Source organism: Monodelphis domestica, chromosome 1, assembly GCF_027887165.1.
Source record: "Monodelphis domestica isolate mMonDom1 chromosome 1, mMonDom1.pri, whole genome shotgun sequence".
NCBI lineage: Eukaryota > Metazoa > Chordata > Mammalia > Didelphimorphia > Didelphidae > Monodelphis > Monodelphis domestica.
The window spans coordinates 126,645,408-126,717,496 of record NC_077227.1 but is presented as its reverse complement, the minus strand read 5'-3'; the positions used below and the strand labels follow the sequence as shown (position 1 = coordinate 126,717,496).

At 41.4% G+C, this 72,089-nt stretch overlaps 2 protein-coding genes across 3 annotated transcripts in view; one reads left to right on the top strand and one right to left on the bottom strand.

Annotated features, from left to right (window-relative positions):
• MESP2 (mesoderm posterior bHLH transcription factor 2) overlaps positions 1–6,690 on the top strand; it is a 12,134-nt gene extending 5,444 nt beyond the window's left edge. The window contains exons 3-4 of the mRNA XM_001369420.3: positions 821–893; positions 6,611–6,690. Of these exons, the coding sequence (XP_001369457.2) occupies positions 821–893; positions 6,611–6,690 (153 nt within the window). The remainder of the gene's footprint in view (positions 1–820; positions 894–6,610) is intronic.
• A 10,384-nt stretch (positions 6,691–17,074) lies between these two features.
• ANPEP (alanyl aminopeptidase, membrane) lies at positions 17,075–55,269 on the bottom strand. Of its 2 annotated transcripts, none has more exons than XM_056806371.1 (21): positions 54,787–55,269; positions 39,298–40,130; positions 36,814–36,956; positions 35,986–36,113; positions 35,126–35,252; positions 34,838–34,992; positions 34,158–34,271; positions 32,569–32,712; positions 31,547–31,612; positions 31,045–31,110; positions 30,438–30,613; positions 29,589–29,668; positions 28,763–28,896; positions 28,314–28,369; positions 27,455–27,602; positions 24,775–24,866; positions 23,227–23,337; positions 22,677–22,844; positions 19,101–19,241; positions 18,571–18,652; positions 17,075–17,739 (listed from the first exon to the last, which is right to left on the bottom strand). In XM_056806371.1, the coding sequence occupies exons 2-21, from the start codon at positions 39,906–39,908 to the stop codon at positions 17,590–17,592; spliced, it is 2,892 nt and encodes a 963-aa protein (XP_056662349.1). In that variant the 5' UTR covers positions 39,909–40,130; positions 54,787–55,269; the 3' UTR covers positions 17,075–17,589. The 2 variants fall into 2 exon arrangements, with proteins under 2 accessions (XP_056662349.1, XP_001369428.2); XM_001369391.4 differs by lacking the exon at positions 54,787–55,269 and adding an exon at positions 54,487–54,614.
• Positions 55,270–72,089: the final 16,820 nt, after the last annotated feature.

The following is a 72,089-nucleotide window of genomic DNA, read 5'->3' as shown; positions in this document are numbered from 1 at the left end:
GCAGTCTTGAGTGTGTTACAGAGGGAGAGAGTGATTTTTACTCTGAAGAAGCTTTGATAGTCATGTGTCTGTCAGGATGGATATTAGCATCCTCCCATATTACCCAAATGCACCCACTCAGAAGATGGGGCTGATACCTTGGCCAAAATGGGTACTTACTGAAGGAAATAGTACTTAAACTCTCTGGGCCTCAGTTTTCCAATATGTTAGAGGGGAGCAATTAGATTCGTTCTACCAACTCCACAGGATTGCCATGAAACTCCAGTGAGCTAATGTAGTCTTGCAGGATGTCTGATCTAGAAAGGAGCTTTGAAATCATTTCCATCAACCAACACTTCTTATATTAGAGGAGAAAGCCAAGGTCTGAAGAAGTCAGTGCGCCCAAGGTCACACTACTATTAGCAAATTAGCACTAAAAATATCCTGACTTAAGTCCACTTGGCAGACTCTTATTACTGCCCCAAACTGTACAGAGGTAAATAGTTGCTGTTGTTGTTCAGTTTTCAGTCATATCTGACTTTGTGACTCCTTTTGGGTTTTTCTTGGTAAACATACTGGAGTAGTTTGCTATTTCCTTCTCCAGCTCATTTTTATACATGAGAAAATGGAGACAAATACAGTTAAACGATTTGCCCAGGGTCACAGAGCTAATAAGTATCTGAGGCCAGATTTGAACTCAGGAAGATGAGTCTTCTTGACTCCAGGACTGGCCCTCTATCCACTGTGACACTCAAGCCACTATCAAGCTGATATTTTTATTAAGAACATTCTTAAAATTTTCAAAATACTTTGTGAACATTATGCCATTTTATTGTCTCAGCAACCCTGTGAGGTGGGTAAATGTGGACATTTTGATCCCGATTTCACAGGTGAGAAAATTGAGATCCAGAATGGTAAATGACTTGTCAGTTAAATGTCAGAAGCAGAATTGGAAAACCAGTTTCCCCCAACTACAAGGTCAAAACATTTTCTGCTAAGCCTCCCATGTGAAGAGTGTCCTTTGGAAAAAGAGAAAACTATACAAGCTTACCCCACCCCTACTACTAATTCATTGTATTCTGGTAGGCATAAAGGGTTGTGGGCAATGGCCTAGAGATGAGAAAGAAGAGAAAAACAATAACCATATAAAGTTATTCTGGGAAGGCTCCCTGGAAGAGATTGAATTTTTATAAAATGAATCCCAGAGGTCACCTAGTCCAACCCTCCCTTCAACAAAAATCCCCTCTACAATTGCCCCACAAATACTCGATCACCTGCTCCTCAAAAATCTTTAGTGAAAGCAAATTCACTCCTCAGGTAGCACATTCTTTGGGTAGCTATAATTATTAGGAATTTTCTTCAGTTATCAGCCCTAAATCTGACTTCTCTGGGCCCAAGCAGAAAAATATACTCTTTTTTCCATCTAAGAGTCCTTTAAATATTTGGAGGTGTGAACTTTAAATTACTCCACCCTACTTAGTCTAACAAAATCAGGAATGTCTACACTCATGCTTAAGGATTAAGTATTTAGGAGGATTGGTCTTTGATAGATTTGTGCTAGCAAATGACAAATCAGAAACAGCTGGCAAACCCCTGGGCTATCCTAAATCAAGCTTAAGCTACCATTGGCACAGATGAGATGCAGGAAAGTGATGAAAAACCATCTATATATTTGGCATCACTTCCTCTCTCAGACTTTCTCCAGAGAGGTGGCTCTGGCTGGCAGCGTGCTAAACATTCCGACATCTTAGCATAGTGGCAGCTATTGTCCAGTTTGGTGGTGAGTTTTCCTTGATACTATACTGGGAGAATCTGAGTAGCTAGTTCTGGTGAGGCATCTTAGCTGAGCTTTCTTGGAGTTTAGGCTGATTCCTTTCTCCTTTACATTATCCTCTTAAAAAACCACTAATTTGAACTCCCCTGGCACAGGCCAGGCGGAAAAAATCCTACACCTTTTCCCTCTCCTTTCTCCTTAATTTCTTTCCTCTATATTAATTAAAATCACCATAAATATCCAGCTGACTTGGGTATTTTATTTGGGATATCCCCTGGTGACCAAAGTTAATTTAGTTTAGGTCATAACCCTAAAATTATCCTTACAGAGGCAACTATCAGTTCAGTGGTCTGCCCTTCCACAATGGTCTCCCCCTCCCTCTCAAGTTTTCTCTTTTTCCAATTAAATATCCTCAGGTCTTTTCTTATGATATAACTCCAAGGTCCCTCAAAAGAGATCAGTTTAGCAATTCACATGGGAAAAACCAAATGGATGAAAAATGCATACCCATCAGCTTCTGACCTACAACTGAGTGAATAGCGTGCTAAACTGCTGCATTAGTCCATTCATTAGCTTGGGCAAATTCAAATCTGCACAATGTAATATGCAGACATGATATCATCCTAGTGTTGTATACTCAAACCACATACATACACACACACACACACACATAGACACACATACACACACACACACACCACCCCAGTAATCCAATAACAGAGTCAAGGGAAGTGCCACAATGTTACACAATATGTTTCTCCTCACAAGGGGTGTGTTGTTATCCATTTACTCTCTACATTGGCTCTTCTCAACCTGTAACTACCCAGGAATGGAACACCATCATAGTGCCAGGAGAAACTGTGTTGAGAAAAAATATACTCCCACCACTCAGCACGCTGGCTGTTAAGTCCCCATCCTATATGCTTTTTTATTTATACAAACAGCCATTCACAATGTAACACCACAAGGTAAGTGATATTTACATAACCAGCTATCAATAATAATGACACTTTTAGATCTCGAACTGAAGTATACAAATAATATCATATAGCTAAGAATTGGAAACAAAATAGATGTTCATCAATTGGAGAATAAATTATGGTGCATGAATATAATGAACTATTACTGTGCTACAAGAAATGATGTATGTGGGGACAGCTAGGCAGCTCAGGGAATAAAGAGAAGGGAGGTCTAAGGTTCAAATGTGATCTTTGATCCTGGGCAAGTCACTTAACCTCAATAGCCTAGCCCTTACTGCACTTATACCTAGTATCAATTCTAAGAGAAAATATAAAGATTTTTTTTTTAAAGAGAAAGAAATGCAGTAAAGGAAAATAATAAATGTGTGTGTGGGGGGGGGAGAATGTGGCAAAGTTGGGACACTAATGCATTGCTAGTGGAGCTATGAATTGATCCAACCATTCTGGAGGATAATTTGATAATTTGGAATCATACCCAAAGGGTCTCAAAAGAATGCCTGCCCTTTGATACTGGGTTTATAGACCAAAAAGATAAAAACAATCTGGGCAAGGATCTGTTTGTGCAAAAATATTTATACCTGTGCTTTTTGTGGTAGCAAAGAATTGGAAACTGAGGGTGTTATGGGGTTCAGATGTGTCCCCCTAGAGTTCAGGAAGGATACCTTTTGCAAGAATGCAAGACTCTAAAACTTAGCTTAAAAACAAAAAGAGAAATTTATTAATTTAGGGAGTAAGGTTGAGAATGGCCAGGAGGATAGCAAGGTGGAACAGCAAGATGGGGAGCAGTTCCTGGGAGGACAGCATGAATGGAAAGGCTGTTCCCCCAGAGGACATCAGTTCTGGGGATTTTATACTTTTTACAACAGTTTTAGTCACCCAGGCATGAAATGGGGTGATCATACTGGGGTCTACCTGGGGACATAAAGATTCCTTAGTTTTAGGGGACAAACAGATGTCTGATAGGATCCAGGTGTGGCCTGAAGGTGCATCTTTCTGTTCATCTTAAATCTAGAGGACGATCAAAGGTAGATAGTCATCTCAGGACCCTAGGGGAGTCATTGGGTGTTTTTAGGCTTAGAGTCACAAGAATGGAAGGGAGCGAAGGAGTTTCCCTGATAATAGTTTGCCTGAATTTCTGGGGTATAGTGCCCATGTCAAGGGGATGTCCCTTGATGGGGGAATGGCTGAACCAATTGTGGTATATGATGGTGATGGAATTCTATTGGGCTGTAAGGAATGATTAAGACCTCTATGAACTGATGCTGAGTGAAATGAACAGAACCAAGAGAACATTGTACACAGAAACTGAAACACTATGGGACAACCAAATGTAACAGACTTTGCTACTAATAGCAATGCAATGATCCAGGATAATTCTGTGGGACCTATGAAAAAGAATGCTATCCACATCTAGAGAAAGAACTAAGGGAGTATAAATGCAGATGAAAACATATGATTTATCACTTGTTTATATGGGTATATTATTTGGGGTTTTGGTTTTTAAAGGATTGCTCCTTTACAAAAATGAATAATATGGAAATAGGTTCAAGTGATATATGTATAACCCAGCAGAATTGCTTTTCAACTCTGGGAGGGAGAAGGGATGAAGGAAGAAAGAAAACATGAAACATGGAATCATGAAAAATTTTTTAAAGCAAAAAATGTAATAGGAAGAAAAGAAAATAAATATAAATAAAAAGAAATGATGTGTGAATAATATAGAGAAAAATGGAAAGATCTAGTTGAACCAATGTAGAATGAAGTCAGCCTAGCCAAGAAAGCATTATACATGTAACTACAATGATTTAAATGGAAAGAACAACACATCACAAAAATCAAATGTAAACATAATGAAATTATTAAGATCAAGTGATATTCAAGTGAAAAGACATGAGAAGACATCCCCCAAGAAGGCTTTCTTGATGGTGAGTTCATAGGTGTTACACATTACTTATATTTTAGACTTTTTTCAATATATCAATCAGTTGTTCTGACTTTTTTCCCTCTCTAAAAAAATACTATTTGCCATTTTTGATGGCTCTTAGGTTGATGAGAAGGTGGGAGACATGGAATACTATAATGATGTAAGAAACAGAAAATAGAAATTAAAATTTTATTTTAAAAAGATGTCAGATATTAACATTAGCCAATGCATAATACCTATATAAAACTGTATTACTCTCTTCACCTAATGAGCTCAGATGGTGAAGAGTATCCACGCTCTTCCCCTACCAGGGAAGTACATGAGAGAGGAAAGCCCATCAGTTCAGGATTATGCAGGCTTAATGTAACTGAGCCATTTGGGAATGTCTACATCACATGAAACTGAATCTCACTTTTGTTTGTTGGTCTTCATCACTTTTCAGCTGGGCAACCTCTTCTCTACTTGAAGCTAGCATGTCTAAGTTCTTTCAATTTACCATCACCCTTAAAAGGATGCTTAGAAAATATTTCCTTCCTCTTAATTAAAATAGTAATTTCAGGGGAAGCAGCATGAAAAAGCCTTCAGTTGAAGGATAAAGCAGGACAGACACACCATCAAGAATTTGGATGGCCACTGATGGGAAAGCTGCTATAAAGGAAGAAGTGAAGATGGGCCAAGGACATCCTACTACCACCTTGAAGTATTGTACCTGCAGTCAATGCCTTCTAATTTTTTAGTCTTTTTCAATTGTGTCTAATTCTATGTTTTGGGGTTTTCTTGGCAAAGATATTGGAGGGGGTTGCTGTTTCTTTCTTCAGCTTATTTTGCAGATGAGAAAACTGAGACTAACAGGGTTAAATGACTTACCCAGGTTTCCATAGCTAGTAAGTGTCTGAGGCCAGATTTCAGTTCATGAAGTTGAGTCTTCCTGCCTCCAAACCCAGCATTCTATTCATTTGTCATCTATCAGCTCTCTTCTAAATTTAGCATCTTCTAAACTCAGCACCTTGGGGCAAAGCTTTGATCACCCTATCTTAGTAACAGCTGGTCAAGCTATTATCCTATTATCTCCTTTAAAAGTCTTTTATTTGTCTGTTTAAAGCTTCCCTACAGCTAGTGGGTTTTTTGTGTTGTTGTTGTTGTTGCTTTATTGATACCCTTTGCTTTTTATATCACAGTGGTTTCCATTTATACTTCCTCCCCAACCATGACCAAAATTACCAGTGAGCATTCTCTTACAACAAAGAAAAATAGTTAGTCAAAACCAAATGATAGTGGCTATATCTGACTCTAAATGTACCATTCCATACCTATAGTCTCTGGCCTCGCTGAAGAGAGAAGAAATATACATTTCCTCATCTCTTTTCTGGGACTAAAATTCTTCTTTACAATTACAAGCCTCTCTTATTTATGCCATTGACATGGGCACTGTACCCCAGAAACCCAGTCGAACTATTGTCAAGGGAACTCCCTTGTTGTTTTTCTGACTCTGAGACTAAAAACACCCAATGACCCCACCTAGGGTCCTGAGATGACTATCTTCCTTTGATCGTCCTCTAGATGGTCAGAAAGATGCACCTTCAGACCACACCTCGATCCTATTGGACATCTGTTTGTCCCCTAAAACTAAGGAATCTTTATGAGGGTCACTCCCTATGTCTCCAGGCAGACCCCAGTCAGATGACCACCCCACCCCACCTAATGCCTGAATGACTACCACTCTAGAGTCCTGTCCACACTCTGACACAGCATCTGTTGTAAAGAATATAAAATCCCCAGAACTGATGTCTGGGGGACAGCTTTTCCACCCATGCTCTCCTCCCAGGGTGATAGCCTTTCCATCCATGCTGTCCTCCCAAGGAGCAGCCTTCCATCTTGTTGTTCCACCTGGACCATCCTCCTGGCCATTCTCAACATTACTCTCTAAATTAATTTCACTTTTTATTAATTTAGGGAGTAATGTTGAGAATGTCCAGGGGCCCAATGTTTTTGGCTCTCCTGAAAGCTACTACTGTACCCCAGATCTTCCATGAGGACACAGTTTCTCAGGTAGGAAGGAACCTTTTCCTTTGACTTCTGAAATCCCCATCTTTTGGGTGATATCTTTGTGGGACCTCTTTCATGCTCTCTCCAATCAGCCCCAGAAGTCAGTTGGGCCGCTGGATTTGGGGTTTATTGGCTTCCCCTTCTGATACTGGAAGATGTTCTGGTATGTGGGAAGTCTCTCCTCAGTGTTAAACTGAGTGCTCTTGGTCGGGCAACCTCTGTGGACACTGTATTTTAATTTAAAATCCAAGATTTTTTATCTTTTGTTTGAGATTGTATTTTTATAGAAATCCAAGATTTTGATTTTTTTTTCGAGAAAGATCTTCAAGGAAGAAACTTGCTAACTCCTAAATCCAGAGAATGAATTGTTGCAGAAAGATGCAAAAAACCCACACTACATCAAGAAGATCTAGAATGAACTTTGGATATGGTTGATTGAACTGAAGTTTGATTGAACATTTATTGTAAATGTACACATTTATGCCAAAAGGGATTGCCCCTAATTTGGCTTTCTGTCAATGCGCCTAGGAAACATTAGTTTTGCTTTCTTTCTTTTCTATTTCCTCCCTCACTACTGTAATTTCTTCTTAGAAAATTGAATATTGTAGGCATGTGTAGTTAGAAGTGCTTTTAGGACTACCAGATGATTATGTTAAATGATCAATGGGGAGACTAGTCTCCCAATGATCATCAGGGGGGATTGTGAATCTTAAAATTTCTCAGACTTGTGAATGTTAAAAATTCTCAGACTCTACCTTAGAACATTTGGTTAAGATCATTCCTCATTTTAAACAATGAAGGTACTTGATCAGGAATGTGAGAACTCTAACATTATTCCACTCATACGTAAGCATACTTTAGGGGAAGATAAAGTTGTAAACTCCTTACTGAACAATGAAAAGTACTTAACCCATACTTAAAGTGAAGCAAAAACCTTTAAGCTAAGTCTATTTTTAGATCTAATACAAAAAGGGTGCTAAGTACCTATGAAGGTCAAATTAATCACTAAAAGGTCAGGCAACTTGCAAACTTGCAAGGGACAAGCTTAGCAAAAGAGGTGTGAAGTTTCAGTATACTCAGGTGTGAATTACTCAAAAGTTCTAGTCTACTCAGGTGTGAATTACTCAAAAGTTTAGTCTACTCAGGTGTGAATTAAGAATGGTCAGTCCTGTGAAAACATCTACTGTGATTGGTAGATGTAAAAACTTAGGGGAGGTGACATAGGAGAAAATTCTCTTTAAAAGGAGGTCAGAAAGGCCTCTGAAGTAATTCAGCTATGGAGCTGAATTGAAGGCTGGTTTCTCTCTCAGTGACTGAAAATGAATTCAGCCTTGGAAGCTGAAGTGGAGCTTCCTGAGCTATCCTGGAGGGTCTCTCTGAACACTAGATTTTTGTTTGGAAGGATCTTGTGGTGAGTTGATAAAAGACTGACTGATCTCTCTCTTAAGGCTTAAGCCTCTGCTGGCCTAGCCCTTTTCTCATTATTTCCTCTTACTCTCTCTCTCTCCCTTTCATTAATTCCTTAATAATACCATCCTCTACTTACAAATGAAAAATTTTTTTTCAGCCTGAGCGAAAATTCAGGGTTTTTTTTTTCATGTTGCATAGCTGAGCAACATCAAGGGGGGGAAACAAGGAAATTGGTTTTTTGATACCCTAAATTCTAACACCAGGTGGCAATTGGACATATTTTATGAACAGAAGCTCCTTACCTTTTAGTTTTATCCCCTCACTAGGTTCCCAGTTCTCCGAACTCTACTCTTTACTTAGATTTTAAGGCAAGGGCCCGATGAGAAATCCAGGCAGAGATGGGGAAAGGGAAACTGGGAAGCTATCAGTTCCCTGATCATACCTCTGCTTCCTCCTCTGCTTCAGGGAGGAATAGGGTTGATTCTGAACAGAGAGACAACTGGTGAGACACCCCTATTTTGGGGATTTTAAAATGTCTTACACTTTTAAAACTAAGTTTTTTTCAACTTGTAGAACAACCTATCAATTATCTTCTGTTTTAAGGTAAACAGGGATAGATAAGAAGACCTGATAAATCTCCTTTCCCTATCTGCTAGCCAGAAGGAAGTAATGCTTAAATCTATTAGAGTTATTTATTGGTATTTTATTTCAAAATTGTGATCATGTATATATGTGGGTTTAGAAAATAACATCCTAATTTTAATTTTGTTGGACAGTGAAATTTCAGTCTGTATAGAAAAGCCACAGATCAGTTTTGTAAAACAGGTTTTTTTTAGCAGTATAGCCTACTGCTATGGAAGACTACATTCCATCCTTACCTACCTTTCCATCATAAGAGGTTTAAAGGAAAAAATGTGATTTAAGTGTTTAAACTTACCAAAAATGGGTTTTTATTTAAAATTATCAAATGGTTTTCTTCTCAGTGGTTTTCATCTCAGTGTATTAAAGTTGGACTAACTTTATTATTACATTTAACTTCTTTGTCTCGAAAATACATAATCAGCCTGCTTGTCAAGAGGTTTGCTTTAAGGTTTACAGTCCTTAAAAGGTTTCAAATCTCTAAATTTAAAATAGATCCTGTAATACTAAATGCTTTATGAAATTTTTTTGCAATATGTTATGTGAGTTGCTGCTAAAACATGTATTTTAAATATTGTTTGGATGTAGACAAAAGCTCATTGTAAACCTGACTGTACCAAAGATTTTGTTCAATACTCAGTGGTTATCTCAGTTTACCAATTTGTACTTTGAACTGAAATTTATAACTGATGAGTACTATGCTAATGACACAGTGTTTCAATGATGTAATCCTTTAAATCAGAATTCTTTTGGGTTACCGATTAGCAATTGAAGTGATACCAATGGAATATTTGTTTGACTTATGATGGTAAAAGCAAGTCAGAGAAGGTGGAGAAGGTATGTTGGGTTTGAATTCAAAATAAAGAGAGACTTTGATCTAAAATCCATAAAGCTTGAGTATGCAGGTTTGGGACAAATGCCCATAATCAGCATATAATACAAATTGGAAGATTAAAGTTTCCATTTCCCCAAACAACCTATTAGGTTAATAACTGAAAAATCTCAAATTGTTAGGGAACATACTTTGAGAAGTAGGTGAAGTTTATTAATTGATGGCTTGTATTTGCAGCCTTAATTGAAGTTTGGATCTTGAGCTTGGAAATATAACTAAAAACTTTCTGAATTTCCCCCAGAATCAGGGGTAAAAGAAATTCATCTGTAAGATATTGTTACTCGAGTGTTTATAGATGTTATAGTTAATGTGTACTTTGCAAAAGGATATTCTTTAGCAGAAATATCACATACCAGCTCTGCAAACAACTCAGGAATCCAATTTCCTAAAGGGATCTATTCCTGTCAGAAGATGATTTCTGAAGATGGAGTCTGTTGGCTAAGATACCCAAATGCAAATGTTTAATATCAATTTCTATTGTACTAATTTTCTCGGTTTATATCTGTTGCTCTAGTTTTTGCCCCAGTCCTGGTTTCTACATTTCTGTCTTAGGGACTGATTGTCCCCTTGTGACCTGTCTGCCAATCAGGGGAAGCAGTTGCTGGACATCCTTCAGATCTCCAAGCAGGTCTCCACTTACCTAGGACCCAGGCATTCACTGAGGAAAAGCCCCCTAAGACCCTGTGCCCACAGCCTTTCCCTCCCTGTTATCTTAACCCCTTTTACTTTAGCTCTTAACTACCTGACCATAACTATTTCTTTCCTTAAATTTTGGGTCTTCTCCTATGCTTAAAATCATGCATAACCAGTCAGTTGGACATATAACTTTCTGATTCAACTTGGGAAAGCAGTAGTCAAAGAAGGTCCCTCTGACTGTTGGGTTTGTATGAAGCACCCCCAAAGCGGAGAGAATCCCAGGCTTCTAGCCCAAGGTCTCAATGCCTCTGAGGTATACCCAAGACCTGAGGCTTTAAGGAGATACACAACCACTTCAGTTTTGGCTACTCCCCTGTGGGATATGTAGACCTTGCATTTGTAACCTTGTCATTTCTCTAGTTGCTTCTAGGGTAAAAGCACCCATGGGAGTCACCCAGATGCCACTATAACCTCTGCTACCATCCCAGCCAGAAGCCCTGGACATTGCCTACAGCCAATACCTCTCTCCTGACAATAGGCAGGAACAATTTTACACCCATTCTTGGCTCTGAAGAAGCTACAGAAGACTGAAACCATAGCCCCTTTTTCCCAGGCTACACCTCAATTTTATCAGCCTACATCTCAAACATCTGTCTGTTCCCTAAAACTAAGGAATCTTTATGAGGGTCATTCCTTATGTCTCCAGGCAGACCCCAGTCAGATGACCACCCCACCCTACCGAATGCCTGAGTGGCTACCACTCTAGAGTCACGTCCACACTGACAACATCTGTTGCAAAGAATATAGAATCCCCAGAATTGATGTCGTTGGGGGGAACAGCTTTTCCATCCATGCTGTCCTCCCAGGGAACTGCTCCCCATCTTGCTGTTCCACCTTCCTATCCTCCTGATCATTCTTGACATTACTTTCTAAATTAATAAATTTCTTTTTATTTTTAAGCTAAGTTTTGGAGTCTTGCATTCTTGCAAAAGGTATCCTTCCCGAACCCCAGGGATGCACCTCTTCACCCCCACAACTGTTTGACAAAGAGACTTGAAGAAAACATTTCAGTTGAGATAACACTATGTGCAAGGGGCCAGAAGTGAGAGTGGGCAAAGTAGCTGGGGATACAAATAGCTAGGTTTGTCTATGTAGATTTGGAAGAGGGTGTATGGCTAGACACAAGGATGAGAAGGTAGAGATCTAAATGGAAACAAAACCCAGCAGGGATAACAATTCAAAGCCAATAACCTCCACAGCACCCATTGTCACATAATATGATCAAAATCACTCCAAAATCTAGCCTTAGCTGCTCCCTGTCAAGGTTTAACAAAGGACTCTAGGAATGATTTCCACTCTAATGGTAGAAATCAAAGGCTCTGGAGGCAGCTGAGTGGCTTAGTGGATGGAAGTCCTGGGTTCAAATGTGGCCTTAGACACTTCCCAGCTATGTGACCCTGGGCAAGTCACTTAACCTCCATTGCTTAGCCTTTACTACTCTTCTGCCTTGGAACCAATACATAGTATTGATTCCAAGACAGAAGGGTTTAAAAAAAAAAAAGGCTCAGTTGATGTATTTGCAAACAATCCAAAGATGGGAGTATGGTTATTTCTATGTTTTCACATAAGCAATCTTCAGTCTCCTTCCTGGCACTCTCTAGACTCCATCCCTAAATGTTTGATTGTTCCTGGTACTTTTAGAATTACTGGTCAAGGAGTTAGGAGACCTGAGTTCTAATATCTTGCTCTGACGCTACCTTGATGTGGCACATGGAGCAGATCACCTGGATCTCAGTTTCCTCAATAATTAAAATGAGAGACTTTTACTAGATAATCCCTAAAGTTTATTCCAGCTCTAATAGTTTAAATTTTTACCTTTAATTTCAATTTTTCTATTCACCTGTAATCTTTTCATCAAGAATGCTTGGAAGTCCTCTGTTTCATTGAACATCTATTTTTCCCTTATTGGATTAGTCTTAGTTTTGCTGTTATTATTAAACAAGATGAACTATGTAAAATACATTGCAAATATTAAAATACTATACATATATATGCGATATATTGCTATTATTATTTTTATTTGGTATAAAATATCATATTCCAACCTCTCTACTCCTTTATAGTAGTGTTGGCTAATTCTGATTAGGGCTCCTTGGCACTTGAATTCTCTCTTATTGCTTCAAGCACTTTCTCTTTGACCTGAAAGCTCTTGATTTTGTTTATGATGTCCTGGGAGTTTTCATACTGAAGTTTCAGTGACTAGCAGATTCTTTGACTATTTGCTTTGTCCTCTGGTTCTAATAAATCAAGTCAGTTTTCTCTCATGATTTCTTTAAATATGATATCCAGGCACTTTTTTTTTTGTCTTGGCTTTCAGGTAGTCCAGTGGTTCTTGAATTCTCCCTCCTTGATCTTTTTTTCTAAGATGTTTTTGTATTTATTTTTTGATATGAGACACCTCAATGTGTCTTCAAATCCAGGGGTCCTTACTCCATGTTGATTGCTCTTTCAGACCAAAACTTGAAGCATTTACTAGACTCTTTGTCTCCAGTGACAATATGGAAAGAGATCTTCAGAGCAGACCTGGACCAAAGTAACCATTTAAGTAGGAACAGCATCCATATAAACTCACTGTGTGCCAGGTATCATATTAGCCCCTTGGCTTGAGAAGCTGAATCCCACCATTGTTGTTTACTACCATGGAACCCATGGCAAGCAGCCAGACCTGAGGCAGCTTTGACCTTTCCTGATTCATGAATGTTGTTTTTCTCTTCTATGAAACAGAGACAGAAGGTCCTGTGTTCAAATTTGACCTCAGACACTTCTTAGCTGGGTGACCCTGGGCAAGTCACTTCACCCCCATTGCTCAGCCCTTACCACTCTTCTGCCTTGGAACCAATGTATAGTATTGATTCTAAGACCAAAAGTAAGGGTTTTTTTTTTAAAAAAAAGAAGAATCCAAATAAAAGGCATTGTTAACTCTCTTCATCTCCTTCTGGCTTCTTTTAAGACTACCCAAATCCTACCTCTTTAAGAAGTCTTTCCTAATCTCCTTTGATGCTAGTACCCCCTCTGGGATTACATTCAAATGATCCTGTATATGTATATATATACACCTTGTTTGTATATAGCTGTTTGCAAGTTGTTTCCCCCAAGAAGATGTGAGTTCCTTGAAAGCAGACATTTCTTTTTGCCTTTCTTTGCATCCCTAATGCTTAATACAATGTCTGGCCATAGAAGGTATTTAATAAATGTTTGTTAACTTGTTGAATAGGAAGGACCTTGGAGATCAAGTACTCCCAGGGAAAACTGAAACCCAGAGGCCCTTCCATGGGGTTAAGAAGAAAATACTTTGTCAATCAAAAAGAACTATGTAAAAGTAAGTTATTATTCCTATGCTCAGCTCTTTCACAACCTTCAATGCAGAGAACCAATAAATAACCCAAATTTCTAGATATTCCTAGACATAGTGTGAGTTAAAATCCCATTTCTGGCAATTACTACTTGTGTGACCTTAGACAAATCATTGAACTGCTCTGTGCCTCAGTTTCTTTATCTGTAAAAAATGAGGAGACTGAACTTGATTTGAGAGGTCCATGTGTCCAGTTCTAAATCTGTGAACTCATAATTGCTAAAATCCAGGTCACAAGTTATGGTCTTCAAGACAGTCTCTCGGGGAGGGAGGTGGCACAATGGACAGAGGAGTACCAGGCCTGGAATTGGGAATAGCTGGATTGAAATTGGCCTTAAACACATCCTAGCGATGTGATCCTTGGCAAGTCACTTGACTTCGATTGTCTAGCCTATACAGTTCTGTCTTAGAGTTGTTATTAAGATAGAAAGTAAGAGCTTTAAAAAAAAGTCAGTCTCTCAAGTTTCTCCCATTCCCAACAGCTTGATGCATCAATTGGCGGCTCATTTAACATCTCTGAGGTGTAAGAGGTGAGAAGAGATAATCATGGAAACAATGCAAAGGAAGTTGATACCCAGGCCTGTGAGTCATCTCTATCCCATAGCACTAATCAGACACCTATTTACCTTGACCTGGAACAAAGAAATGCCACTGGATTCCTTGTTTTCTAGGAATTTTTGACCAAGGGTAGATGATAATGACCTAGCCATTGCTTCCTGTCTTCTTCCTGTTTTCCTTCTCTCTGCCAAATCACTTTCTCCCCAGAAGAGTTCCTCTCACACACCCCATCTCTGATGCTTCTATTAGGATTAATTAAGCATAAGAACTAATTAGGAGCCCAAATTAACCCAAATGCTCCTAATTAGTTCTTATGCTTAATTAATCCTAACACTTCCCTTTTATTTGAGAAGCCTGGAATACTTTATTTCTAATCCTTCCTCTTCCCATTCAAGAACCATGTGGACTTGAGCAAGTCATTTTTTTCCTGGGGCCTAATTCCTTCTTCTATGAAATTATGGGGTTCAACTAGATCATCTCTAAGATCCTTTCCAGTTCTAAAATTGCAAGATTCCTACTTACAAACTCTCCCTGGCAGCTTATATTATTTAAGTCCCAGGGGCCTCAGAAGCGAAATACTCCGATTCCAGATTTAAAGAAATGCCCATCCTCACAAAAAGAACACCAGGGGCTTTGGCTACAAGATCCAGACCTAGGCTGCTCAGGACACATTCAAACCTTCTTACAGGAACTGCAGATTTGAGGACAGAGCCACCTAACCCTCCCCTGAACAAAGCTGAGACTAGGGGAAAGAGGGAGGGGAAGAGGGAGGGAGATCTTGACTTGGGGAAGTGGGAAAGTGCCAGGAAGGACTTAAGCGAGAGCCATAGGCCACTAGGGGTTGGCGCCAGGAAAGCTGCCTGCCCAGGAAGGAGATGGGGCCAGGTTTAATCAAGAGGAAATCCAGGAAGGGTTTTTAATTTGGAGATGAGACTTGTTTGGGGAGAGACGCCACAGCCGATTTGACTTTGAATCACCTTCTTCAATGCTAACCCCCTGGCTCTTCCTGGACACCTGCCCTGTTCTCCCCACCTACCCCACCACCTAGTTACTCAACAGCACTTGCTGAAGGACGCTGGGGAAGCTGCCGCTCACCGGCTTTAGGCTGAGCTCATCTCTTTCTCCTCAACCCATAGTGCCAGAGCCCCACCTAAGATTAGGAAGCAGTGTGAATGGAGGGGAAAACCCCTTTCCCTGAGATCAACAGTCTCCAGTCTTGAGAATTTGCTCTACTCTTCAATGTACAACCTTGGGCAAGGGATTCCACTTCATGATACCCTCATTTCTTCATCTCTAAAGAGAGGAGATTGGATTAAATGAGCTGCAAGGTCCCTTTCAGCTTTGAAAGTTCTGTAACTACCCAATAACCCAATTGAGTTTGAATCTAGATCATCAGCTTCATGGTCACACACATATACACTCCCTCCCTCACACAGACTCACTCCTGCCCCCCCTCCATGTGTGTGTCTCTCTCCCTCACTCTCTCTTCCTCCTTTCTCTCCCTCCCTCCCTCTTCCTCCTTCTCTCCCTCCCTCCCTCTTCCTCCTTTCTCCCTCCCTCCCTCTTCCTCCTTCTCTCCCTCCCTCCCTCTTCCTCCTTCTCTCCCTCCCTCCCTCTTCCTCCTTCTCTCCCTCCCTCCCTCTTCCTCCTTCTCTCCCTCCCTCCCTCTTCCTCCTTCTCTCCCTCCCTCTTCCTCCTTCTTTCTCTCCCTCCCTCCCGCTTCCTCCTTCTCTCTTCCTCCTTGTCCCTCCCTCCCTCTTCCTCCTCTCTCTGATACACTCTTATAGAGCTTTGTGGTTATGAGAGGCAATATGGACTAGTGGCTGGAGAGCTGACTCAGCAGCCAGGGATACCAGCAATCAGTTCCCAAAGCTCTTGGCAACTCCCAAGTCAGAATGTGCTGACTTACACTGTCAATGGGTTTTCATTCATTCAGATGTCATGAATTCATCTTGTCAATATAATCACAGGCCCTGTTTCTAGTCAACTGCCACAAAGCAGAGATAGCATAGGGTAGTGTAAGGCCTGTATCTTACATGTATTGGCTCTTTAACCATGGGCAAACCTTAGTGCCCTTGAACGATTCTCTAAGTCTGTAAAACTCTAAGGACATGCAGGGAGAGTGTTAATGTTTAGAAATCTATTAATAAAAATATTATATATAATATACATCTATTAATATATAATAAAACAACAAAATAAAAATGCAGTAGACTTTTATAAATTCATTCAATTGATCATTTCAAAAATTTTCTGAACCCCCAAACTGCTTAAACCCTGTGGTATACAAAAGGACCTGGTGCATGGTCTCTGCCCCCAGTAAGCTTTCAAGAGTGGGAAATTCTAGACTCAGTGGAGATTAGCTGATGCTAGCAACTGTGTCCCTTCCTTCTTCCCCCAATTTCCCATCATCTATATCCATAATTCCATCCCTCTCCTCAAACCTCCCTCATGCAAAGGAGATTTAGGAGCTGAATAAACATGGCAGATGGATTTAAGCTTAGAATAAATATTACCAGTCAACAGAGGCCACAAACACACCCACAACCATATTAATATGACTCTGGGCACAGCCTTCCCCCAATTTTCTGGAGTGGGTGACCCTCCATCCTTGGATTCTCTGGCATCTGGACTCCTATCCAGGCACCACTCCCCCAAAGTTCCAGAAGCAGATCTCAGACATTCAAGGAATAGGATCCAGGAAGGGCTGAAGGGGTCTCCTTGGACCAGTTTTATCCTTTCCTCCCCCATTCTCAGAATATCAGTACAGCTATCTTAAACCTTTTCCTACTATTAAAAAAATAAAACAAAACAGACTAGAAAGTTCATTTAGGAATCATTTATTTACATTTTCCCTTGGAAAAAAAATAGATATTTTCCCCATTGATTTATCAGAAGCTGGGATTTATCAGAAGGTGAGGGAGAGGTAGGGAGAGGTAGGGAGAGAGAGGGGATGGCAACCAGAGAACAGTCCACTTCTTATCTGAGTCTTTCAGCCCAAGGGACATGGGCTTCCCTGAGATTAGCCCTGGAACAATGCCTCTCTGGTAAAATGAGTCCATGATGCTCCCAGGAGCTTGTTTTTTTCAGGTTCTGTCAATGCCAAGTGGGCCCGGCATGGGGAAAAATGGGGGGGGGGGGGCATAATACCAAGTATCAAGAATGGTAGTATGAGCCTAAAGATGGAGGCAGAGAAGGGGGGCATAGGAAGATTCCTTAGAATGCTCTGCCCATCACCCCACTTCTGGCTGGGCTCCAGGCCTCCAAGAGAGACACGCATACTTCAGAGTTGGGCACACAGGGGAACACTGCAACTACCTTCACAAACTGGAAGACTATTTACTGGTTTTTTGTAAACCATTCTAACACAAGCGCCTTGTTCTCATTCACCCATTTAATATTGGCCTTGGTCCTCTCCAGAGCCTGCTCCAGGGCCCGGGTTCCTGAACCAAAGCCGACATCCTTGTTTTCCTCCTTGAATTGTTCAAGCTGCAGAAAACAGAAGATTAATCACATCTTTGCCTGTGCTCTCTCTTCTTCTGGAAGCGACTATCCTAAGGGGAGACTGATCTGCCCCTGGCACCCAGGATTTACCCTTTCCAGGGACAAAAAAACTATTCTATAAGTAGTGAAAATCTGTTACAGTAAATCCCATTCTAAACACACACCTCTGATAAATAAATACACACCCAGACATGTATTTTAAGGGAAATCCAATGAGAATTCAGATGACAGGATCACAGAATTTAGAGTTAGAAGGGCTTTAGAGGCCAGATAGACCCATTCCCTCACTTTCAGGAAACTGAGGCCCCAAAAGGTTCAGTGACCTGCCCAAGGTCACACAGATAATAAGTGACCAAGCCAGGATTTCAACCCAGATTCCAGGCACAACATGATTTTCCATTGTACCTCAGCAAATCCAACCCTTTACATTTACAGATAATAAAACTAATGGTGTGAGAAGTAATTTGACTAAAATCAAGTAGATTATAAAGAATAGAGATTTAAACCTAAGTCCTGGGTTTTCAAACACCATGATTATCCTGGGCAAGTCACTTGACCCCCATTGCCTAGCCCTTACCACTCTTCTGCCTTGGAACCAATATACAGTATTGATTCCAAGACGGAAGGTAAGGGTTTACCAAAAAAAAGAGAGAGAAACTACTGAGGCAAGATTTGGAGGAGAGGCAGAAGCCATATGGGAGCCTACAACCTCTCTGCCACCACAGTGGTTCTTGTAAATTTCCTTCTTCTCAAGAGGGCATCAGATGGTTGTGGTACTGCCCAGAAGCAGATGAGATAACCAAGAAATAGCCTTACCTGTTTAAGTTCAAACTCTGTGGAAAACCTCTGGGTCACTCCCTGGATTAGGTTGGAGAAAGAGAAGGAGCCACCACCATAGCTGTAGAGAGGGATGAACAGTCAGAATTGTTGCTCTCTGCCTTCTTCCTTGCCCAAGGGGCCAAGGTGAGGACACAGGAAGTTATCCACAAGAAACACATTGGGTCTTCCATGAATACCAGCCCCTCGGGATCTATAAGCCCAGGTGGCTTGATTCATCAAAGTCACTACTCCCTTGGAGAAAATCTGTCCTGTGAGCCATTCAGACCCATTTTCTCTGAGCAATGCCTTCATCAACACAGGCACTCGTTTCCCAATCTCAAGCCCTCTCTGTAGAAAGAGAAGGGCATCAAATAATTCAGAGTTGGAAAGGACTTTAGAGTCATCTAGTCTAACTCTTTGATTTTACAGTTGAGAAAGGCTCAGGTTGGAAATTACTTTTCCAAGGTCTTATAGATAAAGTCTAATTCAGGATTCTCCTCCCCAAGCCCTTCTCCCAAGAGACTCACTCCTGGAACAGCTTCTTCCAGTTGCTTCGAACAAAGTCCCAGGCCAAAGTTTGCCCAATCACATTACTGCTGATGCTGGTGATGGTAGATGTTGCATCCTGCTTCCGTATCAGGTTGGGATCCAGAGTGTAAGATAGGTATCTAGGCAGAGAAAGTCAAGACTAGATAAGAAAGTAGCTTCCCAGTTTATATGGCTTTGTTGGTTAAAAATTAACCATAAGAAATGTGGTTGCAAAAGTACTTTTCTCCCCAAAAGCCAAAGTGCTTTCCTGTTTATTTTTTCATGTAACCTCATTATTGTACCATCATCAAAGGACCAGCCTATTGAAGTCAAAGTGACTCCTCCACCATATTTTTCTCTTCTTTGTTTTTTGAAACCCTTACCTTCTGTCTTAGAATTGATACTAAACTTTAATTACAAAACAGAAGAACAGTAAGGGCTAGACAATGGAGGTTAGGTGACTTTGCCCAGGATCACACAGCTAGAAAGTGGCTGAGACCAGATTTGAACCTAGGACCTCCCATCTCTAGGCCTGACTCTAAATCCACTGAGCCATCCAGCTGCTTTTTTAGTCACAGGAATTCTCCAAAACCTTTTTTTTTCAGTCTTGGAGGAGTTGCCATCTAAACTAGTGACTCAAGTACCTACATTTGCAAAATTGCCCATCTTTGAAGTATTGAAGAAAGTTCCTCTTTATCCTTTTTGGCATGCTATGAGGAATAGGTACTCCCATGAAAGAGCATCTTGGGGGAGGAGGAAAAGGGAAGAGAAGGAGAATGGATTCAAAAGTCAGCTGTAAGGTAAATATAGATCTCCTTTAGTCTTTCAAAAATTATTAAGTTCCAGCTTCCAGGGGTGTAACCAAAATGGCAGAGTAAAGCAGAAGCTCAGCATCACCATAAGAATTTTCTATAACCAATATTAAAATAAGCCACAAAATGAATACAGGAATGAAAGAACCAACAAGGAGACAGAGTGAAACAACTTTTACAAAAACAAAATTATTGGGGGGAACTAGGTGGCTCAGTGGATTGAGAGCCAGGACTAGAGACAGGAAGTCCTAGGTTCAAATCTGGCCTCAGACACTTCCCAGCTGTGTGACCCCGGGCAAGTCACTTAAAGCTTCCTCAGAGAAGCTTTAAGGTAGGAAGATAGAGAAAGGATAGAAGTTTTAGATACCATGAGGGGGATGACGGAGTCGAAGTAGAGATATGAGGTGGCAGGAATGAGTCTTTATTAATTATCAATAAGCCACAGCCAAGCTCTGATCAAAGGACCCTTCTGAAGGCTTTTACCAGTCCAGAGATCCAGATTCAATACCACACAGGTCAGAGAGATGATAGAGAAAGATTAAAGATGGAGCCTGGCCAAGGACAGGCATCAGTTGGGATGCAAGAGCTGGGAGCAAGAGCAGAAAAGAGAAGGGCGGAGCTGGCTGGGCCCTATTTAATCTCTTTGATATGCAAATATACACAGTACATAGGGATGATCATCATTGGTTAATGACAAGGTATAGGTGTAGTTTCTCTTAACCAGGTGAGCACAAAGAAACCTGTGTTCCCACCTAACCTGGGGGAAGCTGGGGTCAAGGGTCAGAGGCTTTCCCAGCCACGTGCAATACTGAGCATGCTCAAGACTGAGCATGCTCTCTTCTAAGACAATCTGTACATACCAACTGTTCCCCTTGCCCATAGCTAGGGGTGGACTGCTACATCACTTAACCCCCATTGCCTTAGCCCTTACCACTCTTCTGACTTGGAACCAATATACAGTATTGATTCCAAGATGGAAGGTAAGGACTTAAAAAAATTTTTTTTTGAAAATCCCTTGAATAGTCCATAGATTATGGTATAATCTACAGTATCCCAAAAGTCTTAATGTATATATCTGTTAGTAATAAAACTTTTGGGAAATACTATATCAAAACAATTGGAGCTAGCAAGCTATCTATAGCTTTAAAAAAAGGCAGCCCCTGTTGGAGTAGGAATGCAGATAAAAGTATATGACATCACTTGTTTATTTGGGTATATGTTTTGAAGTTTTGGTTTTAAGATTACTTGCAAAAAATAATAATATGGAAAAATGTTTTACATGATAATACATTTATATCCCAGATTGAATTGCCAGCTCCAGGAGGGAAGAAGATAATTTGGATCATAACTTATGGAAAATTTATATGGAAATTTGTTATTAAAATTAAAAAATTTTAAAGAGTAAAAAAAAAAAAGACAGCCTGTCCATTGTTGGGTTGGTTGGTTTTGCTAAATTGCTTTTCCCCCTCCTTGTTCTTTTTTCTTCTTTGTTATAAGTGATAGTTTGTCGAGTAGGGAAGGGGGATATATTCAGATATTATGGCAGTAGAAATGACAGAAAAAAACCAAAAGATATCAATAAAATTTTTAAAAGAAGGCAAACTGTATAAAGAACAGACAGATCAGAGGTGGCTGTTGTGGCAACAGTCAAATGTAAATTTTAATTTTCACGACACTCAGCTAAGCTATAGATGAGAAGAGAGGTGAGAACTAGGATTTCTTCTTGAAGAGTAAACCACAAAAAGACAGGCAAAGACTTTGCCAGTAGAAAAATGTTTGGGGGAAAATACTCTTGGAAGGGCTTCACGTATGAGTGACCCTATGCATACACCACCAAGGGAATGTTCCTTCCTTTGGTTTCAAGATAAATTAAGAGCAGACAAAAAGAAATTAAAAAAACAAGAAGAAGAAGAAGGGGACTTTTAGTTGAATGGTAATACTAGTTAGGAAAGCTAACCAAGCTTCTGCCTCTTATTAGCTTTACCAGCCTAAGCACAATGTATGGGCTGACTGTAGTGAAGAGAAGAGGGGAGGACAAGATGCTCACACCATGAAAGGTTCTGCGTGGTAAGTAACCAAGACTAGCAGAAAACAGCAGCTTCTTGGGGGGATGCTGTACATAAGTTCCCAGGAAGAGTCCGTGGTAAAATAAAAAATTAAAGCTCCTATCTCTGACTCCTATAATGGAGAGTAGTTATTTTCATGGATTACTTTAGTTGTAGGGGTTTGTTTTTGTTTTTGTTTTCACTTTTGAGTCTTTGAATTCAGTTATTGGCTGGAGTTTTTTAGAGGGGGTCACAAGAGCATTTTTTTAATCCTCCATGTCCACTATCTGTATTTTGGGTTAGGCTGGAGACTCAAGACAACCCAAAGCCCTTTGCATTGTCCGAGAGCTTGAAATCCTCTGCTCTGGGAAACTCTGGGGTTCTATATCTTGGTGCCACCCAGAACTGGGGAACCACTTCTTATGCAACTATTGACCAGGAAGCTAGATAGATATATACACAGATGGAGAGATAGAAACATACATACAGGGGGAGGAAAAGAACACAAAACATAAAACCATGGATATTTTTTAAAATAAGATAAAATTACATAAAAAAAGAAACATACATACATACATATATAGACATAACACATTTAAGGTACTTCATCAATGGGGATAGGGAGAAATTGTCTCCAGAGCTGACCATTTGTTTGTACCCTGCTCTATATTTCACCCACTTTTCTGTTGCTTTTGCTCTCACCCAAGCACACACACACCTCTGTAAGATCCACAGTTCTTGGCTGCAGGCCAGCGCTGACCGGAGCTTGTCAGCCTCGGTCACCAGGGTGGCATTCCGGTACTGGTTCCAGGCAAAGTTCCACTCTTCTTCTCCTCCTCTGGAGATGGCATTGCAATAAATGGTAGACCTCAAGTTGGGGTGGATCCTAGGTGAAAAGAGAGCAATGTAGGAAGATGACAAATGATGGAATTTAGCAAAGGAAAGGAAGTAGGGTGATCTTCTCAAGCTCTTAGACTTGGAGGGATGCCACCTGGAAGAGAGCCGGAAAGAGCAAGACGTGGTGTCCAGGCCTGGCTTTTTGGCCTCTTCCGCTCTTGTTCCTCACCTATAAAATTACAGGCTTAGAGAAGATGATGTAGATCTGCAAGGCCTCTTTCTGCTCTAACATGCCACGACTTTGCGACTCTATGTGTGACTACAAGACAGCTCTCCTTCCCCCAGCCCCGCTCCTACCAACATCTTCCCTGCTTCTGGCTACTGTTTAGTATGAAGCCACCACACCCTTCCCATATGCTAACAATACTTACGGATTATGTAAGGAATCATTCATCCACTCTCGGAAGAGTCCTGAGGCCAGCTCTCCACATTCTTGAAGACCATTAGAGCAGGCGGTGCTAATAGCATTGACCTCATTGTATCTACCCAAGGAAAAAGATTTAATCAGTGTATAGATAGGTAGGCAAATGGGGAGTTGTGAGGGGTTGGGGAAGAGTCCCTCTTGTGAATAGGAAGGACTTTGTCTCAGAATGACAGAAAGTGGCCCTTCCCATCTTTGGGGAGGAGGAGGAGGCTGGGAAGCACACACAGTGCCATCACCAGCAGGATTTGTACCTTTCTCTGGAGCCAATTGGATTTTAAAAGTGGGAAACCCTTGAATAGACCAAGACATCATTCTGTTCTTTGAACACACACAACTCTACTGAGCCTTACAGCACAGGATAACTTAGCAGCACACACCTTTGCCCTACCCCAAGCCATAGTGACTGCCTTTTTCTTCCTTTGTTCATAAAAGACTCTTCTACCCATGATGATAGCTGTGAAATAATTGGAAGCTATCTTTACCAGAGCCTTTACCCCAGCTGATAAATTTGAGACCGATTTTCCTTTTCTTTTGGCATTTTTCTGGATCCCCAGTCCTTAGCACAGTGCCTGGTACTGAGGGACATAGAGCAGACCTGAGATTTCACCGTTTTAGGAGACACTCAAATGAGGAAAGACTCTCAGCCATTGGAGGACAATGATTTCTCTGCAATTTAATCTTAGAGCATTGACTAGCAATGGTGTCAAACTCAAATAGAAACAGATTTCTGCTGGCTATCTATTGAGGTAGAAACCCACAAGTCAACATTTTTGAAATCCTATGATGTCCATATTTATTTTAATATATTAAACTCTAATCTAGTTGAGGGCTCCAATTGCTATATGCAAGTCTGACACCTTTGGACACTGAGAAATTAAGCAACTTGCCCAAGATCAAAACAGTATATATCAGAGGTAAGATCTGAACTGAAGTCTTCCTCGATTCAAGGTTGGTCCTCTAAGTCACTGACATATTGTCTCTTCTCTGCTGTGTTGAATGGGTGCAAATGTTTATTGATTGAATGACTAGACCTAGGCGAGGGATCTGATTTATAGGATGAGGGCAATTTTCAGCACCCAGGTCTTTGGGATGTATAAGTGAAGATTTTATACCTTTGGACTTCATCCCCCAGAAGTCCTTAGTATCCCAAAATTCCCTTTTCATGCATCCTCCTGTTTTGCATGATTGTATTTAAGTGACCGTAACTCCTCCCTCTCTCTCTTTGACCTGCGACCAGGCTGAGTTCAGGCAGTTATTTTGCTTTAGTTATTATTAATAAAATTTTATAAAATATAGTATTTAGGTATTGTGTAATAATTTTAATCTCTACATGGACATCTGTCTCCCTGGCCCAACTCCAATATAATTAATGGCAACACGTTCCCAGCAAGAGTCTGAGAACAAAGAGTAAGGACCCTAAGATGAGTTTCCTCCACAGTGACTAGGACCCATCCCAGCACCCCCCTTAGCCCACATTCCCCATTTCTATACTTACTGTTCCATCAGTGTGGGAGGACGTTGAGTCCAATTGTGGGTGAGATTCTTGAAATATTCAAATAATGGAGTAACCTGTTTCTTCATATAGTTCTGTTTGGAAAGAACAAGACTTTTTAAAAGTTTTCCATGTTGCATTTTTTTTATTCTCTCTGATTCTAAACAGCACAAGGTAAGAAACAAACAGCCAGAGGACATCCATAGATAGGCCTTCCCTCCTCCAAAAGCCTCAGACCTAGAACAGTAATTTGGGGGAGACAATTGGAGTTTTGGTCCTAGGCACCAAAATGTAGACAATACTAGGAACTTTTATAGTCCATTATGAAGCTATTAGTTTTGCTTATTTTGGCTGGACTTTGGGGAGCTTCTAGTATAGAAATTCTCTTCCAACCATGTAGAACACAAATCTGTAAATATAGTTTTAGGGAGTCACTTATATGGCACTGATATATTAATTCTGTCCAAGGTCACAGGGCTAGTATGTGCTAGATGTTCCCACTACACTACACCACCTCTCACCAAGTAAAAATTATTATTTAAAGTAGAAAGCTGCAAGTGTCTTTAAGTTCTCATTTCTCAAATATATAGAAAAGTGAGTCAAATCTATGAGAACATGATGTGTCATTCCCCAACTAATAAGTAGTCAAAGGATATGAGCAGAGGTTTTCAGAAGAAATCAAAGTTATCTATAGTCCCATAAAAAAATGTTCTAAATCACAATTGATTAGGGAAAAACAAATTAAAACAATTCCACTTCACACCAATTGGCTGGCATGCATGACCAAAAAGGAACATGACTGGCTAGTATGACCAAAAAGGAACATGACAATTATTGGAGGGAATGTGGAAAATTTGGAGCACTAATGTGCTATTGGTGGAGCTGTGAATAGATCTAACCATTCTGGAGACCAATTTAGATCTATAACCAAAGGAGTGCAAGATTGTGCATACCCTTTGTTCCAGCAATACCATTAGTGGTTTTGTATTCCTAAGAGAAGAAAGAAGAGGAGGAAAAGGACCTAAATATGCAAAAGTATTTATAGAAGCTCTTTTTGTGATGGCCAAGAATTGGAAATTGAGGGAATGCCCATCATTTGGGAAATGGCTGAACAAGCTGTGGAATATAGATATAGTGGAATGCTATTCTATTATAAAAAATGATAAGCTGGAGAGTTTCAGAAATATCTGGAAAGAGTTATATGAATTGATGCAAAGTGAAGCAAACAGAACCAGGAGGACAATGTACACATTAACAGCAATACTGTCCAATGATCAACTCTGAATGACTTCACTCTTCTCAGCAATGTAATGACTCAAGACAATTCCAAAGGACTATGACAAAGAATACTATCCAACTTCCAGAGAAAGAACTGATGAGAGTTGGAATACAAATCAAAGCATGCTGTTGTTTACTTTGGTTTATTTGTGTTTTATTTGGGGGTTTTGGCTTTATGAGTATTCTCTTACAACAATGACCAATATAGAAGTAAGATTTGCATGATCTTGCATGATGAAAAATGCTATTTATCTCTTCTGAGAAAGAATGAATGTATATTGAAGCATATTTTTTTAACTTTATTTTTCTTAGTTTTGAGGAGTTTTTGGTCTGTTTTTTCTCAACATGACTAATATGGAGATAAGTTTTGCTTGATTGAACATGTATAATCTATATTAAATTGCTTGCTTTCTCAGTGAGAAAGGGAGAGAATTTGGAACTCAAAAATTTTAAATATATTAATTTTTTCATGTAATAGAAAAAAATTAAATATAAAAAAACTGTTAAGGAAAAAACCTAAAAAAAAAAAAATAGGATGCCGCCTGATGGCTTCCTGTTTGAAGTAAGATACTCTCTAGCTCCAACACACCACACATCCCAGTTTTTCTCCTTAGCCTGCCCACCACCACTTCCTCAACAGTGGTCTCACATTTTTCCAGGGTCTCCCTCTGTAGGGTCCCGAGATCCTTTTCCCTACAACTGAATTTGTCTTTAAATGTTTATTTGAAGATATCCTTAATAACTTGAGTATATTTGTGAAGTTTGTCCCAAAAGCCAATCTGCCAGTTACTCTCTGCTCAGCCCTAAAGACCATAGTTGTCAGTCCCTCTCTGAATTTACACCCAGGAGGAGGGAAATGCATGTTCTGCCTTGGTACTCTCAGTCCAAATTTTCCTTGCAGTTTTTAGCCCATGTGCAACAAAGAATCCAGAAGTTCTTCAGGCCTTGAGAAAAATCTAGAAGTTTGCAAAATATATTCCTCTCTTTGTTCCCTTGTCTACCTTCTCAGGGGTCAGCTCTCACTCCCTTCATGTCAGGTGCCTAGTTCTCCTCCCTTCTACTCAATTCTGCTCTCATAAAAGCATCTACTTCATTCATTCTGAAGGACCTATGATAAATTAGGCTCCATCTGCAATGCCCTTCCAGGAATGTTTCTATTTTAAAAGAGAAAGACTTAAGCCAAAGAAATGAAGCCCTAATGGTGGAATTTTAGGCAATCATTCAGGCAGTATGGGTGGGTGCTCTTCAAGAATCAGGAGCTGTCCTACTGCCCTTAAAAATCATACCACGCAGGCAGACAAAAAAATCTGCTCTCCCAATATTTACTTTCTCCAACAGTTTGGCCTGCTCCAGCTCAGGTTCACCATGAGGTGGTCTCTCAACCTAGCCCTTGAATTCTTCTTACCTTCATGGGGCCGTTCACTTCTGATCGATCAAACATAAGCTTGAAGTAGCTAAGACTGCTGAGGGCAGCCTGCCAGGGCATGTATTCCACTTCATTTTTCAAAAAGAGTGTGTTGTCCAGAGCCAGTGTTGTTGAGACGTGTTTAGCCCTGAGCACAGACACAGAACCTCAGTGTTCCCAGCCCCAAATGAAAAGCTCCCCTTGCCACCCTAGCCATTACTTTAAGGCTTCAAACAAAGATTTGTTTTTTCTTTAGAGGCAAACAGGGTAAAGAGACTTTCCCAGGATCACAAAGCTATTAGGTGTCTAAGACTGGACTTAAACTCCGGTCTCCCCGACTCTATTCCCAAGTGCTTTATCTATTGGGTCATCTATCTGTCCTTAGAGTTTTCTTTATTATCCCTTTTCTAAGGCTCACTAAGCATTTTCAACACAATAAGCCTGTTAAGAAGACAAAGCAAATACTATTTCCATTTTACAAATGAAGAAACTAAGGACAAGAGAGGTAAAATGTCTTGTCCATTGCCACGCAGAAAGGGTCAGAAGACTTAGGTCTTCTGATCCTGGACCTAGTCCTCTTTCTGCTCCAGAGGTGGCCAGACCATCCTAGATGAGAGTTTGTCCCAGAATCACAGAAATCTTGGAGCTTCAAAAGGACTCACATCCTCTAATTGTCAGAGGAGAAAACTAAGGAACAGAGATTAAGTGAATTACCCCCAAAATCATATGACTAGTGACTGGAAAGTCAAGACTAGAATTTAGAGTATTTTTTCATCTCCTAATCCAAGGATTTCTCTCTCTATCCCTGCTTCCTACTCTACTCTTAGATGACCCACCGGGGTGTCCACAGCATGCTCACCTGGCCAGGTCAAAGCCATCATGGATGATCTGAGCCCTGTTGATGACTGGAATGACCTAAAATAAGAAATATAAAATTTCTTCAGTGTGTAGGTATGAAAGCACAGCAAAGAATCCAGAAGTTCTTTAGACCTTGAGAAAATAGTTTGCAAACAAAGAATGGTTCTCTTTTTATTCCCTTGTTTGCCTCCTATTGGGGCAGTTCTCACCCTTTTCTATCAGGTACCCAGGGACCCCATGTTCTCCCCCACCCCTTCTATTTAAACCTGCTCTCATAAAACCATCTAATTCATTCATTCTGAAGTTTAGGGCATTTCTGAGTTTCCCTATAATATAAGCTACCCAAATTTCTAGGCAGGGTTGCAGGGCGTAGGTCCTGAGGCTCCATCAGAAAAATAAACCCACTGCTTTCTCAGAGCAGAGGTGGAACCAGGGGCTTTTCACACTTACAGAAGAATTCGTTTCTAACTGGTTCCGAAGTCGCTCCCAATTGGCTTCATCATAATTCACCAGGTAATAGCCAGTCACGTTGATGTTCAAGAGGATCCAGTCATTACCTGTCACTTTAAAGTCCTCAAAAGTTTCTGCAGAGAAAGGGAAGTGTTGGGGGTATAAGGAGGGGGTCTGGCACAAGAATTCCACTTGATCAAGTTTCAGTCCTAATCTTCAGTACAGCCTACAACCCCAAGTCAGACATACCTCCAGAGACACAACCTGCTCGTGTGTTCTTTCACCCAGAGTGAGCAGGTCCTCCCTCAAGCATAGTGAGGGGTCTAAGACTTGGCATCCTCAAGACCACATTTCCTGGAGATGGGGCAAGGAGGCAGGACAGAGAACCCAGGTCCGGCCTTCTGGGCCAGCTACTTTTGAGAGGCAGCTTAGCCTAGCCGTCTTCGAAGTTTGCTTCTACCATTCACTAGCCATGCACCCTTAATTGCCCCAGAATTTGATTTCTTCTTCTGTAAAGTCTGACTACTGCTTGTGTTACCTACCTTGCAGGCCTGGTATGAAGATGACATGAAATAATGGACTTGAAAGCACTTAGGTAACCATGCAGCTTTCTACAGATTTTAGGAATTACTATCTTAATCTCAACTCTGTCTGTAAACGACTGGAAGAAAATAGACCTCTGGGCCCCTCTACAATCCACAGAATCACTCAAGGAGTTGGGGGCAAAGTCCCTTGCTGGGCTAGAGCATAAAGACCCAATGGGGAGCCTGGGAACAAATATGGAGGAAATGTACTTCCCACCCACCCAGGAACAAAGCAGAAATACCTGTCTTGGCGCCATTAAGCCATGTACTATAATTTTGTCTTCCACTTTTAAGTGCAGAAACAGGAGCGATCCATAGATAGCTGTAAAGAGAAAGACAGGTAGGACTTCCTTGGGTTCTTCTGCACAGTCATCCCCTCAGCCCAGGGAAGGCAGATCTGAGACACAAAAGGAGATGCTTTGACCCAATCTTTCCCCTTTCACCTCTGGTGACTTCCACAAGAGTCTCCAGTGGCTTATATTTTTGGTACAAAGCACCAAAGCTCTGACAATTTTCAACTTAGGCCCATTGTGGAGGGAGAGCTTTTTAAGGCACCACCTTGGCTGGTGGGCTTCAAGGGAGACCTCTTCCTGGGCTATGCTTCCATGGGACAGTATGGACAAGAAGTTGCCAGTCAGTGACATTTCATTTAGCTTCAATAGATATTGCAGATAGATGGAATCTAGTAGAATCACCTCTTAGAAGGTCAGAAAGAGGGTTAAAGGCTCCATTGTGTGGGACCATTTAAATCCAAGTCATGGACTCTAAATGATCATTCTAGTGCAAATATCAATGATATGGAAATAAGTCTTGATCAATGACACATGTAAAATCCAGAGGAATTACGTGTTGGCTACAGGAGGTGGGTTAGGGGAGAGAAGGGAAAGAACATGAATCTTGTAACCATGGAAAAATATTCTAAAAATTAATTAAATAAAATTGTCCAAAACTTTAAAAATTTTAAAAAATAAATAAACCCAAGACATGGAATATGTTTCAGAGGGAGACTTGGTTACTAAGAACTATGACTGACAGGGTTTTCCCACATCCACTGTCCTTCCAATTGCATCCTGTACTCATACCCCACTCACTCAAATTGAGAAGGACGAGAGACATTGGAGGTAGGGTCTAGCAGGAAGTGCTGCTGGGAGAGAACACCAGTGACCGTGTTCAGGGTCAGTACAGGGAAGCCCATCTGGAGGATCCACCGATCCATGATTGTTTGAACAGAGGCAGGCAATTTCACTGCAGTCTGCTTGTCCACAGCCTAAATGGGAATGACAAAAAAAGTGATGGAAAAGTCCTTCTATACCTGGGATACTAAAGGATCCCACTTCACAGAGAGAATCCCACTGTGACCCAGTATCCTCTCTGGGCAGGGTAAAAGCTAACCAATCCCTTCCCTTCCTTGGTTCCAACTCGGCTCCTCTTTATATTCTAAACCATCCCTAGCCTGAATGGAAGAAGAAAACCCCCTCCAAAAAATGGAAGAAGGAGGGAGGGAAGGAAGGAAGGAAGGAAGGAAGGAAGGAAGGAAGGAAGGAAGGAAGGGAAGGACGGAAGGAGGGAGGGAGGGAGGGGTTATATTAGTGATGTCTAAGGTTCCTTACAGCTTAGTGATTCTGAGCAGTTCAAGTTGTATGGAACCTCCACTTGGGCATGGAAGCTGTTTCCACAAACAAACATTTTGTTACTCACTTCTTGTAGGTGAGTCCACAGATCCAGGTAAACTGTATTATTGTAGGAAAAGGCATGCAGGTAGGACTGTGGAGAGAGAATCAGTTTTTAGGTGTAGTAAAAAAGATTCTCAGATGTCAGAGAATCTGGCTGAGTCCCCAGCTCAGCTACTTGCTACCTGTGTTAACTTGGGTCAGTCACTTGGTTCCTTTAGGCCCATTTGCTCAACTGTAAAATGACTAGATGGCCTTTTCAGTCTGTCCTAGCTCTAATTTATAAGCCTAGGAAGGCAAAGGCCTTAGGGCTGAGAGAAAAATTCCCTAGTACAGAATTTCTTCCCAAGTCCCCAAACTGTACCATTGGCCAGGGCCTCTGGGATTGAAGGTCCCAGGCCAGTGAGACTTGAGAGGATCCTTGGAGCTAGAGCCAGAGGTTCCTGCAGGAAGGCCAAATCAGGAATTTGGGCAACTTCTCACTTTCATCCTTCCTGCCTGCCAAGGCTGGATTGTAGTTAAGTACTCACCGCCAAGCCTGTCTTGAAGAGGTCCTCTGTAAGGAAACTGGACAACATCCGAAGAACTGAGGCTCCCTGGGGAAGATGAAAGATGGCCCTCAAAAAGGTGGTTCAGTAATATTGTCTTTTTCCCAATTACGTGTGAAAACAATTTTTAACACTCATTTTCTAAAATTTGGAGCTCCAAATTCTTTCTCCCTCCCTCTCTCCTCTCCCCACTCCATGAGACAGAAAGCAATTTGATTGAGATTATACATAATAACACACAATGGTGCAAGATGCAAGAGGAGAGTTTCAAGGAGGTGCAATGCCAGGTTAGTAAAGGGTAGGCAATCTGGCAGCCCAAGTCTAGGGATCCAGGCAAGTGCTAAGGAAAGGGGCAAGGCAGACAAAGGACACAATTATGGCTATTTGAGCCTTTTGAAGATGCTCCGAGCTGTGCTGAGACAGGATCATCTCTGAGAGATAGCATGGTAATTTATTTTAACCCTTATTTTCTATCTTTGTAACAACTCTTAAGATAGAAAGGTACTGGCTAGGCAAACGGGTTTAAGTAACTTGGGCCGGATCACATAGCTAGGAAGTGTCTAAGGCCAGATTTGAACCCAGGTCCTCCAAATTCCAGTCCACTAAGCCACATACCTGTCCAAGTTATCATGGTATTTTTTTTTTAAAAAAAGATCCAAGGCAGCTAGGGGACTCTGGATATAAAGTCAAGTCTGAATATGGGAGCTTCTAGGTTCAAATCTGGCCCCAGACACTTCCTAGCTGTGTGATTCTGGGCAAGTAATTTAATCCCAATTGTCTAGCACTTACCACTATGCTGCCAACAATATTGATTGTTGGATTCTAAGACAGAAGGCAAGGATTTTTAAAAAAATTATCCAATGAGTGACTTTGGTGTGTCTCCCAACAAACTTTGGGTGACTCTACTTGGACTAAATTATGAAGATGTCAAAAACAACTCTTCCGGTCCAATCTCTTCCGACTGAATGGGCTGGTGCTGTGTACTTCCAGCCAGGACAACTTACCTTGCTGTAGGTGATAGAATCAAAGAGTTCGCTGATCTGGGCTGGAGTGTTGACTTCATTCGCAGGAGTGGACAGTGGATGGGAAGAGGCCAAGGCATCAATAGCCATCACTCGGTACACTTCATTGAGCACGATGAGGTCTTTCTGCAAAAGTGGCCCAATCCCCACCCATAATGGGTTAGAGTGGAACAAGAGGAGAGGAGAGTCTCTGCCTACTGCTCTTCTCTACCCCACACCCTTAATAAGTTCTTCAACTGGCTCTGGATCCCTGTCAGATGTTTCCTAACCCAAAGTTCTGACCAAGTGACTCCCCTGCTCAGGAAGCTTGAGTGGCTCTCTATGACCTCCTGGAGAAAATACAGATCCATCCATTGGCCACTGAAGCTCTTAGCTTACCTTTTCAGATCATTTCCCATCACCCTCCTCCATGCTATGGTCCAGCCTACTCACTCTCTCCCTAAATTCAACATTGCTTTTCTTTGTCTTTGCATAGACTATCTCCCATGCCAGGAATGTACCCTTCCACCCCTCTCATCTCCACATCTTAGAATCTCTAACTTCCTTCAAAACTCAGCTCAAGAAGGGCAGCTAAGTGATTCAGTGGATAGAGTCAGAAGGTCCTCAGTTCAAATTGGGCCTCAGATACTTCCCAGCTGTGTGACTCTGGGCAAGTCACTTAACCTCAACTGCCCAGTCCTTACCACTCTTCTGCCTTGGAATCAATACACAGTATTAATTCTAAGATAGAAGGTAAGGCAACTCCAACTGCTTAATCACATGGGTCGATGAGGATATGATTAGACTCTAAGCAATTACCCTAATACAAACAAATATTAATAATATGGAAATTTTAGAAATTTAGAAAATAGGTCTGGACCAATGACACATGTAAAACCCAGTGGAATTGCTCATTGGCTGGGCATGGGGAGAAAGGAAAGAACATGAATCATGTTCTTTGGAAAATGATTCCTTGGAATCCTTGGAAAAATATTCTAAATTAATTAAATAAATTTTTTCAATTAAAAAAATAAGATAGAAGGAAGGGTTAAAAAAAAAAGACTCATCTCCTGGCCTACCTCCACATGAGGCATGTCCCGAGTCCCCAAGTGTACCTCAAGAACATGATGGTGTATTTACTTTGTAGAGATTCCATTTGTACCTTTCTGTGTACACATTTTGCCCATTCTCTCCCGTCCACCCTTCCAAGGCAGATTGTTTTTGTTTTTTCTTTTGACCCCCCAGTACCTAATGCAAAGTAGGTATTGTTGGGGCAGCTAGGTAGCTCATGAGCACAAGTCCTACAGCTGGAAGGATCTGGGTTCAAATCTCACCTCAGACACTTCTTAGCTGTGTGACCCTGGGCAAATCACTTAACCCTAATTGTCCAGCCCTTGCCACTCTTCTGTCTTAGAGATGATCTTAAGGCAGAAATTAAGGGGCTTAAAAAATAAACAAATGCTTTTTGAATTTGAATTGAATTGAAATGAATTCTTAGAGTGAGAATCTCAGTTGCCCTTTTGATTTGGGTCCTTGGAGGGGCAGCCCCAGCCCATGATACAGAAGAATCTCAGCATAGAAAGGGCACTCACCAATTTCCAGGAGGACTCAGCAAAGTCAGCCCCGAGGTACTCCACGTAGGAGGCAAAGCCTTCATTCAGCCACAGGTCATTCCACCAGGCTACAGTTACCAGGTTTCCAAACCACTTAAGGAGTAAAAAATATTTAGGAATCAGTGATCTCTATTCTCTGGACACTGCCATCAGCTGGACTTAAAAGTCAAAGGATCCAGATGCAGATTCTGACTTTGGCACTCTATGATCTTGGGCAAGTCACATTTCCTCTCTGGTTCTCAACTTCCTCATCTATAAGATGAGGGTTCTAGTGGGAATTAGGAAAGGTTCTTTCTAGTTCTAAGTCCTCTGTGCCTGTATCACCTGTGTGTGTCTCTCCCCATGCCCCAAGCAGACGTGCAGGCAAGCACACATACCCAACAAGGAACAGCCAATCAAAGACTAGATGTCCCTCCCTTCTCCTGAAGAGGGAAAAAGAAGGGATATAAGGAGGCATTGAGGGGGCTCACTGGATTGAGGGTGAGATCTAAAAGGGGGGAGGTCCTGGCTTCAAATGTGGCCTCAGACACTTCTTTGCTGTGTGACCCTGGACCAGTCACTTAACCCCCATTGGAACCAATATGCAGTACTGATTCTGAGAGGGAAGGTAAGGGTTTACAAAAAAAAAAAAGGGATATGTAGGAGTTGTTTCAAGGTACCTGGTGAGCAAGCTCATGGGCAATGACTGTAACTACCCGTTCCTTGTTGCCAATGGAGGAGGACAAATCATCATAGAGCAGCGAGTTCTCCCGGTAGGTCACCAAGCCCCAGTTCTCCATGGCTCCGGCATTGAAATCTGGCAGGCCTATCTGATCTGAGGAAGAAAGATGCATCCTGAGCATCCCTGAGCAAAGCTGCACCCCATCCCCACCCTCCCAGCACCCTTGCCCAAAGGGTGACTTGGGCCCCCACAGGGAACTCGCCACAGCAGTCCTAGCCCTACTCACCGGACTTGGGCAATGGGTAAGATGTGTTGTAATGTTGGGCAAAAAATGCAAGGATGGGTCCTGTCACATTCAAGGCATAATCCCCATGTCCTGCATCAATTGCTTTGGGACGGGCCCAGATTCGGATCTGCAAAGGAATACATCCAGCTAAATGACCCCCACTATGGCCAGAACCAGGAGAGGGAGACAGGGACCGGGTCCGGGTCCTAGCCTGGGGATGGCATCATAGGGTTGGCATCTCTCACCAAGCAGACATTTATTTAGGCTGTTTTCAACCAAAAGGAGCCTGGGTAAAGCAAGGAGACCAGGAGAGAGGTAGAGGGGAACTCTGGCTCTGACAAGAGAGGGCCTTGAAGGCCTAAAGAGGTAGTAAGGCAACAGAAGGGCAGATGGGTGGGTGATGGGGTGGACAGACATGTGAGAGAGATCTAGGGTGCTGGGAAGGTGGCAAGAACGCCAAATAGCTAAGCCCTGGGTTCTTGGGCTTGCTTAGCCCTCTTCCTTCCATCTCTGATCTCTCCCATCAGCCTCCTATCTTATCTTCTGAGCATGCAGCAGAGGGAGGAATGGAGGCCTGAACATTGGATGCCTGGGTCCTAGGCCAAGATCTCTGACTGTGTGGCCTTAAATACATTCTTTAATTCTTTTGGGCCTTGGGCAGTCTAAAAAACTTCCCAAGTTCCTTTAAGGTCCATGTTTCTAGGAAGCACAAAAAGCCTTGCCTGTTCCATGTCTCCCCCACCCTCCCACCCATGTTCCTGGATCCACTGTGGAGGAAGAAGGTGGGAGAGTGACATTCTGAATGGAGAAGAAGGGCCTGATTCAGAACACTGCCCTGGCCTTGGCCTTGAATTGTGTACCTGTACATCGTCTTGCTTTTTCTCCACTGCTTTGAACTCACTGACGATGTAAGCCAAGAGATACGTGGACATCCTTGGGGTGGTTTCAAAAGCAGTGGTATTCCAGCCAGCACTTTCTGAAACAGAAGCTGGAACACAAATAAGAAGAGAATAAAAGAGCAGCCTCTGCCAGTCTCTGCCCCTACTAGACCTCTACTGCCTCCAGAACCATTTGGGAAGATTATCACTGACTCACAGACCTGTAATTAGCACAGGGAGAATGAAGCTTTGCCCCAGGTGAACACTGTTCTTGTTGGTCCTCCTGCCCAACAGCGGTATAGCCATCCCTTACCAGGGTACCATTGTCGTGACTTCCCTCCCCTGGGCCCTCCTTTTCCCGCCAACCCCTTGGGGACAAGAGCCAGATTGCCTACCTCCTTTGGCACGCTGGCACCTACAATCCCACCCGCACCCCAAATGTTTGCTCCAAGTGGAAGTTTTACGATTACGGTGCCAGTTGTCTTTGTCTCAAGAAATCCAGGAGCAGAGAGTTGAATGAAGAGAAGCGTATAAATCCCATTTTGCTCTACTCACATTTTTTTTAGTCTTTTAAAATTCATTTTTTAGTTTTTCATTTGAAAATTTTAATTATTTTAGAATATTTTCTATAGGTTTTACTTATGGAATCTATAGAAAACTATTCTAAATTAATTAAATTAAAATTTTCAAATAAATTAAAAAAAGACTTTTTTTCTATGGTTACATGATTCACGTTCCTTCCTTCCCCTCTTCCCAACCCCCTCCCATAGCACCAACCTCACTGGGTTTTACATGTATGTGTATACTCACATTTGATAGGCATGTTGGAGATGGCGTTGAGGTTAGAGGAGTGGATCAGTGTGATGTCAAAGGTGGCTTTCATTGCTGGCTCATCAAAGCATGGGAAGGATTTACGAGCATCAGCTGCTTGCATCTGGGTCGTGGCCACCACCCTGAGCACATATTAGAGTTACTGACCCTCCACGATGACAGATACACCTGCTACATGTTAGGCACTGTACCTGGCTACACAGGTACTCTACTCTATTACCTGGAGCTTTCTAGATGGAGAAATGGCCAGAGCTTGTATTCCTCTATATAGGGTTTGAGAATTCAGGCAAAGAAAACTCTTGTGAATTAAATAATAGTACTCTGGTCCAAAGCTCTCAATTTAGAGAGGAGAAATCTGAAATCGTGCGGATAGTAAATCCCATAGTTCCCCTGGCTCTACTCTTCCCATCATACCTACCATACTGCATCTAGTTATTGTGCTTATTTTACAAATAAGAGCTGAACCTCAGGCTCCTGAGGGATGCCCGAACCCAGGGCAAGAGAAAGTAGGGTGGAATTGGGTATCTACCTGAGCCCAACTGAGCCCAAAGAACCTACAGGCAGTTCAGTGGCCCAGTGAATAGAGTCCTGGACTTACGAGTCAGGATAGACTAATATTTCAAAGCCTGCCTTGGACACTTAGCTGTGTGACCCTGGCCAAGTCACTTTCTCAGGCTTAGTTTTCTTTTCTATAAAGCAAGAAGCCCAACAGATTGCTGCGAGGATCAGATGAGACAACATTCTGAAGCACTTTGTAAACCTTAACGGACTATGTAATGCCACAATCCTAGCTATTATTAAAAATAATAATGACTTTTTAAAAACCCTCTGTACATCACAGCAATCACAAACAGGTCTTTGGATATTTCAACTAGCTGAGGGGGCCTGGGGGGAAGGGGGGATGTCAAGAGGGAAAGACATAGATTCTGGGATTCCTGCAAAAAAGCCCAACCCAGGGATATGGATTGAAACTGGGCCAGGCTGAGGAGATGGGCAGCACAGGGCTGGTGTTTTTGCATGGGTTTGAGCCTCCCCTACAATCCCCTTTCAGGCCAGAAGACCTCCAGAAAGCTAAATTGATTCAAGGGCAAAGGCGCAGTTTTAGAGTCTCCCTATGGTAGACGTGGATGGAATTCAGACTCTCAGACCAAATTAAGTCCCTTGGCTCTGACTCCTCGGGTCAATCTTTGAACCAGCCCAGATTCTCTGTAATCCTTCAGGAACATTCCAAGTCTTTTTTAACCCTTTCTGCCCCGGGTACCATGACCTGGGACCAGCATCCTGAGGCCATCCTCACTTGAACCTTTTTCATGGAGGCTACCTGGGCCAGATCCAAAACACCTTCCCAGGAAGAGGTGCCAAATGAGGAGGGCAGGGGCGTAGGAGGGTCAACAAGAATTCATTTCATTCATTTTTATTCCCTGCCTAGCTTCCCATCCGGGCAGGGTTATCCTGCCAGTCTTCTAGAGCTATGCGATCCCTTAGGTTCAAGTTTCATCACAAATTATGAAAAACAATGGGAGCAAATCTAGCACCCTCTAAAAGGGTGCTCTAATGGTAATGCTTCTTGATTACGTAAAAAACTGGTCTTAGAATCAGAACATAATTTCGAGTCCCACTTCTGACAAACAAAAACTAGCTGTGTGGCCCTGACAGAACCACTTGACATCTTGGGTGACTTTAAAACTCTAAATTAAGGGGGCAGCTGGGTGGCTCAGTGGATTGAGAGCCAGACCTAGAGACAGAAGGTCCTGGGTTCTAATCTAGCCTCAGATACTTCCTAACTGGGTGACCCTGAGCAAGTCACTTAACCCCCATTGCCTAGTCCTTACTGCTCGCTCTTCTGCCTTAGAACCAATACTATTGATTCTAAGATGGAAGGTTAGGGTTTAAAAAAAAATAAAACTTCAGAAGAACACCTAATCTGCTTTGGTAGAAAGATTTTCTTTAGCTGGGAGCTCCCTATATCAATTAAGTCACAAATCTAGATCCACCCCCACATCCCCCCCCACAAAAAAAAAATAACCTAACTTGCAGTTTTCAAAGCCCTTTCTTTACAGTAAACCCATGATAGGAAGAAATGTAATTATCCTCATTTTACAGTTGAGAAAACTGATACTCAGAGAAATTAAGGGACTTGCCCATAGTCCCAAATAGCTAAGGAAATAGTAGAACCAAGACTCAAACCCAAGTCTTCTGACTCTTGGTCCTGTGCTCATTCCATAGTACCACAATGCCTTTCCAGACTATACTAGCTTGTTGGACCCAAACCACAAAGGCTCACTGGTTCACCCAATGGGAAATACCAGAAGGTCCTTTTCTCCTCTTCTCCAGGGGATTTTTCCTATGATGATCAAGCCTTATTTTTCCAGAACCCCCAACTCAAAGTTCCACTCTCTACAAAGAAAACCATATGGGGCAGGAAAAGGGATACCTCCACCAACGCGGGGCCCCAGATCTTACTTTTTTATTCCATCCTCCTCATACTCGCTGCGGTAAAAGCCAGCCAGGTCATCAGCCAACTCTCCAACGAAGGTACTGTCCATTTCGTAGTGACTGTTCACCACCAGGTTCCCTTTCAGGTGCACGACCAGATACTGGGTGGGTATCACCAGCTCAGTCCTATCAATTCCGGGGGGCTGGGAGCCATTTACCCCCCTCAGACTCACACGATGGCCCTCAACCATTGTGTAGTTGAGCTTGTTGCTATGAATGATGATGACGTTAGTGGCCTCCTTACAGACAAATTGGACTGAGCTCTGACCCCAAAAGGTATAGAGGCCCTGGTCATCCTTGGTCAGATTGGGCTTTAGCGTCACCTTGTAATGCACGGGGATCAGCGACTTTGGCAGCCGGTACCTGTTCCAGGGCACGCTTTGATCCAGGGTTGTGGGAGCTGAAGACGTGGGAGCCGAAGTGATGGGAGCCGAAGGGGTGGTCTTGGAGGCCTCCAAATTTTTTTCCTTTTCCTGTGAGTATACGACTGACAGAGCGATGATGGTGGACACAGATGCTATAGCAAAAAGGATACCCACGATGCCGAGCGCCTTGGAGATGAAGAAGCCTTGAGCCATGGTGGCAGTTCGAGGGGGGGTTGGGGGTGAAGGGGGGCTGGATGTGGGAGATCAGGGGGAGCCGGGGGCAAATCCTCAGAGAGGTCGACAGCACTTCGTCCTGGGATTTTATGGAGCCGGGTTAGGGGAGGACCACAAACAGCATTAAAAGGTAAAAATTAACCAGGGCTGAGACAGGCGAAGGTCACGTTCAGTGATTCAGGTCCACTTTCCCTAGGGCTCCTGAGGAGATAAAGGCAAAGGATTGGTCAGCGGCACACAGGCCCTGCTGGGAGCAAACAGGGGATCAGGTTACAGTCTGCAAAAAAGAAGCCCAATGGGCAGCCCCATTGAAGCACAGGGAAGAGAGCATGTCACCAAGGGGCTGAGAGCCAGGCTGTAAATGGGCTCCAGGAGGAGATGGCTTTCAATTACAGCAAAAGAGATCTGGTGAAGGGATAAGGAAGAAATGCCCCATAGCAAGAGATACAGGTTTTCAAAAGGATGAGAGAGCTAGGGGTGGAAGGGACCTTAGAGGTCATCTAGTACCCCTTTACAGATGAGGAAACTGAGGCCCAACTTGCCCAAGATCCCACATGGAGACATTACCAGAACTGAAATTTAGGTTCTCTAATCTGAATCTCCCTTTGGAGAAGATTTTGAATAGTTTCCTGCCTCCAGAGAGATTACCTTAAGTAATTATCAACCCTTCTCAAGTCATGATTTAGCAGGTTTGTGTCTGTGGTTAGAGTCCAAGGGCCTGAGTTCAAATCCTAGTTCTGCTCTTTAGTACCCAGGTGATAAGTTACTTGGCCACCCTGGACCTTGGTTTGTATAACCAAGGGACTAGAAGATCTCTAAGGACCCCTCCAGCTCTTGATCCTGTGACCTGGGTCCTAATTTCAGTAGAGATACCACAATTTTCCTTTGACAATTGCCTCACAAACTAAGGTCAGAAAGTTCTTCCTGTCATCTAAGCTAAATGCTTTCTGGAGATTTTGTTTAAGTGGGGGTTGGGGAGGGAACAGGACAGGAGACAGCTGTGGATCATTCTGTTTACTTTTGTTATTGGTGGAAATTGGAGCTATCTCCAAAAATACACAGGAAAAGATGACCTTTGCTTCCTTCTCCTGTAAAAATGATGTCAGTTCTTTTGGCACAATGAGGGGGAGGCACCTCTCTTGGGCTTTTAATTACCTTTCTTTGCTGGCCTCCTGATCTACTCTAAGCTTTCTAAATCTCCTGAGTGTTTTCCCAAAATGTTTTTGAAGGGCTCTCATTGTCAGGAGCCAATAGCTCTACTTATCGAGAGACCCCGAGAAGTTACTTTAATGCTTTTGATGCTCTGGGAATTTCTTCTATGACTTTTTTTTTCTTCTTGATGTCTTTTTTTTTAAACCCTTACTTTCTATCTTAGAATCAATTAGCTTGCTGCCCCTGTCCTTTAAAATAAACTGGGGTTTATTGGTGGCCCAATGGTTTGAGAGCCAGATATAGAGGCAGGAAGTCCTGGGTTAAAATCTGGTCTCCCAAACTTATTAACTGTGTGACTCTGGACAAGTCATTTAGCCCCTATCACCTAGCCCTTAAAACTCTTCTGCCTTGGAACCAATACATAATATTAATTCTTTTTTTTTTAAACCCTTACCTTCCGTCTTGGAGTCAATGCTGTGTATTGGCTCCAAGGCAGAAGAGTGGTAAGGGCTAGGCAATGGGGGTCAAGTGACTTGCCCAGAGTCACACAGCTAGGAAGTGTCTGAGGTCAGATTTGAACCTAGGACCTCCCATCTCTAGGCCTGGCTCTCAATCCACTGAGCCAGCTGTCCCCCATAATATTAATTCTAAGACGAAAGATAAACATTATCACATAGTAGGCATGTCAGTTTAATGCAAGTCAATTTAAAAAGCATTGAGAACTGTTAATACATTTTTGTATAAAAGTTTACCATGCTTAAGCACTGTAAAGGTTTACAAGCATATTACAATGTGCTTTTCCTATGAACCCTGTGAAGTGGGTAGCTCAAGCATCACATTGTAACAGCAAACATTTCTTTAGCTCTTTAAAACTGACAGAGGACTTTACAAATATCCCATTTTTGCCTCCCAACTATGGGAGTGAGGTGCTATTATGATCCCCATTTTACAGATGGGTAAATGGAGGCAGACCAAGGTCAAGTCATGTGCTTAGGGTCACAGTTATCTAATGCCTGAGGCCAGATTTGAGTTCAAATCCAATGCTCTATCTACTGTACTACCCAGCTACCTCTAGGAGCAGTTTCATGGGTAAACAGTTCTGTTCTGCTCACCTTTGGCAGGTAGGTAGTACAATGGGTAGAGCTCTGGACCTAGAATCAATAAGACCTAAATTCTGTTTCAGAGATTTATTTTCAATGGAACCTTGGGCAAGTCACTTAGCCTCTGTCTGCCTCAGTTTCCTCAGCTGTAAAAATGGAGCTTATAATAGCACCCACCTTCTAGGATTATTGTGAGGATCAAATGAGGTGTTTCACAAGCTCTAAAATGCTATGTAAATTCTAGCTATAATTATGACTAGTCAAGAAGACTCATCTTCCAAAGTTCAAATCTGGCCCCTCACACTTTATCTGGGTGACCTTGGGCAAGTCACTTAAACCTGTTTGGCTCAGTTACTCACCTATAAAATTATTTGGAGAAAGAAATGGCAAACTATTCCATTATCTCTGCCAAGAAAACCCCAAATAGTCATCAAGAGACAGATACAACCAAACAATTAACTAACAACTATCAACATTCCCATTTCAGTTAAAGTTAGTAAACGTCAAGGTCAAAATTCAGACTTGGGGCTCCTGATATCTGGTGTAATGATTTTTCCTTTACATCATCCTTCCTCCAAATGGAAACATAATTCCTATAAAGCACTTACCCATTCAGAGCTTAGTGGAAGGAATCCTTTGTGGCCATCCCATGCTGTATGTTCTCCTATTTATACCCTCTGGGATCACACTCCTATTTCCAACTAGAGGATCACATTGCTGTCACATAATATTGAAACCGGGTGAGGGGGGATCCCCTTCCCTAAGGATTTTAAAATGGGAGGCACACCCAGATCTATCAATCTGTCAACCTACTCTTTCCTAAGTGCCTGCTCTATGATTAGCCCTGTACAAGGCACTCTGCATGCAGGGTATAAAAAGAGAAGACACAATCCTTGTTCTCAAGAAGCATGGAATCTAATTGGTAAAACTTAACCCAAGAGATCAGAGAATCAAGGGCTGAATCATTCAGGGAAAGGAAGAAATCAATCCAGCCCATGTTTCTAGAAATTCTTAAGGGTGAAAGCTCAAGGTGAAAAGGATGGACTAGAACTTGAAGTTACTAAGAGGTCAGAAATCAATGGTAGAGGCAGTTAGGTAGCACAGTGGAGAAAGCACTAGGCTTGGAGTGAGGAGGACCTGGGTTTTAATCTGACCTCAGACACTTCCCAGCTGTGTGACCCTGGGCAAGTCATTTAACCCCCATTGCCTAGCCCTTACCACTCTTCAGCCTTGTAACCAGTATCAGTTCTAGACAGAAGGTAAGGGTTTAAATAAAAAAAAGAAGAAACCAATGACAACTCAACTCAACAAATATTTATTAAGCGCCTACTATGTCTGATTGGTCTGAAGATAGTGCAATGAGAGAAGGAATAATAAGAATCTGGGATTTCTATTTCCAGTGAGCAACCTATTAACCTTGGAGCAAATTATCCAACCCTGCTTCAGCATGCCTCTTGGAGAAGTGGGAGAATGAGTCCCTTAGTGGGTGAGGAGTCTGGGTACTAATGGGTAAGTAGAGCTAACCAGTTGGGAAGAGGGGAAAGGGAAGAGAGGGTGCCTTGTGGGCCCTGGTAGAATAAGGGAGGAGAGAGCTTATAAACATTTATATAACTATTTACAACACAAAGCGAGATGATGAGCACCTCCAACTCTGTTGGTCAAGTTATGATCCATATGGAAGGGCTAGGAAAAGATGGAGCCTTTACCAGATGGCTCACATGTAGACACATCTTTGGATAAGACTGTAGGGAATCCCCAAAGTCTGGATAAGATTGAGGTAAGGTGTGCCCCCTTTTGTGTGTGACCAATTTTGGTTTTTCCACTCCTTGTCCACTCTTATTCACCAGATAATCCCTTGAGGTACAAAGAGAAGTAGATTTCACAAACTTAGGTAAGGTGGCACCTTCGTTATCAGAGAAGGCTTATAGACAGAATGAGTCTCACGGTATTTAACATTGGAGGACCACAAAGGCATCTGGCTTAACCCTTTGGTTTAGACCAACCTGGCCAACTTGCTGTTCCTACAATCCAACACTTATTTTTCCATTGCTGGACTTTTCAATTCAAATGATGCCTTCTTTTTTATTTGTTTGTTGTTGTTGTTGTTTAATCCTTACCTTCCATCAAAGAATCAGTACTGTGTACTGGTTGCAAGGCAGAAGAGTGGTAACAGTTAAGCAATGAGGGTTAAGTGACTTGCCCAGGGTCACACAGCTGGGAAGAGTCTGAGGCCAGGTTTGAATCCAAGACCTTCCTATCTCTAGGCCTTTCTATCTACTGAGCCACCCAGCTGTACCCCCAAATAATGCCTTCTATAAGACAATTTTCCAGGGCAGCCAGGTAGCATAATGGATAGAGCACCAGGTCTAGAGTACCTAGAACCTGGGTTCAAATGTGACCTTCCTAGCCGTGTAACCTTCAGCAAGTCACTTAAACCCCACATGCCTAATCCTTACCACTCTTCTGCTTTAGAACCAGAACATGGTATTGATTCCAAGATGGAAGGTAAAGGTTTAAAAAAAAAAAGAATTGATACTAAATATTGGTTCCAAGGCAGAAGAACAATAAGGCAATTGAGGTTGTGACTTACCCAGGGTCACACAGCTAGGAAATGTCTGAGGCCATATTTGAACCCAAAACTTCCCATGTCCAGGCCTGGTTCTCTATCCACTGCCCCCAGAGACTTTTATTAACCAGTCTATTAAGTGATGAACAGAGCAATCATCATTCCCCAACAAAAAGAGCAATCCTCCTACTCCTCAACATGGTAGTTAGCCTATATTCCCAAATGCTACTCAGTGCTAGGGTTAAGGACAAGAAAACAATTAATTTTTAAAATATATAATTGAAGAGTAGAGGGGCCACATGGCTGTGGATAGAGAGCTAGCCTCAGAGTCCAGAAGACTGGGATTCAAGTCCCACCTACTGCCCTGTGAACATGGGTGAAGCCAAACATCTCAGTGCCTCAGGCAGCAGCTCTCAAACTCTGAGCAGCAGAGAAGGAGGTACTAAGCTGCCCTGGGAAAGGGAATTTCCTTACTGTGAGTTCCTTAAGCTTCTTGAGTGAAATGACTGATCTGTCCCTCCCACTCCCCTTGCTACCCAAAAAGGGGGAGTGAAGGATCAGGCTTGCTTGCTATACCTAAATAGCTGGGGCTGAGAGGGATGGGGTGAAGAGGAACAAGAATTTACAGGACCCAGTTCTTCCACTAGATTGCTTCATCACATGAAATCTTGTGGCTATCGCTTGTTAGAAAAGGTGTTTGAACAAGATTAGGTGGATGAACCCTCTGTTTCTAACAGCACATTTCACCTTGAATTAGGAGTTAATAAGGTAAATACACACAGGAGACAGGGCCAGCTTCCTTGTTTTGACAGCAGAATTCATCTGCACTTGCCCTCATACAGGTTTTCCAGGGGATAGGGGAAGATTTAGCTTGACATCCTGGTAATACTTTGAGCTACTTAGTCAGCCCCCAAATCTGAGTTTTTGTCAAGAATTTTGCTTCTGAAACTCCGTTCGACCTCCATCCCTTAAGCCAGGCTGGCTACTGGCTAGGGTACTCTCTGAAACTCAGCAGCTGAAGTCTAGGTCTAGGGCTAGTCAAGGCACCCTCATTATTGTCTGAACCACAGAAAAGATCTAGTAGAGGTCACAGGCTGCCCGAAAGGTTGCCTCAAAAGAACCTGGGTTCCATTTAGAATCACCCCTAGATAGTATAAAATACTTAGGGGAGACAAATACAGGAATTATATGAACACAACTACAAAACACTCTCCACACAGTTAAAACTAGATCTAAACAATTGGAAAAACATTGATTGTTCATAGGTAGGATAAGCAAAAATAAAAATGACAATCCTGCCCAAATTAATTTACTTATTTAGTGCCATATCCATTAAACTACCAAAAAACTTTTTTACTGAATTAGAAAAAACCATAACAACATTCATTTGGAAGAACAAAGGATCAAGAATATCCAGGAAAATCATGAAAAAAAAATACGAAGGAAGTTGCAGTCCCAGATCTCAAACTATATTACAAAGCAGCAGTCATCAAAACAATTTGGTACTGGCTAAGAGACAGAAAGGAGGATCAGTGGAATAGACTTGGGGTAAGTGACCTCAGCAAGACAGTCTATGATAAGCCCAAAGATCCCAGTTTTAGGGACCAAAACTATTTGATAAAAACTGCTGGGAAAATTAGAAGGCAGTATGGAAGAGATTAGGTTTGGATCAACATCTCACACCCTACACCAAGATAAACTCAGAATGGGTGAATGACTTGAATATAAAGAAGGAAATTATAAGCAACATTAGGTGAACACAGAATAGTATACTTGCCAGTTCTTTGGGAAAGGAAAGGATTTAAAACCAAGCAAAAGCTAGAGAAAAAAAAATCACAAAATGTAAAAATAATTTTGATTACATCAAATTAAAAAGTTTCTGTACAAACAATACCAATGCAACCAAAATTAGAAGGGAAACAACAAATTGGGAAACAATCTTCATAACAAAAACCTCTGGATTGAGAATCAGACCTAAAGACGGGAAAGGTCCTAGGTTCAAATTTGGTCTCACAGCTGTGTGACCCTGGGCAAGTCACTTGACCACCATTGCCTAGCCCTTACCACTCTTCTGCCTTGGAACCAATACACAGTATTGATTCTAAGATGGAAGGTAAGGGTTTAAAAAAAAAAAACAACCTCTGACAAAGATCTAATTACTCAAATTTATAAAGAGCTAAATAATTGTACAAAAATCAAGCCATTCTCCAATTGATAAATGGGCAAAGGAAATGAATAGGCAATTTTCAGTTAAACAAATCAAAACTATTAATAATCACATAAAAAATGTTCTAAATCTCTTATAATCAGAGAGATGCAAATCAAAACAACTCTGAGGTATCACCTCATACCTGGTAGATTGGCTAACATGACAGCTATGGAAAGTAATGAATGCTGGAGGGGATGTGGCAAAGTAGGGACATTAATGCACTGCTGGTGGAGTTGTGAATTAATCCAGGCATTATGGAGGGCAATTTAGAATTATGCCCAAAGGGCGCTAAAAGACTGTCCTTTGATCCAACTGTCAACATGGAAATATAGAGATTCCCAGTTTATTTAGTTTGAATGTAGAAACCCCAGGTTTTGACCTTGTCACAGGAGAGGTTTCCCCCTAAGGGAAGGTCCCCCTACACCACACAATGGACTTCCTGGTAGTTTGGGTGGGAACAGCTAATCCCACCCAATGTTAAGCATTCCTTTTGTCCCAATGGTTTCTCCCCCTAGGCTAAGGTCCATTACCAAGGTGACCCAGCCCTGGGCTGAGTCTTTCCCTTTTGTGTCCATTGTAGGGCACCAGCCCCTCATTATTATTCCTGTCTGGAACTCCTCATTTTCCTTTCTTACCATTGTAAAGTCAGTCAACTGTCCCTCTCCAAGCCCCCAGGTCATCTAGAGTGGTATAGAGGTTCCCCAAGTTCTTTTGTTCCTCGGAGTCCATCCTGAGTTGGTGGCACTCCCAGGGGCTGGTGACCAGGGCTTGACTCTGTGCAGTCATGGGAAGCAGCTCTGTTCTCGTATTAGTAGCGCTAACCCCTTTTCCCTTGATTAAAGAGTGATTTTGACTATTTAATAGTTCTGTGTTTTTTCTAGTTGACACAGCCATAGCACTGCTGGGTTTGTACCCCAAACTGATAATAAGGAAAAAGACTTGAAGACTTGTACAAGAATATTCAGAGCTGCGCTCTTCATGGTGGCCAAAAATTGGAAAATGAGGGGATGCCCTTCAACTGGGAAATGGCTGAACAAATTGTGGTATATGTTGGTGATGGAATAAAAGTGGTGGAATTCCATGGGAACTGGAACAACCTCCAGGAATTGATGCAGAGTGAAAGGAGCAGAACCATGAAAACATTATACACAGAGACTGATACACTGTGCTACAATCGAATGTAATGGACTTCTCCATTAGTGGCAATGCAGTGATCCTGAACAACTTGGAGGGATCTATGAGAAAAACCACTATCCGCACTCAGAGGAAGAACTGTGGGAACAGAAACACAGAAGAAAAATAACTGCTTGAATACATGGGTCAAGGGGATAGGTTTGGGGATGTAGATTCTAAATGATCATCCTGGTGCAAACACCAACAACATGGAAATAGGTTTTGATCAAGAACACAAGTAATACCCAATGAAATTGTGCATCAGCTAGGGGAAGGGAGAGGAGAGAGGAGGGAGGGGGAAAAATGATTCTTGTAACCAAGAAATAATGTTATAAAAATTAATTTAAATTTAAACAAAAAAATAAATAAACAGGCCAAAGAATAAAAAAAAAAGAACCTGGGACATGACAGAGATATCTAGTTTTGTGCTAGGGGAGTTCTTATGCCTTGAATTCCAGCATCTAATGGGGTACCCAAAGTGTTGAGGTGTGAGTTCTCCTGATCTTTTGCCTAAGGCAGAGTGGGGTTACCCTCTGCTTCATGGAGGCAGTGGTCAATGTTTTGTCCCAGGGAAGGACTATATTGGCTATAAAAGCTGGGAAGTTTTACTTCCATGTAGCAGTTGGGTTTCCTTGGAATGAAAAGGAAAGAAACCTCTGGATTGATGCAACCTAAGGACAAAAGTTTGGACCCTAATATCACCCCCACAGCTGTTTTAAGCTGACAAACTATCCAGAAGGATCAAGGACAGAATTGTCAAGTTTGAAAAAAAAGACAAAAACAATAAACATCCAAAGGTAAACTGATGGGTAGTATGGGACAGTATTTAGAGCCTGGTTGAGCAGGCTAGCCATCCAACCATGGCAATCCTTTCCCCTTTTCAAATGGTTCCAAGCTATTGCCACCAAAATACCAGTAGGGGACAGATGTTGGAAGTAAAGCAATGGAAATAAAAATTCACATCAGTAGCATGCTTTGAACACATCATCTCATTTGTACTTCAAAATAACCCTGTGAGGTGGATCTTACAGGCATTATTGACTTCTCTTCTATAAGTGAAGAAACAGGCTCAATCTCACACAACACTAAATGTCAGGGTCAGGATTTAAATCCAGGTCCTCCTTGACTAGAAGCCCAGGATTTTTTCTGCTGTATTTCTTTTTTTTTTTAAACCCTTACCTTCTGTCTTGGAGTCAATACTGTGTATTGGCTGTAAGGCAGAAGAGTGGTAAGGGCTAGGCAATGGGGGTCAAGTGACTTGCCCAGGGTCACACAGCTGGGAAGTGTCTGAGGCCAAATTTGAACCTAGGACCTCTGGTCTCTAGGCCTGACTCTCAATCCACTGAGCCACCCAGCTGCCCCCTCTGCTATATTTCTAAACTCAGAATTACTCAAGGTCATATAGCCAAAAATATCAGAGCTCAGCCTAGAATTCTAGTATCTAGACCTCCCACTCCAAGATCAATTAATGTTCTCTCTGCTATGCCACTCATCGACTAATACAATTCAGCAAAGCTTTCTACTCGTGTCCAGGGCTTAGATTCCTGGGGTGCCTGAAATCTACCCACCCCAGGTAGGCTCATACCTTTGGATCTGGAACAGACTTAGGAGCCTGTCAAGTCCAACTCTTTCATTTTATAGGCGTAAACTGAGGCTGAGGAAATATAAGTGACTTTCTCAGGGTCACAGACACAAAATATATAAGGAAGAAGACTTGAATTCAGATCTTTCAGACTCCAAGTCCAATATTCTTATCTATTAGCCTGCCTGCAAGCTGGAGAAAAATAGTTATAGTCTTTCTCCCAAAAATTAGGTTGAAATGGACTAGATCCTTGGATCTCTGCACAGATATCTTCCAGAAGCCTGGCAATGCTGTTTGGATAGAGGTTGGAAAGGGGAGGGTTTGATAAAGAGACATATACCATTAGGCTTCCAGTTCTCCTGGATGGGGATGGCCACCTAGGGATGGAGAGAAGGCTGATTGGGGAATGAGAAGCTGCTCAGTTTTGGGTTTTTTTGCATTCTGCCCCAAAGTCTGAGTCAGGATGGGGCCCTGGGCCAGCCCAGCAGGGCACTTCCTATGGGAGCTTCAGAAAAACATGTTTGTACTGTGAGAACCTCTAGTGTCCCTCATCAGAGAGCTAACATCCAACCCACTCCACCACAACCAAAGAGGATAAAAGTCAGAGGAGGCAAAATGATGGGGGGAAGTGAAAGGAATGGAAGGAAGGCTGGGGAGGGGATTAGGTTTTATGAACCAACTTCTCCGATCTCAAGAAGTTCCAAGAAGTGTCAAAAGGTCCTCTTCAGTAGACAGAGAGGTAGCTAGCTTTGGGGGTCCCAATTTGAAAATTGTTCCCTTATGGAAACATTTTGTATGACTGCACATATATAATCCCTTGTCAAATTGCTTAACTTCTCAAGGAGGGGGAAGGGGAAAAGGGAGGGAAGGAGAGAGAATTTGGAACTCAAAACTTTTTTAAAAGATGTTAAAATTTTGTTTATGTGTAACTAAATTAATAAAAATTAAATGAAAATTGTTCCCTGCATCCCAACATAGCCACAAATAATCCACTCTAGAATGAGTCTATAATATTGATTTTTTTTTTTTTATTAAGGCCTGGATTTGTGATTTTAACTGTATAGTGAACTCCTAAAGTAGAAATTCTCTCCACTGATACAGATTCCAAGTCTGGGTCCGGAATTGCCTTAATTCATAAATGTCTATGTATGGAGGGGAGAACTTCTTGGTATAAAAAATAAATATCATGTGCCAGGAATGTTCTCCTTTCTCATCTACTCTTGGAATTCTTTCAGTCATGTCAGCTTGGATGGGATCATCAGCCAATTTCAACTGTTTTTGCTTGTCTTTCTTTGGTCGTATCCATCTCTTCTTGACCCCATTGGGGTTTTCATGGCAAAGATACTGGGATGGTTTGCCATTCCCTTCTCCAGCTCATTTTACAGATGAGGAAACTGACACAACCAGGGATAAGTGATTTGTTCAGGGTCACACAGCTAGTAAGTGTGTGAGGCTAGATTTAAATTCAGGAAGATGAATCTTCCCGACTCCAGGCCCAGAGCTCTATCCTCTGTGCCCCCTTAGAACCCTTAATTTGAATGTTCCCCATCCTAAAAGGAGCTTTTCCCAATTCTCTGGTGATTCTCCAAATGCCTTTATTTTTTTTTTAATGAATTTTTTAAATGAACTTATGTATCTAGGCATTTGTTGTTGCCATTGAATGGAATGGAATGGAAGCTCCTTAAGGGCAGAGACTGTTTTGGTTTTGTGTCCCTGGAACCTAGGACAGTGCCTGATCTAATAGGCACTTAATAAATAAGCAAACCTCATTACAACACCTGGTCCTCAGAAAAAGTGGCCTTAGTTACAGATTTTGAATATTAAAAGTAGATAAATGGTGCAAAGGATAGAGCCCTCAGGCCAGAGTGAAGAAGATCTGAGTTCACATGTGGCATCTGATATTTACCAATTGTGTATCCTTGGGCAAGTCACTTAGCCACTATTTGCCTCAGTTTGCCTTGTAAAATGGGGATGATAATACCATTCATCTCCCTGGGTTGTTGTGAGATCAAAAGAGAAAAATTTGTCAAAAACCTAGGACATAAGCACTATGCGAATGCTATCATGATCATTTTCATTATGCCCTAGTCTTTAATCTGTTCATGTTACAAGGGCCTCTACAACTCAGTTTCCCTGCGCCATATTTTTCCCTATCTTTCTCTCCCCAACAAGCATTAGAAATATAAAGAAGATAGTATAGCTGGACCTCAGGGCAAAGAGGATGCAGGTGGATTGGAGGGGAAAGGGGGAAGACCTGGGTGCTTTATCAAGGTAACTATAGCAATGGATGAATTTATTAAAAAACTGGAGGAAAAACTAGCAGTTAAGATTCTTGCCCAGGTCTTTATAGTTCTGCAGGGATAGAGTAATCCAGATCCTTGTATATGATGAGCACCTAACAAATGTTAGTTGAATTGAATTGAGCTGGATTGAACAGTAGATAGGGAGTGTCTTTGCAAGAATGAAACAATATGGTGGTCAGGTTGTAGTATAGCATGTCTTTCTGTGTCTTGGCTGCTAGAGTGTTTCCCTGCCCCAGGAAAGCAGCCAGGAGAATAGATACTAAATATACTAAATACTAAATATCGATAGATACTAAAAGTGACTTTGGTCACTGTGACACCATCATCATCAACCCAAAGGGACTTGGTCTATGATGACTTTGTTTCTTATATTCCTCAACTGCAGAGTACCTTTCTTCCTTCTCTCCCTCTCCATTCAATAGACATTTATTAGTATTTTTTAAGACCTTACCTTCCATCTTAGTATCAATTTTAAGACAGAACATAAGGATTTACAAAGTATCAGGTCCAAGGAAGAAGAGCAGTAAAGGTTAGGCAACTGGACTTAAATGATTTGCCCACAGTCACAGCTAGGAAGTATCTGAAGCTAGATTTGAACCCAGGATCTCCTGGGTCCAGGCCTGGCACTCTCTCCAAGATGTTACCTAGCTGCCCCTAGATATTTATTAAGAAGCAACTCTGAACAATGAAAGAAGCAGTCATAAAGGTTGGCGGGCAGGTCTTAGGTTTTCTACTTGGAATTCTACTTAAGGATAAATTGCTTAATCTCCAGAGCCTTGAGGTAATTTTCTTAAACTATAAACCACAAAGACCTAGTGTGTGTCTGTATAGGTGGCAGGAATTCCACATCAAATTTCCCTACTCAGAAATGGAGCAAGGTTCTGTGCTAAGCCCTTGGGGAAAAAAAAGACAATCAAAATAGTCCTTATCCTCAGGCAACTTAACATTCTAGAACATTTCTTAACCCCCAAATGGCCAATATTCCCTTCCCTAAAGGGCATATATGGTCCCTGAAATAGGGAGCTACCACTGAACCACCATTCTTATAGCCACCTACCCTGTACCCCCTCCAATCAGAGCCAGATTGCTTTAAGTTCCAGAATGATAAATAGGGCTGGAAGAGAAGAGATATCATCTCATTCAATCCCTTCATTTTATAGATGAAGAAACAAATCCAGAGAGGTGCATTATCTTGGTCACTGTCACACATTGGCACAGGGGCTTAAGTCTGGTGGTGGCTCTTAGGTGCCCGGTTGGCCCCTACCCCCAGCATACACATGGACACATCCAATCTGACCAAGTAGGAGGTGGGGAGAGACAGAGACAAAGGGACACAGGCACATAGACCCAGAGAAAGATACCACCCAGAATAGAAACTCCTGGGTAAATATAATGACATACTACTTCCAGTGGTGTCAGCTTCCAACTGGGACTGGCCAGAATCCAAGTTTCCAGGCTGTCTTTGAGTCCTTCCTTCTTTCCACCTTCCCTTTATACCATTCCTCAAATCATGCTCTTAGACAGACTCTGCTCCATTTTTTGTTACTAAAACTTATATGCCAACCCACAACACTAAATTAAGCTTTATCCCCTACTCCCACAGTCGCCCTCATCCCCAAAGTCATTTCCTGTCCTTATAGCCTATAAAAACTTCGTATCTATGTGTGTTTATATCCCATACTTTATATATATATGTAGTCTAATATATATATATATATAGTAGTCCCATAATCACATGCTCTACACACTGTCTCTCTCTTCCTCTTTCTGTTTCTGTCTCTCTCTGAATCTCACTAATTTATTTACTCTCTCCCTTTCTCTACCTCTAGAAGTGAATGTCTTTTCTAACTCTTAGGGCCAGGCAACTGGAAAGTGACTTGCCCAGGATCACAGAGTTTGTAAATGTCATAAGCCAGATTTAAACTCAAGTCCTCTAACCACTGAGCAACCAACTGCCCCTGGAAGGAACTCTAAAGGCCATCTCTTCCATCCTTTTTATTTTACAGATGAGAAAACTGAGGCCCAGAGAGGTTAAGACCCAGTTCCGCAGGGGGTCAATGACACAGATTTGAATCCACTAAACCCTGGATCTAGTTCTGACTCTGTCCCCAATGGACTGGATAGATTTCCAGCTAGTGATATAATCTTTCAGAGGCTCCTTTCCTCATCTGGCAAATGGCATTTCTTTGTTCAACTCTTACAAAATGCCCCTATCCAGCAGTCCTGAGGATTCCACACTAGTGTCAGTCACAGTGACTCCTTGCTTACTTTCATTCCTCCAGTCAGCTCACCACCACCCCCAAACACCAAGAGGCTTCCCCAGCTAAAAGGTCAGGGCCATCCAACAGAGAGAGGGAGGAGGAGCCAAGACCCAAAGAGGGGAGCACACCTTGGAGCACCCCAAACACAGCAATCCCAGAGAAAGATACCACCCAGAATAGAAACTCCTAGGTAAAAGAGCCTCCTGCTCACCTTCCTGCCTCCAACTGCGGTGGATCCCATCTATGTTCCTCCTTCCAGCTGCTGCTGCTGCTGTTATACTCCCAGCACCTAGTCCTCCCACCCTGAACTCACCCTTAGGGCTTTTCAAGACCCAGCCCTCCCCTACAAAGGAGTAGTGACACCCACACTTACTAGACTCCTCCTATCCCCCAGCCCTGTCTCAATAGGAAACTTCTCCATATTTTTAAGGGGAAGTAACCTGACCTTATGAAGGTCCCTCTGGGTTAACTCTTTCCATGCCTACCAGGGCAAAACCAGAAGAAAATATACCTGCAGAGAAGCTGTAGGAGGAGTCCTAGGTGGCCCTGGGTGGCCCACCCTGGAAAGGCATTCCTGCCCAGCTCAGCTACAAGTGGGCCCAGTGAGGTGCTAGAGAAGTGGCACCCTGGGTGGAGACACGAAGAGTTCTTTGTTCCCTGGGTTCCTGGCTGTATATGCTGCTCTGCAAAAACCCACCATCTGGCTGTAGTTCTCCAGCCCCTAGGTCCCAGGGACCTGGCTGAGGACCACGTTCCTCTCCGCTCCCCAGCAACAGCTGCTTACACATCTGGAAAGCATTTGTTTCTGGGTAAGGAAGGCAGATTCTTGTCCTGTCCTTCAGATGCCAGGAACAAGCAGGAAGAGGCCTGGGACTGGACTTCCCTGACTCCTAAGGAGTAGGGCTGGACTTAGTGCTGCGGGTACATCCAATGCCCCCCCAGGTCAGGCCCTCACTGGCTAAAAGATGTCCTTTCCAGCTTGCAAAATCTCTTCATCACATGAGCCCAGAGCTAAACTTGCCAGAAATATCAGGACCAAAGTCGGCCTTGGATACCATGCCTGATTCTTGAAGCCTCCTCATTTAATTTTTTTTTTATCTTTACACATAAGAGTTTTCCAAATAATTCGAATTTCTCCTTCTAGGCAGAAGATCTTTCTTTGTTGTTTTCATTAAAGTCATTTCTAAGGGCAACTAAGTGGCGTAGTGAATACAGCATCAGGCCTGGCGTTGAGAAGGCCTGAGTTCAAATGTGACCTCAGATACTTCCTAGCTATGTGGCTCTGGAGATTAAGTAATTTATCCTTAAGTAGAATTCCAAGAAGAAAACCTAAGAGACCTGCCCGCCAACCTTTATGACTGCTTCTTTCATTGTTCAGAGTTGGTTCTTAATAAATGTCTAGGTAGCATCTTGGAGAGAGTGCCAGGCCTGGACCCAGGACTGTACAGACTTTGTGGCCATGGGCAAGTCACAACCTCTCAGGAATCTAGACAATTCTTTTAAGATTATATTCTCTTAAGGCTATACACTCTCTTAAGATTGCAAAGAAAGTGCAAATTGGCATTGGTAGAGAGTATTTCCTCACCTGGGAATTTCTCTAGTGATGGAATTGTATGTCCAGCCCCTATCTAGGCAGCTGGATAGCCTGCAAGGAATATGGGGAGATGAATTCAAATCCAGCCTCAGACACTCCTGTGTGACCCTGTACAAGTCACTTAACCTCTGACTTCCTATCCTCAACTGACATGGGAATAATAATAGCACCTACCTCCCAGGTATATCAAATGAGATAATATTTATAAGGCCCTTAGTACAGTGCCTGGCACCAGGTAGGAGTTATTTAAATGTTTATTGACTTTCTTTCTATACAGTAGGCTCAGTACATATTATCTCACTTCGATCATAACAACCCTTTCAGGAAAGTGCTTTTATTATCCTTATTTTACAGACTAGGAAAATGAGTCTGATAGAAATGAAGTGACTTATGTAGGCAGGATATGTATTCAAGTTTCCCTGATTTTCAAGTCAGGAACCAAGGTCCAACTCTAGCTGTTACAATTAGCCCTTATAGTTACTTATCTGTCAAAATTTCTTTCTAATATAAGGTTTTCAGTGTATGTTTAATCTGGCATTCAAAGGCAAGATCACAGTAAACTTTTTTACTGCCTTCCTTAAACAAATGATAATGAACATAATCTTAGTGTGCTCTATTAGTCACCCATAGACACCTAAATATCTAAACACACCTTGGATTTTTTCAGCATGTAGAATTATTCCCCTCCAAAATCTTTTAATTCTTCTTTTTTTGTGTTCAGCCTTCCCATCCTACCTCTCCCATCCCATCAGTCCAGATCTTTGCCCACATTGTGATCTCTACTCCTTTAACCCTTCTTTATTTGCCTCCAGTCAGCTTGGATAGAATCAGCCAATTTTAACTCTTTTTTTTCCCCCCTCGTCCAATAGTGTCCTGCCTTTTGTCATCCTGTTTTATCTCCTACTCTTGGAATTCTTTGTGGTTCTATTGAGTCCTTTCAGTCATGTTAGCTGGATGGAATCATCAGCCAGTTTCAACTGGTTTTGTTTGTCATTGTTCAGCCATGTTCAACTTTTCTCAACCCCATTTAGGATTTTCTTGGCAAAGATAATGGAAGTTTGCCATTTCCTTCTCCAGCTCATTTGACAGATGAAGAACTGAGGCAAATAGGAGTAGGGGACTTACCCAGGTTGACACAGCTAGTATATGGTTTGCCATTTTCTTCTCTAGTTCATTTGACAGATGAGGAAACTGAGGCAAACAGGTTTAAGTGACTTGCCCAGAGCCCCACAGCTAGTAAATGTCTGAAGCCAGATTTGAACTTAAGATGAGTCTTCCTGATTCCAGGTCCAGCACTCTATCCAGTACCACCAGTACCAGGTCCAGTACCACCTAGGTGTCCTTAATATGTTTTTGTTGGCATCCTAAAATTTCTTAACCTCTTGCCCTCTACCTCATCTACTTCATTAAACCCCAAACCTCCCCCAGGTAAAGCTCAATATTTATCTTCGCCACTCCTGTAGGTAGGCAGTTAAACATTGAAGAGGAATGCCAAGAAACTTGTAGTGGGATCCACACCACCACAGATAATTTTTATCTGACCTCAGCTGGGCCCAGAGTGCTCCCCTCCCTGGATCTCTTCAACTCCTTTCAAATCCCCAACTCTGGCCCTACCACTCCCACCTGTCCCCAGAAACAATTTTGCTTAATTCTAAGTAAAGAATGTAGAAGGTCATAGAGGCACCAGAAGAGAGTCATTTGAAGCCTTTCTGCCTCATTTATCTCATTCTCTTTCACTCTGACCTCACATGCCTATCTTCTTTCTCCAGATTAATCTTCCATTTGTCACCTTGATCATATCTCCTTTTGCCCCCAACCAAACCTGATTTGTCCACCTTTCTCTGGATTTTTCAGACTCTTCTCTTCTTGGTTCTTTAGACTTCAAATTTTTGGCCACCCCTCCCCAAAATCCATATTTTCTTATTCTCTAGACACAAGATTTTATCAGTATAGGGAAGTCACTTGATTAAAACAGATCTAGGATATAACTTGTCCTAGGCCTCATAGTCAACTATTTAAATTTCATCTGAAATCCCTTCTTTGATAGAAAGTCTTTTCCAAATCCACTTTAGCCTAGTGCTTTCTCTCTGCCAATTACTTCTTATTTATTCTGTCTACCATTTGCTCTGTATACATTTTTATCATAAACTTCTTTAGGGCAGGAACACTCTTTTGCCTCTTTTTGTATTGCTAGTGCTTAGCACTGTGCCTAGTGTATAGTACAGGCTTAATAAATGTCAATTAATGAGAGGCTAACCTTGAACCCAGGCTTCTTGTTTCTGAAATGAGCTCTCAATCTACTAATTCCACACTGCCCCTCTCCAGATGTCCTCAATCTTAAAATAAAACTTAGATATAGAGAATAGGATGAGGCAAATTTATTAAACATGGCCAGTGAGGAATTTTTGTTGAAAGGATGGTTTCTTGACTAGCTCTTAACAGTTCTTCTGCCTTGGAATGGTTACAGGTGTCCATTCTAAGACAGAAGGTAAGGGTTAAAAGAAAAGTGGTTTCATTGTTTTTGTTTTTCTACTAAATGAAAAATGTATTAAATGCTTACTATGGGTCAAGAACTGTGTTAAGCTAAAGGTAAAATACAAAAAAACAAAGATCATTCCTGCTCTCAGACTTCACATTCAAATGGTGTTGAGTAGTTTTTCAGTCTTGTCTGACTCTTCCTAACCTTATTTTGGGATTTTCTTGGCAAAGACATTGGAACGGTTTGCCATTTCCTACTCTACCTCATTTGACAGATGAGGAAACTGGCATAACCAGAGGTAAGTGACTCGCCCTAGGTCACAGCTAGCAAGTGTAGGAGACCAGATTTGAACTCAGGAAGATGTGTCTTCATGAATCCAGACCAGACACCTAACTGCTCCTTATATTCTAATAGAAGAGACTAAACACAAGGGATGTAGTAGCCAGGGAGGAGCACTTTGGTCTAAAAAAATAAAGAGAATGATGCATGGTCATTGTAAACTGACACACTCCAGCATCCACAATGAATGGGAGATTTAATCTGATCTGAGTTACAGAATTTGAGCAAGAAGAAGTTGGAGAAGGTGATCAGGTGGAATAAAGGGAAAGATGTCCCAGACTTTTCCTGAAATAGGGATCCAAAAGAAGCAGTCTAGTCTGGAGAGTAGGTCTTCTCCATCCTCCCCCTGAGGAAGGAGCAGGAAGTGGGAGGGAGAGAAAACAGATTTTTTTTTTAACTGAAATGAAAACAAATTTTAAGGAAAAAACTCAACTATGTAGATCCTGCCATATAATCTATCTAGATTTTCTTTCCCTTCCTTCCCTTCCACACTTTCTAGAAAAGTAGTGTACTATTGCTGCCTCAACTTCCTTACCACCTAGTCACTTTTCAACTTCTTGAAAATTGACTTCTGCATTCACTATTCTCCTGACAATCATCCAGAGGTTCCTTGATTTTGGAGCTCAAAAGATCCTTAAGAATTGTCTTGACAGCTAGGTGACTCAGGAGATAGAGCCAGGTCTAGAGATAAAAAAAACCTGGGTTCAAATCTGGCCTCAGATACTTCCTAGCTGTGTTAACCTGGGCAAATCACTTAACTCCAATTATCTAGTCCTTACCATTCTTCTGCCTTGGAACTGATACTATTGTTTCTAAAACGGATATTAATGTTGTTTTTTTTTTTTTAAGAAGAAGAATCATCTAGTCTAAGTCTTTACTTTAGAACTAAGGCCCAAAGAAATTGGGTGATTTATCCTAGGTCACACAGGGAATAATCCAGTGCTTTTTCTTCTCAGCTAGTCAGTTAGTAGGTTAATAAGTATTTTTTAAATATCTACTATGTGCCAGACAGTATGCCAAGTGAATTGGAGATACAAAAAGACAAAAAATAATCCCCTCCCTCAAGGAGTACCCACAATCTAAAAGAGAAGACCCTGAAAATAAATATAGACACACTATCTACAGGATGAATAGGAAATAATGAATAGGGGGAAGGCCCTATAATTAAGACAATTTGCAGAAGCCTTCCAATAGAAGGTAGGGTTTTAATTGGGATGTTTAAAAAGCCTAGTAGGTATTGACAAGGAGGGAAAGCATCCCAACTGCTCTCTCAAAGGTCACCAGTAACCTCCTAAATGACAAATCTGTTGGCTTTTCTCATCTTCATTCTCTGACCATTCTTGTGCCAATTGATTCTGCAGACTCCTCTTTCCTTCTTGAAACTTCTCTCTGGCCATTTCTCTCCCTTTCTCACCATTCTCCCCCAACATATTACTTAATGTTGGTATCCTTCAGACTACTATTTTCAACCTCCCTCTCTTGTTACTCAGTCTTTTTCCTTTTCCATCTTATTTGCTCTCTAGGCTACAACTATCAACTTAGGGATGGTGAATCTTTTAGAGGTGTGGATATGTGAGAAATGTCCTCAGGCACATGTGAAGAGGGGAAGGGGAGCAGCCTGCCCCATGTCCCTCTAGCTTTCTAGTAATGATCTCTGGAAAACTCTGTGCTGGGGTGAAGGCACATGTGCCCACAGAGAGGGCTCTGAGTGCCCCTTCTGGCATGTGTGCCACAGCTTCACTACCACTGTATCAACTGTACCTAAACAACCTCTGAATTTATAGCTCTGGCCCTAACTTTTCCCAAGAGGCACCTCCAAGTGCTTCTTGAACACTTCCTCTTGCATTTTCTAGTGGAAATTGATATATCAAAGATTGAACTCATTACCTCCCCCACTCCAAACCTGCTTTACCTCCTAATTTTCATATTTACACTAAAAGCACCACATTCTGGCTCATAACTCCAGAATCCCCTCTGACACTTCTATTCTTTGCTCTAGAATATTGTCTCAGGCATTTAAATCCTAAAGGAAATGGAAAACTACTCCAGTATGTTTGCTAAGAAAATCTCAAACGGGGTCATGAAGAATTAGATGTGACTGAAACAACTGAAAACAAAAACCTCTGACCTCAACTCTTTCTACACATTGATGCCTAATGAATGTTCCTCAAACATGGTTCTGGCCATACAATCCTTGTTGCTCATAAACTCCACATAACCTGCCCAATAAAGTCTACCTTCCTGACCTCACATTGAACTTGACTTCCAGATTTATTTTTCAGTCCTCCCTTTTAATCATTCTAGATTCTAGCCAAGGTAGATTAGCTTGGATTGTCTCCAAATTGACCCTATATTTTTCCACCTCTCTGCCCTTGCTCAACTAAGGATGCCTGGAAAGCCAGGCAATTGCCTTCTTCCACCTTTGACTCCAAGTCTGCCTGTCCAATTCCTACCCATGCTTCAAAGTTCATTCAAATGCCATCTCCTTCATGAAGCCTTTCCAGGCAACCTGGACATGCTGGAAAAGAAAAAAGTCTGATGATAACCAAGGGATACAGGAACACTGGTTCTCAGGGTAGAGAATTAAGTAGGGAATTGGGAAGGGTATGAGAGTATATCATTTATACAAAGAGCACATCAGGCACTCAGAATCAAATCAGAAACACAATCACACAATTTTTCCCTCCCTTGATCACTTTATAACTGTCTCATGACACATCTCTTATATAGCATATTATAGTTGTTTGCATATGCCTTATTGCCCTTATCAGGTCCTGAGTTCTAAAAAGATAGGGATTATAGTTTATTTGTCTTTCTATATTCTCAACAAATATTTTTGAGGAACAGAAAGGTGGGTAGAACACCAGGCTTAGAGTCTAGAGTACTTGAGTTTTAAATATGACCTCAGATATGTCCTATGGGCGAGTCACATATCCCTCATTTCCTAGCTTTTACTGCTCTTCTGCTTTGTAGCTGATAATTTGTTAATCCTTATTTTCTATTTTAGAATTACTACAAAGGGGAAAAATGAATCATAGTATCAGCTCCAAGGCACAAGACCTGTAAGGGTTAGGCAATTGGGATTAATTGACTTGCCCAGGGCCAGACAGCTAGGAAGTATCTAAGGCCATATTTGAACCCAGGACCTCCAGTCTCTAGGGCTGGTTCTGTATCCACTGAGCCACCTACTTGCCCCAAAGGTAAGGGTTGTAAAAAGCAATAATAATAAAATTCTACATATGTTTATATATATATATACATATACATATTTGTTGGATAAAGGAAAGAATACTTTAGGTTTGGACCTATGATTTCATCAATACTGGAAATTCCCTAGTAAAGAAACTACCAATTCAAGGCATTACCTTCTCTGTAATTTATATAGAAAGATGCTTATGGCACAGAGTTTCAGGAATCAGCCCAGGGCACATAGTTGATACACATAGAGAAGCAAGACTTGAACTTTGGCCTCCCTAGCTCTGAGTCTCCAGGTTTTTTAAATGATAAACATGAATTATTACCCTGCCTAGTGATGCTAGAGGTGTATGTTAGAATGCAGAGGGAGGTCTTTATTCTCTTTGATCAAATGTGCCAGTTGCCTCATGTGTTTTTTTGTAGATTTCCTATCTCTTGGGTTTGTTTTTTTTTTAATTGTTTATTGCTTCTAAGATGCTGTGAAAGCAGAAAACCAAGCTTAGGTCTAATTGTGTCTAAATTAAGTAAATGGACCCTGGTGCAGTAGCTTTTAGCTTACTTCCTTGTTCTTATCTGTGTTCTGGATAGGTGTGTCAACCCAATATGACCTTTGATTAAGTGGAATCTTACTCCTATCCTCATCCTTGCCCCATAGCCAGTTCTCCCATGTTTCTTAGCTACCAGCCAGTTCTCCTTTATCCTCTCTCAGCACATTTGTGGTCATCTTATCTAACTGAGGTTAATGAGAGTGAGGAGAATTTTGAGTCCTTGATTGACCCTCTGGAAAGGGATTCATAGCCTCAGGCTCTTGGGAGATGGAGGATAAGAAGATTTAGCCCTTGGAAAAGGCTTACTGATGGTAACCCTACCTTTTCCACCCCTTTCTCAGATAACTTATTGAAGTTTAAGGGGGATAGATGAGGATGGAGGAAAAGTGGGAGAATGAGATAAAATTCAGTCAACCCAACTCCAAGAGAACATTTTGGGGCCAAAGTAACTGAGCAAAAATCTGAGCTGAAAAGTTGACATTTCTAGTTCCTACCCCTTGGGGAGCCCAAAGCTGCTAATCAATGGTCTTGTTGCCCAAAGTTGCCTCAAGAGCCTAGCCAATCCTTCAAGCTCTGCAGTTGTTTGGAACTCATCTAGACCTTCCCTAAAGATTCGTAGGGGTAGTGTGGTTGGGACAGGCTTAGGAAATACTTTCTCAGAGATGTGGTGATTCCTATATTTCAGGGAACTCTTGGGGAAGGAGCAGTTCAGGGAACCTTTTTTTTCCCCTAGGGATTGAGAGATATGAAGTCAGAAAAAGTAGAGTGAAGTAACTAATTCCCTAGTCCTTTTTACCAGAGCTGCCTCGGACAATGGGTGGCAATGAAAAAATACACTGAACTAGGAGTCAGAGAAGCTGAATTTAAATCTGTTTTGCCACAAACTGGTCTGTGACCTTGAGCAAATGACTTACCTGCTTTCTACCTTAGTTTCCTCATCTGTGAAGGGGAGGAGTTGGACTCCCTTCTTGGAAAACAGTATGACTACCACCATGAGAATGAGCCATCCATACCAGGCTGACCAGAAGTTGTGGATCTTCGTGATTTGTTATTTATTCAGTATAAATTTGGGGCAGCTAGGTGGTAGAGTGGATTGAGTGTTGGGCCTAAAGTCAAGAAGAGTCATCTTTCTGAATTCAAATCTGACTTCAGACACTTACTAGCTGTGTGACCCTGGGGAAGTCACCCAAACCCTGTTTGTCTCAGTTTCTTCATCTTTAAAATGAGCTGGAGAAGGAAATGGCAAACTGCTGTCATATCTCTGCCAAGAAAACCACAAATGGGGTCATGAAGAATCAAACACAACTGAAACAACACAACAACAATAGTATAAAATTAAGGGGAGAATGAAGTTTGTTCTGTAAAGTAGACTGGGAAAAAACACAGAACTATTAAATAGTCAAAAATCACTCTTTAGTCCAGGGAAAGGGGTTCAGTGCAATAGTAAACCTCAACACAGAGCTGCACAGAGTCCAAGGATTGAACTCTGACCCCTGGGAAAGCCAACCATGCTAGATTAACAATTCCAAGGAGCCATTAAAGTTGGGAAGCTTAAATAACTTTCTAGATGAAACTTGAAGGCTGAGGATGAGAGGGATAGTTGATTGAATTTATGAAGGTAACCCAGGGAAATGAGAAGTCCCAGACAGGAATAACAGTGAGGGGCTGATGCTTTACAATGGACACAAATGGGAAAGACTCAGCCCAGGGCTGGGCCATCTTGGTAAAGGACTTTGGCCTAAGGGGAGAAACCATTGGGACAAAAGAGATACTTAACATCTTAAAGTCCATTGTTAGTCTGAGATCAATGAAGTAGGACTTTCCCTCAGGGAGGAACTCTCAGGTGACAACATCAAACCTGGGGTTTCTACCTCCAGGCTAAGTAAACTGAGGATCACTAAATCTTTCTAGGCCACAAGTTTGGGGACTTCTAGATTCCACCTTGACAATAATATAGTAAGACCTCAACCCACACATTGAGTGTAAAATCTGAGAATGAAGTGGGATTGGAGACATGAAAAGGGAAGGCAAAGTCTCAAATAGCTGCTCTGAGGGCAGGAGGGGGAGTAATCTCAGGACTGCTGGAGAAATGACCATAAGCAGCAATGAGATACCAATTGAAGTTTGATGTGTCAACATGGAAATATAGAGATTCCCAGTTTATTTAGTTTGAGTGTAGAAACCCCAGGTTTTGACCTTGTCACAGGAGAGGTTTCCCCTGAGGGAAGGTCCCTCTTCACCAGACAGTGAGCTTCCTGGTAGTTTGGGTGGGAACAGCTAATCCCACCCAATATTAAACATCCCTTTTGTCCTAATGGTTTCTCCCCCTAGGCCTTAGTCCATTACCAAGGTGACCCAGCCCTGGGCTGAGTCTTTCCCTTTTGTGTCCATTGTAGGGCACCAGCCCCTCATTATAATTCCTGTCTGGAACTCCTCATTTTCCTTTCTCACCATTGTAAAGTCAGTCAACTGTCCCTCTAATCCTAAACCCCCCAGGTCATCTAGAGTGGTATATAGGTTCCACAAATTCTTTTGTTCTTCAGAACCCATCCTGAGTCCCTGGCACTCCCAGGGGTCAGTGACCAGGGTGTCTTGACTCTGTGCAGTCTTGGGAAGCAGCTCTGTTGTCGTATTTTCCCTTGATTAAAGAGTGATTTTTGACTATTTAATAGTTCTGTGTTTTTTCTAGTCGACATATGGCATCAATTTGAAATTGCCTGATTCTCTCCAGTTCTATACCTTCTTCTGGCACTTCTTGGCCACCTGGGAATATTGATGGAGGAAGCAATCTGACATGATCCTGGATTGGAGCGTGAACATGGACTCGATCAACATTGGCATAGCTGACCCTATGGGAGAATAAAGATAGGGAGAGTTCAGTGAGACCATGAAAGACCTAAGGGTCTGGATAAAATGAAAAGGGACACGTATTTAAATGCCAAGAGCTGACTCTTGTGCCTAGGAGCAAGTAGAATGCTAACTGGTTAGGAGTTTGGTCAGAGATGGGAGAGTTTACATTCTCAAAGAAAGAAAGAAGACCTGGTGGGCCTGGTGATCTGAGGCCCAGAGTATGATGTATAGCTGATATGGAACAGAGACATCTTTAGTGTGGTTGTAAAGAAGAGTAAGGAACCATAACAAGATATTAACAAAGAGGAAGCCATAGTACAGTAGGAAAAGCACCAGAAAAGTAGTCAAAGGATGGGAGCTCAAATCTCCATTTTGCCCCAATGTGATCTTGGGCAAGTTGTTTACCCTCTCCTGATCTTGTTTTCTTGATCTGTCAAATGAGAAATTTGGACTAAATGACCCCTAAGGTCCCTTCCAGTGCTAAATGATCTTCTGATAATATACCAATACAGCTTCTCTGTCTCTTTCTCTGCCTGTCTCTTTCTGTTTCTCTCTGTGTGTCTCTCTTCCTCTCTTTCCCTCTCTGTCTCTTTGTCTCTGTCTCTCACTGTCTCTCTGTCTCTTTCTCTCTTTTAACTGTTACCTTCTGTCTTAGAATCAATAATGAATTTTAATTCTAAGGGAGTAGAGCAAATAAGGGCTAGGCATTTGGGTTAAGGACTTACCCAGGGTCACAGAGCTAGGAACTATCTGAGGCCAAATTTTAGTCCAAGTCTTCCAGACTCCAGGCCTAGCACTCTTATCCACTGTGCCACCTAGTTTTCCCTCACAAGTGCTCTCTTCATGCCACCATCCTCTCCAGTCAGCCACTTCTGTCCTTCCTTCCTCTTGGTGGTATTTACCTGACTTGGTAAATAGCCCGTTTCAGACCACTGCTTTGCTGCTACTCTCTGCCCAAACTCATGCCATGTTGTCCACAGGTACCCCCCAATCCTCTTCTTCCATCTCTAGCCCTAAGAAAAGGAGTGAAACCCAAAGATCAGTATATTTCAGTCAATTACTCTACAACTCCAGTCACTACCACTGTAATACTGCTGATCATAACATTTAACCATGGCCATCCTTCCATAAGTGGTCTGCCCTTATTAAAGTTAAAGCTCCTTAGAGGAAGGGTCAGACTTTCTTTTTTATTTTGAATTTAATAATCAACAAATATAAACATTTTAAAATATAAAAAAATAGTAAAGGGATATGTAAGCAGCTGTGAACTTCTAGTAGAAAGTTTTTAAAAAGATATATATGCATATATAATTGAGAAGGGCCAAGTACAACAATTAATGTAAAGATTTGCTTAGTCCTTTGAGGTGTAGGTATCCTTAAATTCTTAGTGCTTTGGCAAAATACTAACAAGCCCCCTTTCATGTTTCCATTCATTCTCTGGAGGTGAACATTCACAATCTATTCTGCAAATTCTGTAACTGTATATGATGTTCTCTTGGTTCTATTTGTTTCACTTTTCATTGTCTCGTGTAGTTCTTTCCAAGTTTTAAAAAAATTGACCTCTTCATCATTTCTTATGAGGTGCAGTAGAATTCCATCACAATCATACCACAATTTGTTTTGCCATTCCCAAACTGATGGAAATCCTCTCAATTTCCAGTTCTTTGCCATCACAAAAGAGAACTGCTATACATATTTTGAACATGTAGATTCTTTTGCTTTTTCCCTGATCTCCTTGGGAAAGAGACCCAGCAATGATATTGCTAGGTTTAAGGGTATTTGCAGTTTTAGAACTCTCTGGTGAGTAATTGCAAATTGTTCTCAAATGGTTGGATTCATTCACACTCCACAGTGTATCAGTGTCCACACTTTTCCACATCCCTTCCAACATGTCATTTTGCTTTTTTTTGTCATTTTGGCCAATATGATGGGTGTGAGATGATACCTCAGAAAAGGTGTTTTGGTATGCCTTTCTTTAATCAGTAGTGATTTAGAGAATTATTTCATAGACCTACATATGGCTTTGATTTCTTCATCCTGAAGTCTATTAATTTATTTATCTCCTTTTATGTCTAGATCTTGTATCCAATTTGATCTTAGTGAATGATGTCAGATTGGTCTACACCTAGTCTGGCCAAACTACTTTCCAGTTGTCCTAACAATTTTTACCTCATAGTGAGTTCTTATCCAAAAGCCTGGATCTATACTGACATGGACACTGTACCTCCTGACTCCTAACTGAAAACATCTAATAACTCCTATAAAACCCTGAGATGATTATCCTCCTTTGATCCTCCTTTAGATTTAAGATGGACAGAGAGATGCGCCTCCAGGCTACACCTCCATACTGATACTATCAGCTGTATCTTAGACATCTGTCTTTCCTAGAACTAAAGAATCTTTTATGAGGGTCACTCCCTATGTCTCCAGGCAGACCCCAGTCAGATGACCAAACCCCTGACTGAATGCCTGAATGTTTACCACTCTAGAGTCCTGTCTACACCATAACATAGCATCTGTTGTAGATGCTTCTGGCCATTCTCAACATTACTTTTGTCAACATGGAAATCTAGAGATCCCCAGTTTATTTAGTTTGAGTGTAGAAACCTCAGGTTTTGACCTTGTCACAGGAGAGGTTTCCCCCTGAGGGAAGGTCCCTCTTCACCAGAAAATGGACTTCCTGGTAGTTTGGGTGGGAACAGCTAATCCCATCCAATATTTTGACTATTTAATAGTTCTGTGTTTTTTCTAGTTAACACTTTCTAAATTAATAAATTTCTCTTTATTTTTAAGCTAAGTTTTGGAGTCTTGCATTCTTGCAGAAAGGTATCCTTCCCAAATCCCAGGGGTGTGCCTCTTCACCCAACAAAATATACTATTGTCAAATGCAAGGTTACTATAATCTTTTACTACCATTCCACTTACCTACCTTTCTTTTTCTTAGCCGGTACCAGATATTTTTGATAATTACTGCTTAATATTACAGGTTAAATCCAGTACTGCTAAGCCTCCTTCCTGGACATTTGTTTTCATTAATTCTTATGATATTCATGGTCTTTTGTTCTTCAAAATTAATTTTTTTTTCTAGCTGAATAGGATAATTTTTTAGCAATTTGATTGGGATGGCAATGAATAAATAGATTAGATTAAGTAGGGTTGTCATTTTAATTATGTTGGTTCTGTCCATCCATGAACAATTAATATAGCTCCATTATAAAATTATAGTTTCAATTAACTTTTTAGTTGAATCTATAGGATTTTCCATGTATACAATCATGTTGTCTGCGAAAAGAGATTGTTTTATTACCTCTTTGCCCATTCTGATTCCTTTGATTTATCTTCTCTTATTGCTATTGCTAGTATTTCTAATACTATGTTAGATAATATTGATGATAATGGCCATCCTTGTTTCATTCCAGATCTTAATGGGAAGGCTTCTAACTTATCCATATTACAAATAATACTTGCTGATGGTTTTAGATGTTTGGTATCATTTTAAGAAAAATGCCATTTGTACCTTGGACCTATTTGTATTTGCATTCCCAGTGCTTGGCACAGTAACTGGCTGATAATAAAGATTTAATAAAAAAATTTTCCACTCATTCATTTCTACATCAAAAAGTGATTCATCTTGACTAAGTAAGAAGTAATGCAAATATGGATTCATATTAGGAAAATAAAATAAAATATCACATTAATAGGAGAAAACAAAAATCATTCCAAACAGGCAGGAAAGACTTTTGACAAAATATAGTATCTTTAAAAAAGTATTTAAATATATTAAAGAGGCAGCTAGGTGGTTCAGTGGATTGGGAGCCAGGCCTAGAGACATGAGGTTCTGGGTTCAAATATGGCTCTAGATATTTTCTAGTTATATGATCCTGGGCAAGTCATTTAACCCCAATTGTCTAGTCCTTACTGCTCATTTGCCTTGAAAGAAATACTTAGTATCAATTCAAAGAAAGTAAAGGTTAAAAAAGAAAGATTGGGAAAAGCAGAAATAGAAGATTTGTTTTCCTTGATAAAATACACATTTACCTAAAATCAAGGACTGACATTATGTATGGTACAGAAGCATCAGAAATCTTTTCACTAAAACCAGAGAAAGAACAAAGGTACCCACTCTTGCCTTTATTTTAGGAAACATTTTTCAATCACAATAAGGCAAGAAGTATCAATTAAAGAGATACATTTTGGCAAGTGAAAAATATAATTCTATTTGCAAATGATGTGATTGCTTCAGTAACCAGGAAATCAGAAAGGAACTAAAAAATTTTTGAGACAAAGAAGTTAAATAAGGTCATAGGTTAGAAGATAAATCCACAAGATTATCCTAATTCCATATGGTCAGTATATAGAATAAGAACTTCTCTTTATAAATATTACCATTTTAAAACAAAGTATCTAGGTACTAACCTACAATGCAATATATGAGACTGACATAAATATTATTATAGCTAGATGGCTCAGTGGATTGATAGGCCCAGAGATGGGGAGGTTCTGGGTTCAAATTTGGCCACAGATGCTTCCTAGCTGTATTATTTTGGGCAAGTTGCTTAACTCCCATTGCCTAGCCCTTACTGCCCTTAGAACCAATATACAATATTGATTTTAAAATGGAAGATAAAGGCTTTAAAAAAAAAAGATTATTTCAAAAGTTCTCTTTCTTATAGAAACTCCCCTGGCTGGTTGGCTCACTCATTTTAGTTTAATTCTTTCTACTCCCAATCCAATCTCCCCCCTTACTAAATTAGGAACTTAAATTTATGCTATTTCTCAACTGCATATGTTTGTGTTTGTTCAACAGTTCTATTATAAGTCAACTGCTTCAAATTTGAAATATATTTCCTTCTAAAAACAGTTATAGATGATGATTAGCTTTCCAGGATTGTTTTACAAAGCCTCATTAACTCATAATGTACCTGCAGCACAGTACCCTACTAACAGTATCATGCCCACCATTACATCAATGTCTATAGAAATTCAACCTTTTTCATTTAATTACTTGTTACATTCAATGCCCTATCCAAGGTGCCTTGACATGATACAAAAATATGTTGCAATGGAAAGAGAGCTGGGCTTGGAGCCAGAGGAACAATGTTTAAATTCAACCTCAGCTACTTATAGTGTGACCTTAGGTACACCTCTTAGCTTCTCAGGGCTTCAATTTCCTTAGATGTAAAACAAAAAGGTTGGACAAGATGACCTTCAAGATCCTGATGCTAATTGAGCCTCATCCAAAGAATTGATTAATGACTCAAAGTGACTCCATTCCAAGGAATCAAGATTTATTATATGAGAATATAGTAACAGAATAGCTACTCTAGTAGGTAAATAATTAAGGTAAGGTAAGGAAGTAAGAATATATGTAGTAAATAAAGGTAGAGAGTGATAGAGAGTAAAGAGAATAAGGTAAGTAAAATGTGAGAGACTGGGATTCTTAGGAGTGCTTTTTATCTAGATCAGTTACTAAGGAAGGGGTCATTTGTTGGGCACTTGTCCTGGGTCTCCAGGAAACTGATATCACTTTATCCATGGTTCACTTTGGTCTGCTTTGCCCATGGTTCACTCTTTCCTTTCTGGAGGAGCAAACCACAATGTAAATGGGATGCTAATGATGTGTTATGGACAACTTTAGTTCAAGTTTTGCTCTTTTCTGTGCAGTCTCTAAGGAATGTAGTAAGTGTGGAATTGAGCATTGTTTGAGGTCAGTCCTGTGTGACTGGGAAACTAAACCACCTGTATTTGCTGTCCAGAGACCACAACCAAGGATTTAGGTTATGTCTAAAGATTGATGTGAGGAATTATGTGAGACAGAATTAAGAGAGCTATTCTCAGAATGAACATTCAGTTTACAAAGGTTAGTTTGTTATCTTTTGTTGATTGATGATTCCAGGACAAAATTAGGAGGGAGAATGATGAAAGACAGAAAAGGAATTGAACAACTCAGTTGCTCCCCTTACCTCATCTGAATTGGGTTGGAAGAAGCCACAACCCAGTCACAGGTGTTTGGACTTATAAATCAGGGCAAAGGAGCCTTATGTTGGGAGCTTGTGTATATTGCCTGTTTGCTGCCTAGTTTGTCTGCATTTCTTAGCCCATCATTGAAGTGCTCTCTTTCATGAAGGAACTAAATAACTGCTTCTTCTTACTCCTACTTTCTGATTCTAGGTCTTGTTTATTTGAATAAGTGGGGCACTTGTGCTCATTTTTTAGTGGGACACTTGTCATCATTTTTATCTCATACAGTTTTCTCATAATTGTGAATCTAAGCAACTGGTATATCTTATATGAAAGGTAGCCCTATTCTAATAAACCAGTTATTGTTTCTATGTTCTTTTGATTGTACAGCTACTTGGCAAGGTTTGTGGGACATTTCAGCCCACATCATTTTTACCTGATTCTTTTTCCAAGGGCATAATTAGCATATTGAATAATTATTTAAAATTATTTTAAAACAACAAGAACAATGACCTATAAGTTCCTAGAGGAGAGGTACAGGTATTCTAATTTTTGTATTTTTTTTTCATTTTTGTATTTACATTTCAGCCTTTAAGCACAGAGCTTGTTAAAAAAAATAGTAAATTCATTTTCACTCATTCTAAGAACTTGAAGTTACAAATCATTTGCCAGATCTTCACTGGGGAAGAGGGTTTCTAAATCAAATCAAGACAACATCTATTAAGTAATTACTGTGTGCCAGGCATTGTGTTACAGCCTGGGGATGTAAGTAAAAACAGAAAGAAAGATGGTCTCTAGTTAAAAAAAAAGTGGGGAAGGAATGTGGCTGGTAGGACAGTGAATAGAGT

Bases quoted from the DNA above. Each gene is read 5' to 3' on its own strand.
- ANPEP (XM_056806371.1), bottom strand. From the start codon at position 39,908: ATGGCTCAAGGCTTCTTCATCTCCAAGGCGCTCGGCATCGTGGGTATC. The intron at 30,614-31,044 runs GTGAGTAACAAA...ATTCCCATTTAG, and splicing joins TGTGGACTCACCTACAAGAA to GCTGTGGACAAGCAGACTGC. The intron at 27,603-28,313 runs GTGAGCATGCTG...GTCTGTGCTCAG, and splicing joins GATGGCTTTGACCTGGCCAG to GGCTAAACACGTCTCAACAA.